The sequence below is a fragment of the Hyperolius riggenbachi genome, chromosome 11 (assembly GCF_040937935.1).
Source record: "Hyperolius riggenbachi isolate aHypRig1 chromosome 11, aHypRig1.pri, whole genome shotgun sequence".
Lineage (NCBI taxonomy): Eukaryota > Metazoa > Chordata > Amphibia > Anura > Hyperoliidae > Hyperolius > Hyperolius riggenbachi.
In genome coordinates, this window is record NC_090656.1 from 139,078,268 (window position 1) to 139,150,356 (window position 72,089).

The window sequence follows — 72,089 nt, forward strand, 5'->3', positions numbered from 1 at the left end:
TCCTTCCGCAGACCTGAGCTCTCCAAGACGGGAGGAGTCAGACTGAGAGTAGGAAGGTATATCAGAAAGTGACCCTCAGGAGAAAGGGTCGCTAACAGCGCGAGGAACCGCCTCTAACGGTAAGGTCGGTTCTCGAGGTCGGACAAGTCAGGTTGTATACACACAGACAGATAAGGTACAAGATCAGCAGACAAAGGCAGAGTCAAAGTACAGGCAGGGTTCGGCAATGGGGTATCAGATATATCGAGGTACAAAATCGGGAGGCAGAAACAGAGTCTAGGAGCGAGCCGGGGTTCGGCAACAGAGTATCAGAAATAACGAGGTACAAGATCAGAGTTCGGGAGAATGGTCAGGCAGGCAATAGGTCATAACAGATAAACACAATCAAACTAGTACTTTAGCTATCAATAAACTAGCTAAGTGTAGGATTACAGCTCCAGCTGGTCCCGGCACACTTGCGGATCTGACTACGGATCTGGGTGCTCCCACATATGTGATCGCAACGCCAGACACCCGAGAAATGACCAGCCAGCAGTATATATACAAATTTCACCCTCCAGCACCTCCCACAGTGCTGGACCAATGGAGAGTGAGGCCAGAGTCAGCTGACCAGTCTGGTCAGCTGACTACTTCTGCTTGCCATATAGGCCCTGCCTGAGTGCGCGCGCGCGCGTCACTCTAACTCCTGAGGGACTACATGTCCCAGCCACAGCAGCCCCGCTCTGTGGAGTATCCGCAGCGGGACCATGCGCGCTAACCGCCGCGTCCAACGCGGCGGTTTCTCCGCGCTCCACTGACCTGTGCACGGAGGCAGCCGCCTCACAGTGAGAGGAGGTGGCTGCCTCTCACTGTGCGTCCCCACAGTGTGCGGAAAGACCCGCCTGCCGCTGGCACATGGCGGCGGCTCTTCCGCGTTTTCTCACAGTACCCCCCCCCCCCCCCCGAGGAGTGGACTCCGGACAGCTCCTTCCAGGTTTTCCTGGATGTAAGGCATGAAACTCCCTTACTAACTCATCCGCATGCATACGGTTCCCAGGTACCCATTGCCTCTCCTCAATGCCGTACCCTTTCCAATGTACTAGGTACTGTACCGAGTTCTGTACCATGCGTGAATCTAAAATTTTTTCCACTTCATACTCGGGTTGGGCATCTACCAACACGGGAGGAGGAGGAGTGGGACCCACCTGGACTGCTGGTTTAAGAAGGGACACATGGAATGACCTTACCCCCCGCATGCTGGCGGGAAGGTCAATGGTATAAGTAACATTGTTAATCCTCCTGACTACCGGGAATGGACCCACAAACCTGGGACCAAGCTTGTCAGAAGGTTGTCTCAAGGTCAAGTGACGGGTTGACACCCAAACCAAATCTCCTGGTCGAAATTTCCACTCTACCGAGCGTCTTTTGTCAGCCTGACCTTTCTGACTCTGAAATGCTTTTACCAGATTATTCTTAATGGTCCACCACATCTCCTTAAATTACCTTTGCCAAGCCTCCAAGGCTGGAAATGGAGTGGACGCAATTGGCAACGGAGAGAATTTAGGTAGTTTACCGGTTACTATCTGAAATGGACAGAAACCTGAGGAAGAACTCTTTAAGTTGTTGTGGGCAAATTCTGCATAAGGTAAAAATTTAACCCAATCACTCTGCGCCTCGGCAACGTAACATCTCAAAGATTGTTCTAACGATTGGTTGACCCTCTCCGTCTGGCCATTTGTCTGTGGGTGGTAACCCGAGGAGAACGACAGACTCATGCCCATTTGGTGACAGAATGCCCTCCAAAATTTTGAAACAAACTGGACTCCCCGATCGGATACTATGTCTTCTGGAATGCCATGCAGTCGGAAGACATGGGTGATAAATAAATCGGCCAGTTCCTGGGCCGAGGGGAGTCCCTTCAGGGGCACGAAGTGGGCCATTTTACTGAAACGGTCGACCACCACCCAGATGACCGACATGCCTTCAGACCTAGGAAGCTCGCCCACAAAATCCATGGACAAGTGGGTCCATGGTTCACTCGGGGTGGGCAAAGGCTGCAATGTACCTACAGATGCCAGCCGGGAGGGCTTGCTTTTTGCGCACACCGCACATTCCCTGACAAACTCTTTGCAGTCAGCTGCTAGCGAAGGCCACCACGCATATCTGGCCACGAGATCTTGCGTTCTAGACGCCCCGGGATGTCCTGCATTTTTATGAGAATGGACCATTTCCAAGATCTGGAGACGGAATGGTAACGGGATAAACATCACCCCGTCTGGTTTCCCTTCCGGGATATCCTGCTGGAAAGGACTCAACGTCTCCTTCCAGTCCTCCCAGGTCTCCGCAGCGGCTAACACCACTCTTTGTGGGATAATGGTCTCGGGAACAGAGGACTGTGCTGTCTCCGGCTCGAAACACCTAGAGAGTGCATCTGCCTTGGTATTTTTACTACCTGGCGTGTACGTAATCAAGAATGTAAACCTCGAGAAAAATAGAGACCATCGAGCCTGCCGAGGGCTTAACCTTTTAGCCCCCTCGATGTATTCCAGATTCTTGTGGTCGGTATAAACCGTGATAGTGTGCTCAGCTCCCTCTAGCCAATGACGCCACTCTTCGAAGGCCAATTTGATGGCCAGGAGCTCCCTGTTGCCTATATCGTAGTTTCTCTCTGCCGGAGAGAACCTCCGGGAAAAATAGACACACGGGTGTAATCTACCCTGGAGACCAGAACGCTGAGACAGCACAGCCCCCACCCCGACCTCCGAGGCGTTTACCTCAACAATAAACAGGAAGGAAGTGTCCACGTGTCTCAGTATGGGTGCTGAGCAGAACAACCCTTTTAACTTAGAAAATGCCTGTAAGGCCTCAGGAGGCCAATGAGTGGTGTCTGCCCCTTTTTTAGTAAGGCTAGTGAGGGGTGCGACTACTGTGGAGTACCCCTTTATAAACCTTCTATAATAGTTCGCAAACCCCAAGAACCGTTGTAGCGACTTTAACCCCACCGGCTGCGGCCACTCCAGGACCGCGGAAACTTTGGCAGGGTCCATAGACAGACCTGAGGTGGAGATTATATATCCCAGAAAGGCAACCGATGTGACCTCAAAAATACACTTCTCGAGTTTGGCGTATAACATATTCTGCCTCAGTTTGTCTAACACAATCCTGACATGGGTTCTGTGTTCAGAGAGGTTGTTAGAGAAGATGAGAATGTCGTCTAAATAGACTAAAACGAACTTCCCTAACACCTCCCGAAAAACCTCATTGATGAGTTCCTGGAAGACGGCCGGGGCATTACATAAGCCGAAGGGCATCACCCTGTACTCGTAATGCCCGTCAGGGGTATTGAAGGCCGTCTTCCATTCGTCGCCCTTTCTTATACGCACCAGATTGTATGCCACCCGTAAATCTAGTTTTGAAAATATCCTGGCCTCCGTGACCTGTGTGAATAAATCGTCTATAAGTGGCAACGGGTAGCGATTCTTCACTGTGATTTTGTTAAGGCCACGATAATCGATGCAGGGCCGTAAACCCCCGTCTTTTTTCTTAACAAAAAAGAAGCCTGCCCCAGCGGGTGAACGGGACGGCCGAATGAAGCCCTTGGCCAAGTTCTCACGGATATACTCCTGCATGGCTAGTTTTTCGGGGCCAGATAAATTATACAAATGGCCTCGAGGAGGCATACAACCAGAACGAAGGTCAATGGGACAGTCAAACGGGCGATGCGGGGGTAATTTATCCGCAGCCTTGGGACAGAACACATCAGCACAGTGGCGTAGCTAAGGATCTGTGGGCCCCGATGCAAGTTTAACAATGGGGCCCCCCCAAGCACTTTATACATAACAATTGATCCGGCGCACCAAAACCTGCCAATGGCAACTACAGTGTCAGAGGTGCAAGAAGGGGGTGGGGAACAGTTTGTAAATGATTACCACTATTCAAAGTACCTATAGAAGTGATTATTAGGAGCACAGGACCAATAGAGAGCTAATACTGTAGTTGAGGGAGGGCCCTTCGGGGCCCCTCTGGCCCAAGGGCCCCGATGCGGTCGCTACCTCTGCACCCCCTATTGCTACGCCCCTGCATCAGCATAATCCGAGTACTGTTCCGGTACACCCTCCACCTGCACCCTGGTTTGACCTAATGTCAGCCTCCCCAAACACTGCTGGAAACAATGAGGTGACCATGCTGTTAACTGCCCTGTGGCCCAGTCTATCTGCGGAGAATGAATTTGTAACCATGGCATGCCTAGGATAATAGTGGAGGTTGACATGTGTAACACAAAAAATTGTAACTGTTCCCCATGCAATACCCCTACGGTGAGCCTCACCAGCGGAGTCTGTGACAGGGCACGATTCCGCTGCAAAGGGGAATCGTCCACTGCCGTGACCTGAATGGGGTTTTTTTACAGGAGTGAGTGGTAGACCCAACTCCTGAGCAAATTCAAGGTTCATAAAATTAGCCGCTGAGCCTGAATCGACAAACGCTTCAGTGGCTACTGACTTACTCTCCCATGTAATCGTACAGGGGAGAAGCAATTTTTTCTCTTTAAGGGGTGAAAATTGTGTGCCTAGGGTGTCACCCCCCACTACTCCTAGGCAAACTCGTTTCCCGACTTGTTAGGGCAATTTCGCACCCTATGTCCTGCCTCTGCACAGTACAGGCACAGACGTTCTGTCATTCTCCGCCTCCGCTCCACCTGGGTCAGTTTTGATCGACCAATTTGCATTGGCTCGGTGGAGGCAAGGCCGGAGAGGGTGAAACAGGCGGGGATGCAGTAACTGAGGATGCAGCAGAAGGTACCGCATACGAAGTCACCCTGACACGGTGACTGCCCCTAGCCTGCCTCTGATGGCGAAGTCGACGATCGACTCGGATGGCCGATGATATGGCCTCATCGACTGTCTTGGGCTCGAGTAAGGTTAACATCAAATCGGACCTCCTCCGACAACCCAGACAAGAAATAATCCATCAGAGCAAAGTTGTCAAATCTGGCGGTAATAGACCACCTACGAAACTCTGCCGAGTAATCCTCGACCGACCCTCTGCCTTGCCGCAAAAGTTTGAGCTTCCGCTCAGAGGTTGCCGCAAGGTCAGGGTCGTCGTATATCACGGCCATAGCCTTAAAAAATTCCTCTACCGAGGTCAGAGCTGTATCGGTGGGAGGCAGATTGTATGCCCTGGTCTGGGAGTCACCGGTTAACAATGTTTTAATAAAAATGACCCGTTGGGTCTCAGTTCCCGAGGATCGGGGTCTCAATTCGAAGTACGACAACACTCTACTCCTAAAATTCCGGAAGTCAGACTTGTGGCCGGAAAACTTATCAGGTACGGGCATACGTATGTCATCACTAGGAGGAGATCGCACCGATTCAACTGACGTCTGAAGGGTTTGCACAGAGCCTTTTAAGGCATCAATTAAGGCTTTGTGCTGGCCCAGTGCTTGATGTATATTATCCACCGAAGTGGCAAGCACAGTCAGAGGGTCAGCTCGTGCGTCCATTAGTTTATGGTCTGGCGTTCTGTAACGATCGGTGAAGCACAGAGAGGATCTGATTACCGGTGATCTGCAGTATCACGGGGAATACAGATGTATACCAGATTATAAGTGATCTGCAGTATCACCGATAATCCAATACACTCGCTAACCTCTGTTTACCTAAGTAGAGTGTATTGTTTGGTGTAACAGTAACACTTAGAGGACAAGGCCTCAATGCAGCAAGGAGTACTGCACAAATTCCTTCCGCAGACCTGAGCTCTCCAAGACGGGAGGAGTCAGACTGACAGTAGGAAGGTATATCAGAAAGTGACCCTCAGGAGAAAGGGTCGCTAACAGTGCGAGGAACCGCCTCTAACGGTAAGGTCGGTTCTCGAGGTCGGACAAGCCAGGTCGTATACACACAGACAGATAAGGTACAAGATCAGCAGACAAAGGCAGAGTCAAAGTACAGGCAGGGTTCGGCAACGGGGTATCAGATATATGGAGGTACAAAATCGGGAGGCAGAAACAGAGTCTAGGAGCGAGCCGGGGTTCGGCAACAGAGTATCAGAAATAACGAGGTACAAGATCAGAGTTCGGGAGATTGGTCAGGCAGGCAATAGGTCATAACAGATAAACACAATCAAACTAGTACTTTAGCTATCAATAAACTAGCTAAGTGTAGGATTACAGCTCCAGCTGGTCCCGGCACACTTGCGGATCTGACTACGGATCTGGGTGCTCCCACATATGTGATCGCAACGCCAGACACCCGAGAAATGACCAGCCAGCAGTATATATACACATTTCACCCTCCAGCACCTCCCACAGTGCTAGACCAATGGAGAGTGAGGCCAGAGTCAGCTGACCAGTCTGGTCAGCTGACTACTTCTGCTTGCCATATAGGCCCTGCCTGAGTGCGCGCGCGTCACTCTAACTCGTGAGGGACTACATGTCCCAGCCACAGCAGCCCCGCTCTGCGGAGTATCCGCAGCGGGACCATGCGCGCTAACCGCCGCGTCCAACGCAGCGGTTTCTCCGCGCTCCACTGACCTGTGCACGGAGGCAGCCGCCTCACAGTGAGAGGAGGTGGCTGCCTCTCCGTGTGCGTCCCCACAGTGTGCGGAAAGAGCCGCCTGCCGCTGGCACATGGCGGCGGCTCTTCCGCGTTTTCTCACACGTGGGTGCTGATTACACCAGGAAGAATACACAGGGGGCAATAATGATCTATGCGTACTTGTGTGCTTGGCTACATGTTTTCAGTATCGCTGTATGTACATTTGGATGTGCCCGTTACATATGAGAGCCACAGATAGGATTGCAAGTTTGTCCTTAGGGAGCTTAGTGTTGTGTATGGGCCTCTTGGAATGGGAAGATTTTCATAGTATTCCGTTCTTTTTTTATTAGTTTTGATTGCATCTGGTTGGCTTGGATGCTCAATTTAATATACGGTTATGCAAATTCTCTAGCTTTGTTGCTAATTGAGTCTATGAGGTTTGTTTTAGTCTTTGTGCTGTCACATTGGCTTTTACATGTTTTGCTATCATTCTTTCTATGCTACTTGGAGTGTGGGGGCTCCGATTTATTTACCTCATGTACACTCTGTTCTGCGACTTTTCCATCCCCTTGTCTTTGACACTTTTTCATAACCGGTTTGTGGGCCCCTGCATTTACTGAGACCTTCTGCACAACATACCGAGTCTTTTCACAACTTCTCTGCTTTCTTCTTTTACTCTTTGTTTGGGGACCTCACCTTTCTTCTAATTATTTTTCATGACATTGGAGCTTAAAGTGAACCTTAACTGTGGGGTAAAAAAAAGTTTCACTTACCTGGGGTTTCCCCAAGCCCCCTGCAGCCGTATTGTGCCCTTGCAAGCTCCTCGAGTGCCCTCCGGTCCACCGCTGCGGCTTAGTTTAGTTTTTGGCTGACTGACAGTTGGCCCCCGGCAACGCATCCTCTTCTTTGCCTTCCCCGCCACCAAGAGCGCCATGTGCAGGCACAGTACGCTTGTGCCTGCGCATGACGTGCTTGGTGGCGGGGAAGGCGAAAAAGAGGACGTGTTGCTGGGGGCCGACTTTCAGTTGTCCGAAAACAAGGCTAAGTCGCGGCAGGGGACCGGTGGGCATTCGAGGAGCTGTGAGGGCACAGTACAGCTGCAGGAGGCTTGGGGAAGCCCCAGGTAAGTGAAACTTTTTTTTACCCCACAGTTAACGTTCACTTTAATCTGAATTATGCTTGCTTCATTTTTAGAATTTTAAATATACAGAGGCCTAATGAAGGGCATATGTCACCTGAAACAAACACGTAGTTGCCTAAAATTGTAACTGCTTATTGCGTCAAGGCAGATTATATATCTTGTCAGTCTCATGAAGGATATTAACCACTTAACGACCGGCTAACGCCAATAGGCGTCGGCAGGTCGCAAGTGGTTTCCCATGGTTTCCATGTCAGTTCACGGAGGGCGTCTCTGTGAACAGCCTGCGAGCCTTCGATCGCAGCTCGCAGGCTAAATGTAAACACGTAGGGTCGAAATCCCCGCTGTTTACATCATACGGCGCTGCTGCGCAGCAGCGCCGTAAAGGAGATCGGCGATCCCCGGCCTCTGATTGGCCGGGGATCGCCGGCATCTGATAGGCTGAAGCCTATCCTAGGCGGCGCAGGACGGATTGCCGTCCTGTGCCGCCCACAGCGAAAAGGAGGTAAGAAGAGGGAGGGCGGAAATCGCTACGGATGGGGGGCTTTGAGGAGCCCCCCCCGCAAAACACAGATAGCTGGCGGCGATCAGACCCCCCAGCAGGACATCGCCCTAGTGGGTAAAAAAAGGGGGGGGGAAGTCTGGTCGCCCTGGCTGAAACCTGATCTGTGCTGTGGGCTGGAGAGCCCATGCAGCACAGATCAGTGCAGAATAGCCTGGTCGTTAAGTGGTTACTGTGTCCTATTGCTGCTCATGAAGATTGAATTCTCGGATGAGAGTTTATATATTAAGACCCTATTTTTTGTGCCAATAAAGATGAATAAAGTTTGTACTGCAAAAGTTTGTCGTGTGTGTTTCAAAGAAATTGTCCTTTTAACCATACAAGAGTCCTAATATCAGACATTAGGCCCCTTTTCCACTAGCCGCGATACGCTTACAAAAGCAGATCACCGGTGTTTTGCCAATCGCGAGTGCACAGTGTTTTACATGTTAACTCCTGATGCACTTTTCCATTAGCGGTCGCAATCGCAATCATCGGGCTACACGATATTTGGTGTGATTGCGTTTCACTCCTGGCGGCTCACGTCGCAATTGCCGCAAGTGGAAAAAGAAGCTTTTGCAAATGCAATTACGTTTGCAAGTGGAATAGCAGCCTACAGTTGCTTGATCGAATTGTCCTTTTCAGCCGCAGGTACGGAAAAACTCACTTGCACAATTTTATCGCCAAGTGGGTTGTTTTTCCCATCAAATTACCCGTTTCTTAATTATCCGAAATTAGTGCTAATGCTCGTTAAAGAAATTAGTGCTTAAAGCACTCATGTATCACTCATGTGCCATCGGCACATACCCGAGGTGACACATACTTATTTTTCTTTCTTTGCCTGAAAGAGTTAACTATCAGGTATGTAAGTGGCTGACTCACTCCTGACTCAGACAGGAAGTGACCACAGTGTGACCCTCACTGATAAGAAATTCCAACTATAAAACACTTTCCTAGCAGAAAATGGCTTCTGAGAGCAGGAAAGCTATAAAAAGGGTCAATAGTTCATAGATTTTAGCTCTGGCATACTTCAATGAATGTGTCATTGAGCAAAAATAATAAAACAGTTTAAACTTAAAAAGTAGATTTAAACATAAAATAAAACTGTGGAATATCTTAAAAAGTCATTTTTAGGAGTAGGAAGATAGATACAATTGTTTATTTCATTTGTTTATTTTCGCCTCGAATGTCCTTTAAGTTGAGTACATTTAATATAGGTGCCTATTAAAAAGAGCACAGGGTAACATCGATAGTAGAATATCAGTAAAGCTACTGATATTCTTCTATCCCCGATTTGTGACAAAAGCACCTCCAGGTAGACAAGCAGCTCTAAGGTCAAAAGCAGCTGCAGCCCAGAGCTCCGACTCCCAACTGCAGCGGTATCTCTCTTCTCCCAGGGCTCGGGAACATCTGGCTCCAGTGCTCTGCACCCCCACCAGCTGCCAGACTAGGGCATCCAGTTCCAGCCCTTTGTTCCCCCACCAGCATTAACCTACTGCTCACTCGTAATGGGTATGATGGAGACACCCAATGTAAAAATTGGTGCATCTAAGTGCATACCCGATTGACGATGCGACCAATTTCGGGCCGAGTGTGTAAATCGGATATGCTGCAAGATGTAATGGTGAGCGATATTGGGACGAGCGACAAATCCCCTGGGGCTGTCCCCCCCAGTGCATTATAATACCTGTCCGTGGCCACCTCTGACACTATCCATACACGTATCCCATGTGGTTGCCTGAATTGTGTGGGCGTGTGTGGGGCATGTGTATAGACTGAGCCAGTGGCGGCCACGTACAGGTAATGTATAGTGCACTGGGCACATTTAACATTGGGGGACAGCATCGGGATGGCATCACAAGGCCAATTCCGGATCGATTTCGGCATGGAATTGATTGGGAATCGGTCTGCATGTATGGGCAACAGATGTCTCTCCAATAGAGAGATCTGACTCTTGGTCGATCTGCCCATACATTGTCTGATGTATGGGCACCTTCACTATTTTAACAGCCATTTGCTAGATTGAATTAAATGTTTTTATAATAACTTCTATTACAATAAACAGAGTTTATAGGCAACAAAAAGTCAAGTTGAGGTGCACTGCACTGATAGCGTTGTACTTTATAGACGTACAAATCAACATATACCAACTTACACTTCTCTTGAAACTGCCCAGAATTAGTCTTTTCGGTTTGGCGGCGTTTTACTTTTTTGGTTGTACTTTTCTGATATGGCTTTCCCTTTACAGAGCACAAAGATCTATTCACCGCTGCCCCCTCCCTCAGAGAACCACACACTCACTCCAGGCAATGCCACAGCCATTAACAGTAAAGAAAAATTCAATGTAGCGCTTTATTATTAAGCAGGTTTTGTTGGCGGAATCTAGTAATGCGAGCTGTGGCAGCGGATCAGTTAACTGTAGAGCCTTCCCCCTCCCCCGGGCCCCGTTGTTACAGTGACGAGACGGATTCTTCAGCGCCTGCCTCGTTCTGTACATGTGACGACTAGAGAAGCCCGCCCCGGCTCCTGCGTGCCAGCCTGTACAAGCGCTCTGTGTATTTACACTGAAACTGCATAGAATAGCGAGGAACGCGGATGACTATTGATTGCACAGCTGTAACTGAGAAAAGTATTTCCAAAACGATGCGCACTCATCAGGGCTGTTCAACTTCACCGTGTGGCCACTACAGGTCTGCCCTGATTGGTCAGCCTGCTGAATATTGGATAACCAGTTCTTCCGTAATGAATAAATATCCCCGTCCCGAGTCTCCTCCCTCAGTCCCGTGCGGCACCGTACAGTAGACACCGCCCCCACAATGGTAATCTAGTACCGCCCCCTATATGTATGCGACTTTGGGAAGCCGCCACAGTCCCTAGCGTGACGACACCCATCCGAAACCTCCCCAGTCCTGTGCGGCGCTAAGCTAGATCGCCGCCCCTTTGCGTCATTCTCCCCGCCCCTCAGTCCTGTGCGGCGCTTGGCGGTAGGTTATTCTGTCCTCCAAGTGGCGTCACGTTATAGCCCCGCCTTCCTGTGCGGTGCTGGTGGCGTGTGTATCCCGGGTGCGCCCCGTCTCTGTTCCGCAATGTACCGCCGAAGATCGGGGAAGAGGACGGAGGGGCAGGTGGAAGAGCGGCAGTCAGTAGACATGCAGCGTGCTCCGTTCAGCGAGAAAGAGCCGGAAGTGACGCTAGGGCCCCGCACGAGCTCGGCCGGTGAATCTTTATCGAGATGTGGCAGCGTAGACCTGGATCGTTCCACGATAACAGACAAGGAGGAGGCCGCAAGGGGTGAGTGGCGGAGCTTAGTTGGAAGGGTTACCGCGCGGTGCCGTAGGGCGGTTATTAGCAGATAAATAAGCCCTCTAGCGGCTCCTGCAGGCAATAGGTGTTACTGCAGACTGGTTGGTAGCATGTGACCTGAGTCTTCGAGAGGGAAAGTGAAATTCTTCGGTTACTTTGCGTTCTAGCCACGTGTGGTTTTGTAGCATACACCTAGTGTTCTCAACAGTACCGATTGGGGACGTGTACTTCCCTTTAGTCTCGTAAATGTGGTGGTGTTTGTTTTAACATCATGCACGTTTTTAATTTATATTGAGGCAGGGGTCACACTTGTCTTTCAGTTTCTACACTTTGCAGAAAACTGAAAGACAAGTGTGACCTCTACCTTACAACAGCTAATGTAATTTATAGAGAAAACTGACAAATTGTCAAAGATGTCAGTTTTTTTTCTGCGTGCGAAATCTACATTCAAGTGTGACCTAGCTCATTGATTAACATGAGTTCTCAGTTGAAAACAGTTTTTCTGTGCAGAAAACGCGCACGAAAGCCGACAAGTGTGACCCCTGCCTGAACATATATTCTTGCGTTGTTATGAAAAGCCTGGTTGTACTAATGTTGTATAGTCATTTGATAATAGGGTTAAAAATTTTGGGTAAAAATATTTGTATTAAACCACCTGTTGTCCAGACATGGAATACAATGCAAGTGGCCATTCGTTTGTACACATAGCACCTGCATTACCCTCTATTGTAGTGCTGATTCCACTCATTGATAGTGAATGGGAGGTGCAGCCATTTCATTTTAGAAAGCGGTAGAAAACCTATGATAAAAATTATAAACAGTAAAGTCTCTAGTATTTGACACAGACGGGGATTACCTGAGGCCAGATAGGTATAGGTTTCAGTTACTTGAGAATTCAAACAACCAAGCTTAAATTTAACTCAAAACTAACATTACTGTACTTGCCTAGGAAGAGAGTAGCCTCTGAATCTTCCAGGCTTCCCACACCCTCCTCCAGACCACCACTGCTACCCTGGACTCTCTGGAAGTTTGCGTCCCCACTCCTCTTTGTAGAGTGCAGCCTTGATAACAAAGGTGGAGGTGGTGGGAAGCCTCTGCAGGATCCTTTACTCTGCCTCAGATATATTTTAGACTACCATGCATTTAATGTAAAAAAAAAGCCCCTGGGGGTACTTACCTTGGGAGAGGGATGCCTCTGGATTCTAATGAGGCTTCACCCTCCGGGATCCAGGACTGTCAATCTCCGATCAGAGGCAATGTATATATGTACCTTCCCGGCTCCAGTGCAGTAGCAGCTTTCCGATGGGCTCCAGCGGAAATAACAGAGCCCGATTGGGTCTGCTCTACTGCACAGGCACAAGTCCCCTGCACAGTAGAGCGGACCCGATCGGGTCCGGCTTCTTCCACTGGAGCCCATTGGAAAGCCGCTGCTGAACTGGGTAGGTGAGTATTGAAGGCGCTACTGTGCCACAGACGACAAGCTTGTTGGCTGTCTTTTTGGGGGCTACCAGCACAGGATCCTGGGGGGTGTAGAGGACAGGGGGAAGGATTAGGATTATTAGGATCCAGAGGCTTCCCACTCCCAAGGTAAGTACCCCGCAGGGACTGTGTTTTTTGTTACAGTTTTACTTTAAGGTGCACATTAACATTATTATTTTTTGGGAGCAATCATATTTTCGTTACGTTCATTCAGATTGAGAGAAAAGATCATATTTGGTCAATTCACACCCCTAAAGAATCCAATTTGTGATCATATCTCTGCCAGATCATATCCAAATCCAACCATTTCTTTATAGATAATGGTTGATAATGTGATTGTTCAACAGTGTTCTCCCCAGGCTCTTTCAGCCGGGTGCACCACCCGGCTAGTTTTGATGAGCACCCGGCTGTCATTGGCTCACCTCCTCCTATACTATAAGCAGAGTTGCACAAAGAAGCACCAGTCCTGCATTTTTTCATATTGCGCCACCCGGCTACTTTTTCATGCAGCTCGGCTACTATTTCATGCCACCCGGCTGGAAAAAAAATTCTGGGGAGAACACTGTGTTCAAGATTGATTGGGCCAATCAGTTTCTCTGTTTTCCTGCAATACAATCTGAATAACCTGATTGAAAATATGATCTTTCACTAAAAATTGTACCAATAATTAGCACCTTTCCATTTTGTCTTGATGTGGTGTTGCCAAGTGAGCATGGTGGTGTAAAGGTCACAGGTGTTTTCAAAAGCGATTGTTAGTGGAAGGCTTATAATACTGACTTGTATGCAGATTTAATGTATATTGTATGCAGCATGGAACTGGGCCAGCGTACATATTGTCGCGTCGCCGGTGAGTTGGGTGCTGGGAGAGCCGAATGACGTCTCTCCCTGCTGCTGTAATACTGCCCAGCGGTACTAAATACTATTACCCCTCCGAGGTCTCGCAACTTTAACCACTTAAAGGAAACCTAAAACCGAAAAAAAAATGGAGTTTTACTTACCTGGGGCTTCTACCAGCCTCATGCAGCCATCCTGTGCCCTCGCAGTCACTCATGGCTCTTCTGGTCCCCCGCTGCCAGGTAGTTTCGTTTAGCGCATTGCACCAGTAACACGTAAAATGTATTTGTTAATGTCCGCGATGGCTTCCTGCACCAGTGGGAATGCGTAAAGAGGTACATATGGCGGGCGGCCGACTCCCAGTCGGCAAAAACAAAACTAGCTGGCAGCAGGGGACCAGAAGAGCCATGTGTGATTGCGAGGTCACAGGATGGCTGCATGGGGCTGGTAAAAGCCCCAGGTAAGTGATACTCATTTTTTTTCGATTTAGGTTTCCTTTAAGGACCACCGTTTAGTGACCAGGCTATTTTTTTACTAATAAGTGCTCTGCAGCTTTAATGGCTCGCTGCAGAGCCACACAACCGAACACACAAATGAATTCAGGTTACAGTGTGCATTTACTTACCTACAAGGGACTGTCCCCATCTACAGTGTATGAGGGCATCAATTTTGCTGCTCTCTGTGTCACAGAACAGGATGAAGAAAACTAGTATTTTTTTCTGTTCAAACAGATCAGTTTGTTGCAGTGGCATCAGTTTTTCATCTGGTGTTTCCATTCAGTTTTCATATCACCACCTACTCGTCACATGTGCATTCAGAGAGCATCATTAAATGCATCAGGCTCCCATTGGTTTGCAAAAGACTAATGGGAAGCCTCCCTGAGGATTTTTATTGGTCTACCACTCAGTGATCAAATGAAAATCCTACCTTAAGAGGGAGGATTTCCATTAGTCTATTCCAAATTGTGTTGTTGGATGCCTGCCAGATATCCTTTCTGAATGGACTAATGTGAAAGGATCTGTTCTTATCCATTCAGTTATGATAAATTTAACTTTTTTCTGCCACATGTCAACCCAGCCTTATGCTGGGCATACACGGAGTTTCTTTTCCTTTTCTGCTAATGGCTCGATTGATAATATCCGACAGGTCCGATAACCTGCCGGATAGATTCCCCGCTCTATCCCGGACAATAGCGGGGAATCGAGCGGCTGACACGGAGTGCCGGCGGGGACGAGCGGGATTCGATCCGCGCGTACGAGCGGGGGTGCGCCGGCATCGAGCCAGCGGCTCGATCCGCATAATTGCATCCGTGTATGCCCAGCATTAGGGCTCGTTCACATCTAAACGATTAGCGGAAGATTCCCGCTAATCGCCAAAGTGCTATCGCTTTTTAATTAACAGCAATTGGAAAACGTGTTACCTGCAGCATTTTGTCACGATTCTCGAGTGATCGCGTTACAAGCGCTGATCGTGGGAGAGTACAATGCTTTTACCACGCTAATCGTGGTGAATAGTGTGAATAGGCCTTTAAAGTGTAATTGTCGGGCATAAAATCAAAAATCAATTCTTTATTTTTATCTGGTAAACAAGAAATAAGGATGCTAACCAGGCAATCCAAAGTTTAAACTCACTATTACTTTTCTTGTTGATAAATGATCATTCCCCAGTTTACCTGACACTGATTTGGTACACAAAAAGGAAGTTGCAGGGCATGCTGTTTTTTTCTTATTTTGCTTCTCTAATGCTGGGGATACACGGTTTGCTTTCCCCCTTATCAATCGAGCGGGAATTGATCCGGACGGCGGCGGGAGTCGATCCGGCGGCTCGATTAGATTGGACCATGTATGCCCAGCATCATTCCCCTCAGACTTATCTAATGCAGCCTGATTGGCTGAAGCCTTTTTCCCTCCTGTTTTCCCCTCCCACACCTCCTGTTCCTCTCTGATTCGCCAATATTTCTCATGCTGAGACAAAGCACTTTGTATAGTGAAGGGTGGGCAATGCATACACAATCAGGCAGAGGAGAGTATGGGAGAAAGTGACATCAGGATTGGCTTCAAAATAGCTACACTTAAAATGGGAAATGCTTTTTTGTTTTGTTTTTTCTGTAGAAAGATCACTAAACTCAAAGTGTGGACAGTGCAATACATATGTTATGTAAATAGAGCAAGTATTTATCTACTTATGTTTTTTTTTCTGAGGTAGTATGGGTGACAGCTCCTCTTTAATGTTCTAGCATGCTGGCTCTTTTAAGCGACAACCTGTGAAGCTGATCTTGTTTCGCCTCCTTTCTTTATATCAGTATTCGCTCACATGGTGTAGGGGCAGAGCTCTCCCCCAACATACCAAGGACAAGGAGCCTATCCATACCTTGTGTTTAAAGAAACACTGTAACATCAAAAAGTTCCCCTGGGGGTACTCACCTCAGGAGGGGGAAGCCTCAGGGTCCCAATCAGGCTTCCCACGCCATCCTCTGTCCCACGGGGGTCTCGCTGCAGCCCTCCGAACAGCGGCCCAACAAATCCTTCAGCTTGTTCAGTATTTACTTTTCCAGGCTCCAGCGGGGGCGCTGTTGCGGCTTTCGGCTCTGAAGTAGACGGAAATACCCGATCTCAGTCGGGTCCGCTCTTCTGCGCAGGCGCCGGAGACTTGCGCCTGCACAGTAGAGCAGACCCAACGGCGATCGGGTATTTCCGCCTGTTTCGGAGCCGAGAGCCGCCACAGCGCCTGTGCAGGAGCCAGGAAGGTAAATATTTACATCACCGCTGTTCGGGAGGCTGCAGCGAGACCCCCGAGGGACGGAGGACGGCGTGGGAAGCCTCATTGGGACCCTGAGGCTTCCCCCTCCCGAGGTGAGTACCCCCCAGGGGATCTTTTTGATGTTACAGGTTTTCTTTAAGAAGGTGGAGGGACTTCCTCCACTCATGTGGGAATATACCCCAGAAGAATAATTATGGTAGAATCTGGAAGCTCGTTTCTCTCTGCATTGAGCTGAATACTGAATATTCAGGGATCCCCTGTAAAAGCATTTTTTAATGTTCTGCTGGAGTATCTTATTGTTTGTTTAACTGACCAATTAAAATAATTTCTGCTGCAGTTACTTTGAGGCAGTGTGTGCAGTTCTGGTAGTGGGAGATACATGGTGATGATATTTGTGCTGGGCAGAGCATTCTAGTTGTTTGAGCTGGTAGAACCATCTAGTGTTTGTACAAGGCTTAAACCCCTTGTTTTCCCAAACTTAAGCTTGGGGTTCAAAAAGATGCTGGGAGCAGTAATCTCTAGCCTGGATTTGGGTAGCCGCTGGGATATACAGCGCTGCCCATAATGATTCATACCCCTGGCAAATTTTGACTTAAAGTTACTTTTATTCAACCAGCAAATAATTTTTTGACGGGAAATGACATAGTTGTCTCCCAAAAGATAGTAAGACCACGTACAAGAGGAATTACTGTGGAAAAAAAAAACATTTCACAGCTTTTATTTACATTTGAGCAAAAAGTGTCTAGTCTAAAATTATTTATACTCTTTCAATAATCAATAGAAAAGCCTTTATTGGCTATTACAGCAATCAAACGCTTCCTATAATTGCAAGCCAGATTTTTGCATGTCTCCACAGGTATTTTTGCCCATTCATCTTTAGCAATGAGCTCCAAATGGTTCAGGTTGGAGGGTCTTCTTGCCACCACCCTGATCTTTAGCTCCCTCCACAGATTCTCAATTGGATTCAAGTCAGGACTCTGATTGGGCCACTCCAAAACGTTAATGTTGTTTGCTCACCATTTCTTCACCACTTTTGCTGTGTGTTGGGGTTGTTGTCATGCTGAAATGTCCACTGGAGCCCAAGACCAAGTTTCTCTGCAGACTGCCAGATGTTGTCATTGCAAATCCTCATGTATTGCTCTTTTTTTCATGGTGCCATTTACTGTGATTAGGTTCCCTGGTCCACTGGCTGAAAAACGCCCCCAAAGCATTAGGCTCCCACCACCATGTTTGACAGTGGGGATGGTGATCTTTGGGTTGAAGGTTTCTCCTTCTGTATGCCAAATGAGGAAAACATCGTGACCAAACAATTTAATTTTTGTTTCAACTGACCATAACACAGAAGACCAGAAGTCCTTTTTTTTTTTTTTTTTGTCCAGATTAACATTTGCAAAGGCCAAGCGAGCTTTTGTGTGCCTCATCTGGAGAAGTGGCATCCTCCTTCGTCTGCATCCGTGGAACTCAGCAGTGTTCAGTGTCCGTTGGATTGTCTGCCTTGAGACATTGTCACTAACAGAGCCCAGGTTCACCAGGATGGCCTTGGTGGTGATCCTTGGATTCTTTTTCACCTCTCTCACTATCCTCCTGGCCAGCACAGGTGTCACTTTTGGCTTCCGACCACCAGGGCTGTGAAGTCGAGAAGTCGGAGTTGGGGCAATTTTTGGGTACCTGGAGTCTGAGTCGGGAGAAAATGCACCGACTTCTAAAGGATTTAAACTGTAATTAAAATAGAAATATGATAAAATATTCTATTTCTCAGATAATAGTCATCATAAATAATTTATACATACAGTAATAGCTGTGCTTAGTCCACAAAAATGAAATAAACCAATCAAAAAATAGTTACTTGTGCGGCTTCAATAAACCAATCCCTGTATTTTTAACCATTTCAGCCCGTGGGTATTTTTCACCTTATGGGCGAGAGGAATTTTCACCTGTCAGCGCTCCTCCTATTCATTCCCCAATAACTTTATCACAACGAAATGATCTGTACCTTGTTTTTTTGCCACCAATTAGGCTTTTTTTGGGTGGTACATTATACTAAGAATTATTTTATTCTAAATGGATTATGATGGGAATAATAAAAAAATGGAAAAAAAATCATTATTTTTCAGTTTTCAGCCATTATAGTTTTAAAATAATTCACGCTACCATAATTAAAATCCACACATTTTATTTGGCTATTTGTCCCGGTTATTGCAACGTCCAAATTTTATCCCTAGTACAATGTATGGTGACAATACTTTATTTGGAAATAAAGGTGCATTTTTTCTGTTTTACATCCATCACTAATTGTTAGCCCAATATTTAATAATTATATGCCCTTTTGTCATAATTATTATTATTTTTTTGTTCCCTAAAGTCAGTAGGTGTATTTTACTATTTGGCCACAAGATCCCCCCCCCCCCCCTTCCCTGACAACAGGATTAAGTATATACAGATCCACATAGAGACAGAATTCACCACTTGCTTGTTACTGTGGTTGCCTTTAGAAACCTGGTTTTGTAAGTGGTACTTTGTTAGTTTCTATTTCCCATTGTTCTAAGTACTATATTGGCGCCCCTGATGTTCTCTGTCTCTTCTTTTTCCCCCTTGGGTGCTTGAATTCACAGATTGAAGTTCATCCAATGGACACCCCTATTATTCTTGTATAGATTGTTAGATCAAATGTTCAAATCAAATCTAAGATCTAATCTGTTTTTAAAAATCCACTATTGTTTGCCTAGCTTTTAGACAAGGAAAGTCCATATCTCTGTTCTTCAAACATCTCTGTGGATCTCTGCCTCTCCCCCTCCCCTCTCAGTGAAGGTAGACGGGGAGGGGAGAGGCAACGGATCAGCGGGTATTGACACGCATGTAGGCAGAGCTGCAGCCCAAAGCTCTGCCTCTATGAGGAAGTGATCCCCGCATTTTCCCACAGGGATTTGGTGGGTTTAAATGTAGCAATCTGCCGCGGGGATGCAGCGTTTTAGTTAGGGCGAAACTGCTGAACATAAATGTGTCATTTTATGACACTTCAGACTCTCTTTAGGTTTTCAGTAACCAGGATGCAAGATTTAATGTTTCCTGAACAGTTATAGGTTGTCTCGTTTACTACCGCAACACACTTATTCATCAGGGTGGAGCAATCCTCACATCCATGTGGAAGCCAAGAGATAGTGACTTGCTGCTAAGTTGATAGATATTTTTAAAGGAGAGCTCTTAGAAGCCTCTAATTCCCCCCCACACTCCCCCCCCCCCCCCCCCCGCTAAGTATGGTTCATGTTTATGCCGTAGCATGCAGCCGCTCGTATACAATCGGCTCTGTGCTACTGTGAAGGTGCAGGCTGCACTTGCACGGTGCAGCAATGCTTATACACAGACGAAAGTGCGGCCGCAAAAATATATCTGAAAAGCCATTGTCCAATCTGTTCAATTGGTTCCATCCCCAATCGGTGGGCTCCAGGAGGATCCCGGAAGCCTCTGGACTATCAAAAGGCTTCCCACTACTGAGGTAAGTATTCAATTTTATATCTTTTTAACTTTGTAATAGGCCTGAACAATTTTAGGAAAAAATTGAATTAAGCGATTTCTGTCTGAAATTGCGATTCGATTCACGATTTCCTTCAAATCAAGCTTTGTTCCCTTCTGTCTATGTCTCTCTCTGTGCCCGCTCTGTCTCTGTGCCCACTTTTCTGTGTCTCTCTGTGCCTCTTCTGTCTCCCAAGCTGCATTAGTACTGGACATAGCTTCAAGCACGAGTCCAGCGATGCCAGTCTATCCACTTCGCCTCCTGTAGGTTCTAATGCACGGAATGCTTCCTGTATGTCATGTGACATACAGGAACCCAGAGTTTTGCCAAGCACAAGAGCCGGCAGACGCCGAAAGAGGACAGACAGCGTTGGACCCGTGCGGAAGGCAAGTCCAACGCTGTGGGCCGCACGCATTGGGACTTTTAGGAAGTTTGAAGCCACTTCTTCAAACTTCCCCCATGTGGAAATGACGTGATTGCGATAATTGCTGCTTTGACGATTCCGAAATTGTGATCTTGGTGATCGCGATTTCGGTTTAAATTCGATTTATCTTTCAGGCCTACTTTGTAATGTCAGTGGGATTTTGTCACCTGGAATAACTGCTTACCATCTTAGGCCACGTACATGCACTAAAAGAAGCTCTGCCGAGGTGGCCACAAGCTTCCACTTTTGACTAAAACAGGGCTGTAGAGTCGGAGCAATTTTTGGGTACCTGGAGTCTGTGGTTTCATAAACCTTGGAGTCGGATTATTTTTGTACCCACCAGGGCTGTGGAGTCGGTACAAAAATCATCCCACTCCTCAGTTTATGAAACCTCCAATTCGAGGTACCCAAAATTGCTCAGACTCCTCGACTCCGACTTCTGAGGCTAATTTTTACAAAGGCTATGGATTTGGTTCAAAAATCATCCAACTCCGCCTACTAAGTTTATGAAACCTCCGACTCCAGGTACCCAAAATTGCTCCAACTCCTCGACTCTAACTCCACAGCCCTGGTACCCAGGGCTGAGGAGTCGGAGCAGTATATGTTCAAAAAATGTTAGAGTATTTTATTTAATACCAAAAGTGCATATAAAAAGCATTAACTCTAAAATGCTGATCTACGTATGCATCCATTTCCCAATACACACTTCCCGCCTCATACCTCAACCAACCCACTTCCACCACATACACATATTACCAATTGAAAGACAATCGGATCAAATAAAGAGGAGGCCTCCTTAAAGGGACGGTGCAAGCTCAACCCCCCTCCCCCCCAAAAAAAAACGTACGCCGGGACGGACGGACGGTTCCTCCAGTTCCTGGAAGCCTATGTGTCCCTCGCTGCAGCTCCGGTGTCCTGGGATCCCCTCAGTTGCAAATGACCAGACCACAGGAGCGTGATTGACAGCGGTGCAGGCACAGTGCATGCCGACCTGGCGAGGTCGGCATCTGCAACGCAGGGTATCCCAAGACACCGGAGCTGCCGCGATGGACAGATAGACTGCCAGGGGCTAGAGAAAACACCAGGTGAGTAGATATGATTTTTTTTTTTTTTTTTTTTTTTAAATGGAGCTTGCACTTTCCATTTAAAGGCTAGCTTAAAGTGAACCTTAAGCCAGAAAATAAAAATGAGTTTTAGTCACCTGGGGCTTCTACCAGCCCCCTGCAGCAGTCCTGTGCCCTCGCAGCCACTCACTAATCCTCTGGTCCCCCGCTGCCAGCTATTTTCGTTTTTGCCGACAGGCCCGTCAGGACTGGCCATGCGTAGCTTTTTCCGCATTCCCGACTGTAATTAGCGCTATTGTGGGCCACAACGCGTACAAAAATACGCGTTGTCGCATATCTATGCGTGCGTAATGCGACAACGCGTATTTTTGTATGCGTTGCGGCCCGCAACAGCGCTAATTACAGTCGGGGATGTCGGGCGCAGGGGGGCTGCAGGGGGGCTGGTAGAAGCCCCAGGTGAGTAAAACTCATTTTTTTCCCCTGGCTTAAGTGTCCCTTTAAAGAGACTCTGAAGCGAGAATAAATCTCGCTTCAGAGCTCATAGTTAGTTGTGCCCCTGCTAAAACGCCGCTATCCCGCGGCTAAACGGGAGTCCCTTCACACACACCCCCCCCCCCCCTTCTGCAAAATCAACGACCAACTTGGTCGTAAATTTTGCTCTTCCTGGAGGCAGGGCTAACGGCTGCAGCCCTGCCTCTAAGCATGTCTATCAGACTCGCATCGCCGCCTCTCCCCCGCCCCTCTCAGTGAAGAAAGACTAAGAGGGGCGGGGGAGAGGCGGAGGTACGCGTCTGATAGACGCGCGGGAGGCAGGGCTGCGGCGGTTAGCCCTGCCCCAATGCGGAAGCGCTTCCCTGCTGCACGGAGGGGATTTGGGGACCCCCGTTAAGCCGCGGGATAGCGGCGTTTTAGCAGGGGCACACATGCCCCTGCTATCTATGAGGTCTGAAGCGAGATTTATTCTCGCTTCAGACTCTCTTTAATTGATTGATGGAACAGAAAAGTCCAGCTGCGGCCAACCTTGATAATATGCAGTTGGATTAGCTCAATATTAGTCCATCACATAATGGTACATTCTCATCCATGAGTTGAAGCAATTCATAGCCAGTTCAGTTCATATTCAGCATGTTAAATCATTTAAAGGGGAACTGAAGAGAGAGGTATATGGAGGCTGTCATGTTTATTTCCTTTTAATCAACACCAGTTACCTGGCGGCCCTGCTGGTCTATTTCTCTGCAGTAGTATCTGATTAAAACCAGAAACAAGCATGCAGCTAGTCTTGTCAGATCAGACTTATAAGTCTGAACCACTGAAACACCTGATCTGCTGCATGCTTGTTCAGGGGCTATGGCTAATAGTATTAGAGGCAGAGGATCAGCAGGGCTGCCAGGCAACTGGTATTGTCTAAAAGGAAATAAACATGACAGCCTCCATATACCTCTCTCTTCAGTTCCCCTTTAAGCAAGGAACGTAAAGTTGAGCAGTAGCCACAGAAAATGGATTGTGAAAGCCAATTCAATTTTAGTCCAGCGGTAATAAGGAGCCAGGAAGCAAAGTAGTGTAAGGATTACAAACATGCATGTGTATAGCATCAGTTGATCACCCACGGATCCAGGTAGATATCACCTCCACAGCACCAGATAACGTGGAACAAGGTCAGCACCACAGCATCAGCAATGGTGCAGCAGCATTGAGATAGTCCAGGGTGAATGGCTAAACTTCAGTTCTGGCTGAGGTGCCTCCTGTGTATGGTACCCCAGAGGGCTGGAGGGGCATTAAGCGGTAACTCAAGGTGAGGAAGTACAACAAGGGAGATGTAGAGCCAAGTGGGTCTCTACATGTTTCATCGGCACAATTCTGGCTTCCTCAGGAGGCGTGGAATTACTCTACCCACCCAGCCTGCTGCATGGTACCACTCGTATTGTCGCTCCGTCACGCCCCACCCCCCATATCAACAGAACACGCCGGCCTCTCCCCAGAGGGATTGAGTTTTGACCCCCACCCCACTGGCGACATTCCTCGTATGTAGGAGGCTTTAGTGAATTTTCTAGCGGTTGTTAGCAATATAATCTGGAATAAGATTATAACACACGTAAATATGATCTGTATACAAACCAAGAGACCACAACAGATTATATTAAACATGCATGGCTATAACTCTATGCAGAGATGTTCAATACAAGAGGATTTCAAATACAGCTTTATTTTCTGTTGTTTCTGCAGAGAGGGATGGTAATGAGATGTTAATAATTTTGTATTGTATGCAGATTCAATGCTGAATGCCTTTTTTTTTTTCTTTCCCCAGTTCTGTACAGTTTGTATAATATTTGCATGCAGGCTGGAATGGTTAACACCTCATTGACCATCTCTAGGAAATGTTCTTTCTTAGACTTTTGAATTTATCAGCCCTTTGAATACCAACTAATAAATTCTTCCCTTCCCCCCAAAAAGCATAGAATACAGTTGTACTTGGGAGTATGGGCAGTGGGGTGTCATGTGTCAGTGGCAGTCCTCCTAGAAGCGAGAATTTGAGTTTAATTTCCTGTAACATCCATCAGTGCTGTAACACATTTAGATGTAACTACGTAAAACCGGCCTCTCTAATTTGCCAAACTTCACTCAAAATTAAATTTTGAATTCGGGGTAGTATTCTTTAAATGAATACATACATTTTATTTCAGGCGTTGCTGAAACATTGTTTTAGCTTCTGTTTGCCTTGTTATTTTAACCCCTTATTCTTTCACTTTATTATAGATTCAAGCTCAATAGATGTCTTGTATCCAGATCCATCAGATTCATATACCGGTGGGCTTTTCCCAGGTCCCGCCTCTTTTGACTGGAGTTCTCCAGATAGTAGTGGAGAGGGGAGAAACCATGAAGGAGGGCAAGAGAACGGCGAGGAGCGGGCTTCCCGGCCAGGGAACAGTCGCCTTCCTGGAAAAGACCACCGGCGTTACTATCACAGTCACTGGAGGCTTGAGTATTTGATGGACTTCAATGCACGTTCTCATAGCATGATCTGTATGGTTTGTGGCAGTTCTCTGGCCACCTTGAAACTCAGCACCATCAAACGACACATTCAACAGAAACACTCCTATTCTCTCACTTGGACTCCCTATGAGAAGGAGGTCATCATTGGTAGCTGGGATGCCCACCTTTGTGTTGATGCTCAGACCCTTACAGGAGGCGAAGAGCAGGGGGCAGGTAAATCTTGGTCTTCAGATATCAAGTCTGGCAGTGGTCAGTTCCAGGATTATTTTTATTATTTTAAGAAGTGCAGTTTGAAGAGGCCTAGTAAAGGTGGTTGCCAAAACCGGGTATTCTGTAGTGAAACAGTATTAGACCCATTGCCTAAAGGCATTTAGGTGTTAAGGGAAGTTTTTTTTTTTCATTTTTTTTTTTATTTTTTTTTACCTTTCCTCCATGTCTTGCTCCAGGGTAATTCGAATTACAGAGTGAGTAAGCATAAAAAGCAATACTTTGTCCTCTTGCTTAGAGAGCGCATGAATGCGTTGTTCTATATGTAATATTCTCAACCAGGATTTTTGTCTGTTAGGTATACTTTTTTTCTTCTCTGTATGTTAAGTAATTTTACTTTTCTGGTGCAAAAATCCATTTAGCATTTATTTTTATATTTTCTGTAAACTTTTTATCTTTATATTTTTTTCTTTCTTTCTACAGAGGCTGTTACAGTAAGTCCTGGTCCAAAAAAGAAACGGCGAAGGCTTCCTCCAGTAGTCAAAGGATCATGGCGTCCCTTAGTAGGATCCGAGGTTCCTCAACCTCCACTACCTGACAAGAACCAAATAGAACAGTATATGAATGAGTCTCTTAAACAATGGTTAAGATTAGAGTTTTTGATGGATTATGATTTTCAAGGAAGCAAACTCCACTGTATGATGTGTACAACTGCCTTACCAAGTCTCAGTATTACTGATATTAAAAGTCATGTACTAGATAATCACCCCACATCCATTTATTTCAACCCTGCTCAGAAAAGTATTATAGTGGAGTCTTGGATAAATCGCAAGGAGATGCCAGAAGAAATTGTGGATGTAGAAGAAGAAATGGATGAGGATGAGGAAGAAGTAGAGATAGATCTGACGAAGAGTGAGTTGCATGAAGAGCAGTTAGACGAAGTCATTGCAGAGCCAGGGCATGAAAATAATTCGGTGAAGGAAACTATTAATGGGGAAATAAAGAAAGAGCGACAGGAAAATAAGGAAAGTGTCTGGGTTTTGGAAACTGGTCATTTCAATGCTAGAAAGGCACTGAAGGCTGAGGAAAAGAAGATACAGGAAGAAAACAATAGGCTGCAAGATGAGGAAAACCACATTTTAAAGGAGAAACCTTTGGAAGAAGAGCACAGGAAAGCTAAACAGACAAAGCTAACTGAGGAGTTAAAAGCCGATCAGGGAAAAAAGCAGGAGAAAGCCAGAGAAACAACTTTAAAGGAAAAGCAATGTGACACTAAAGCAGTGCAGGAAAATGGTAGAGAAGCAGCTCTGTTGGAAAAGGAAGAAAAGAAGACTAAAAATGCAGAGGTTCTTGAAGGTACAATTTGTAGAGCTGCGGAGAAGCCACTGTTACAGGAAGACAAGTGTAGAGGTGAAGGTACACTACTGCTGGAGAAGGAAGAATCTAAAACGCAAGGACAACCGTTGCTGGACAGAAAGCAAAAGATCATGGAAGCACAGCTTCTGGGGGTGGAAATGCAAACAGCTAAAGACATAAAGCAAGGAAAAGAACAGTGTAAAAGTACTGACTGCAAATTGGAAAAAGCTGAGGTAAAGGTAGCTGATAGAATGGAGCTGGTAAAAGGGAAAGAAGCTCAAACACAGTTAAACACACAGGTGAAAGTGAAAATAGAGGATGAAGAGACTGTGGAACCAATCTTGATGCCTAAAGGGCAAGTTCAAGCGACAGTTATAGAGGCTAAAGCTAATAACATAAAGACAGAGCATGAGCAACAACTTGGTCCAAAGCTGGTTGAAGAAGATAAGAAAGTATCAGTAGTCCAGGTGCAACAAATACCACAAACACCAGCTATGTTGGGAATTGGCGTTCCTTTATTAAAGGGTAAGTGATCTCTGTTATTAGTCAACATTAAACCATGTGGGAAACGTATTGTATAATTTGTAGATATATGTGTAAGACAACCAAGAGCAATATGATGCTGATTTGTATGTAATTTTCTCTTACCAGTTGAAACACCAACGCCTATAATTATCACAAGATTGTCAGTTATGCCAGAGCTTCCAGTCCTCGCAACTCCAAAGCCATCTACCTCCACTCCTGATGTCTCAAAAACATATCGAGTTATTGCTCCCAAGACTTCTGCGGTTCCAGAGGAATTAACAATACAAAACCCATCTCCTTCTCCTAGCAGCGATTCTTCCCAGTGGCCTGCAGGCATTGACCCTTTGATATGGGAGATTAGTGTATGGCAAGGTAACAGTAATAACTCCATTAACTGTTCACAAAACAGTTTTTATCAGATGCGTTGGCGTTCAGATTACCTAATGGATTATAATGGACTCCGAGGAAGTGTGGTCTGTATGTACTGCTGTTCTGCACTAACAGTTCTGAAAGAGAGTAGCATCAGGAGACACATTTCCCAGAAGCACGCACATACAGCCAACTTCTCTGCTGAAGAGAGAGCATCTGTCATTCTTGACTGGGAAAATAAACTGGCTGAAGTGAAGAAGATGATGGCCAAGCAAAACAAAGAAGTCATTAATATAGGAGGTAAGAAGTATATAAAAAAAAATCTTTTTTTTTTTTTTTTTTTTTTTTTTGAAAATGGGCAGGTTTTACATACAGTTGCTGTCCATAATTATTCATACACCTGACAAATTTTGACTTAAAGTTACTTTTATTCAACCAGCAAGTCATTTTTTGATGGGAAAAGGTGTCTCCCAAAAGATAAGACAATGTACAAGAGGCATTATTGTGGAAAAAAAAAATTCTCAGCTTTTGGTTTACCTTTGAGCAAAACGTGTCTAGTCCCAAATTATTCATACCGTTCTCAATAATCAATAGAAACACTTTTATTGGCTATTATAGCAATCAAACGCTTCCTATAATGGCAGACCAGCTTTTTGCATGTCTCCACAGGTATTTTTGCCCATTCATCTTTAGCAATGAGCTCCTAATATTTCAGGTTGGAGGGTCTTCTTTCCATCACCCTGATCTTTAGCTCCCTCCAAAGATTCTCAATTGGATTCAAGTCAGGACTCTGGCTGGGCCCCTTTCTTCACCACTTTTGCTGTGTGTTTTGTCATTGTCAAAGGCGAAGCGACATTTTGTGTGCCTTTATATAGAGAAGTGGCATCCTCCTAGTCTGCATCCGTGGAAACCAGCAGTGTACAGGGTCCGTTGGATTGTCTGCCTTGAGACATTGCCACCAGCAGAGCCCAGATTCACCAGGATGGCCTTGGTGGTGATCCTTGGATTCTTTTTCACCTCTCCCACTATCCTCCTAGCCAGCCCTGGTGGCACTTTTGGTTTCTGACCACGCCCTCTGAGATTTTCCACGGTGGGGAACATCTTGTATTTTTAAATAATACTTTGTACTGTAGCCACTGGAACTTGAAAACCTTTAGAAATGGTCTTGTAGCCCTTTCCTGACTTGTGAGCAGCCACTGTGCGCAGCTGCAGGTCCTCACTGAGCTCCTTTGTCTTAGCCATGACTGTCCACAAACCAACTACGGATAGCTGCTGTTTTTCACCTGTTGAGTTGATTAAAACAGCTGTTCCCAATTAATCAGGGTAATTAGGATGCTTTAGAACAACTTGGACTATTTGGAATGGCATATAACTTTGGATTTTCCCACAGACTGTGACAGTATGTAAAGGGTATGAATAATTTTGGACTGGACACTTTTTGTTCAAATGTAAGTAAAAGCTGAGAAATATTTATTTATTTTTCCACAATAATGCATCTTGTACGTGGTCTTATTATCTTTTGGGAGACACCTATGTAATTTCCTGTCAAAAAATGACTTGCTGGATGAAAAAAAGTAACTTTAAATCAAAATTTGCCAGGGGTATGCATAATTATGGGCCGCACTGTATATATAAAGAATTTTGTACCTGAGCAGTTGAGCTTTTGTGTTTTAAAAGGGGATGTCATGAATGTCTTAATGTTGATTGTTGATATATGCTGAGAGATATATGTTGAGAGATTATTAAAGTTATCATATTTTTTGGACTATAGATGCTCCTGACCATGAGTCGCACTTAAGTTTAGAGGGCAAAATCCTGGGGGGGGGGGGGGGGGGGGGGAATACACTAAACCCGGGGTGTCTCTCCCCCAAGCTCTTGAGGTCAGTGATGTGAGGCAGGGTTTCGACTGTACGCTCCTGAGGGCAGTTAGTTGCATCAGGCAGGGAGATTCCCCCATATCCCTAGTCTAGTGGTCCTGGGTTCCTCTTTATACCTCCCTGATTGAACAGTTGTGTCCCAGTGACATCCCAGGATGAGGAGACGCCTGCCAGAGCCTGATAGCCTCTCCCAGCACACAGTCTACCTGGTTCGGTTTTGGCAGCTGCACTTTTGTAACTTGGTTCAGGTTTCTCCCTCTGATGGTTGGTGTAGTGCAGGTAGCATTTGCTGTTGCATTAGGCTCTGCTCTCTCTCCATGATTGGTGTAGTGCAGTGTATACACCGACAGCTGTAATTCCATATGCCTGCTGGTGTATATGGAGAAAGCAGAGCCACACTACGTATCAATCATCATAGGGAGAAAGCTAACTTGCGTTACAAAAATACACCTGCTGGCAAAGTGTAGGAAAGTAAGGGAGAGAGCGGAGCCTTAGTTACAATAGTGACAGCAGAGAGCTGGTTGGTGTGAAAGGGGAGCACTGAAGGAGCTGTGGGCATGGGGGCTCACTCAGAGGGCTTACTGTTGCTGGTGACTGCTTGACAGGTGCCCAACTACAACACCAGTGGCGTACATGTGCAGCCAATAAAGAAGCTGGTGAGCACAAACGCCATTTTATAGGAGCAGAGGGTAAGCGTCGAGTCCAATTGAATGAGTGGCAATGCTTGAGGCTGCAAGTAATTGCCGCTAATGGTATCGTGGAGCCTTTCTCCAGGGTTCAAATCCTTCCTTATTATCCTGTGTTTCCTTTGAGCAAAGAAAGGCATGGTTCACACTTATCATTGCAGAAAATTGAATGTTTTTTTCACATGCATTTTATCACATCAGAAATCGTCTTAGTATGCAAATTTTCAGGGGTTTTTTCAGAATGTCTAAATTGTCAGTGTTTGTCCAGAACAGCTAATAAGGGTTTGTTCACACTATGAGCGTTTCTCGCTTTTTTTTTTTTTTTTAAGTGCTGGCGATTTTAGAAATCGCCCAAAAAGCGTTTGTGCATTGATTTCCTATGAGAGTGTTCATGTGCGCATTTCGATTTTTTTTATTTTTTTAAATCGCAAACGCGCTATATGTACTGAGTGCTTTGGCTCAATGGAAGGTATAAGGAATTCGCAAAGCGCTTGAAAAAGTATTTTGTATAGCGATTTCACGAGCGCTTTTATGATTAAAAACATTGTATTTATTTCCGGGTCAAAGAGTTCACTTCCTAACTGATGTCAGGAAGTTAAAACCATAATCGCTCAGCAAAAGCGCATTTCTAAGCGCAAATTTGCAGGGAAAGGCGCTTTAAAAAAAGTTCAATAAACCGATCTGCGCTTGCGATAGCACAGGCGATTTAATAATGTGAACAAAGCCTAAAAGTCAATGGGGATTTGCATGCAAAGTGTGAATTTATACTGCAAGAAGTACGTTTCTTTCACGCATGTAAAAATGTGAATTTTAAAAGTGACATTCTCCATTGACTTTCATTTGATGTATTTTCTCGAAACGAAAAAAGTCCGCACAAAGCTCCTAAAATCCAATATCTTTATTCATGGACGTATCCAAAAAGTCAACACATATCACCAGCTGAAATGTATTTTCTCACTTTTGCAAAAGTGCCAATTATGTCAAAGTGAAAAATAGTGAAATGAGATTTGCCATAAATACTAGCAATTTATACATCTGAACTGAAGGGACTGTCAACAACAGGTGGGTTAAACCACGGAGGTTAAGTAACATTAAAGTGTCTTCAAACAGTGGATGCCTGGATAGCAGGTGAACAGGTGTATAAAACCTGTATGAGTTGCCGGTGCCTAGTCTCAGCCGGATTGCTCTAACTGCTTAGTACTTGTTCCTGAATACAAGCAAAGTGATTGCAGCCAGTAGTGTGCCGTCTCCTCATTTGTTTGGATGTAACCTTAACGTGTACCTGAGACGAAAAGCGTATCCGGGTACCATACTTACCTGGGACTTACTTAAACCCCCTTAAGGCCACTGGTCCCTCGCTGTCTCCCGGGTGGCTCGGTCCCCCACAATTAAACCCGAAAGCCTGGCCGAGTCACGCTTTGTCACGCATGCGCGGCAAGGTGCACCCCCCCTTGCTCCTGTGGCTGGGTGACGGTAAGGGATGAGCGACCTTAAAGAGAACCCGAGGTGGGTTTGAAGAATATTATCTGCATACAGAGGCTGGATCTGCCTATACAGCCCAGCCTCTGTTGCTATCCCAAACCCCCCTAAGGTCCCCCTGCACTCTGCAATCCCTCATAAATCACAGCCACGCTGCTGACAAACAGCTTGTCAGAGCTGGCTGTGTTTATCTCTATAGTGTCAGTCTGCTGCTCTCCCCGCCTCCTGCAGAACTCCAGTCCCCGCCTGCATCCCTTCCCTCCCTGCTGATTGGAGGGAAGGGACGGGGGCAGGGACCGGAGCTATGCAGGAGGCGGGGGAGCAGCTGAGACTGACACTACAGATGTAAACACAGCCTCACAGCACGGCTGTGATTTATGAGGGATTGCAGAGTGCAGGGGGACCTTTGTGGGGTTTGGGATAGCAACAGAGGCTGGGCTGTATAGGCAGATGCAGCCTCTGTATGCAGATAACATTCTTTAAACACACCTCGGGTTCTCTTTAAGGGGACTTAAGAATCCCCAGGTAAGTATGGAACCTGAGATGCTTCTCGTCTTCCTGCGGAGGGGGATAGAAAAGTTACAGTATATACCTCCCTAGGTTATCTATCATCTCTTCAGACACCTACAGCCTCTTTATTACATCTGGCCTCCCCTCCTTCTTGCTGATACATCGCTTTTATCAACAATAGAGTTTTGTTGGGCTTTTTTTTTTTGTACATTTTCTACGGAGTATAAAAGATCAATTTTTCATTGATGTTACATAATCTTGCAGTAGAGAAGCTTTGCCATAGTTCTAGAGCAGTTACAGGTACAGTTGTGTTCAAAATTATTCAACCCCCACTGAAATTGAGCGTTTTGGCCAGTTTGACATTGATTTTGATAATTTCAGTCATCTTGTTTACAATTAAATCAGAGGCACTTGTAAGTCAGACAAATATAACATAACATTTATAATGAAATAACCATAAATGTCTTTTCTGTGCTCACATCATTATAAGTTTTATTCAACCCCCAAGTGGCATTCATTCTTAGTACCTAGTACAACACCCTTTTCCAGTTATAACAGCTTTTAAAAGTGGCCATAGCTTGACACAAGTGTCTTGCAGCGATCTACGGGTATTTTAGCCCATTCTTCATGGGCACAAGCCTCCAGTTCAGTCACATTCTTAGGCTTGCATGCTGCAACTGCTTTCTTTAAGTCCCACCAGAGGTTCTCAATCGGATTTAAAGGGAAGGTCCAAGCAAAATAAAAAAAGGAGTTTCACTTACCAGGGGCTTCTACCAGCCCCATGCAGCCATCCTGTGCCCTCGTAGTCACTCACTGCTGCTCCAGTCCCCCGCTGGCAGCTTGCCGACCTCGGAGGTTGGCGGGCCGCATTGCGTACATTTTTACGCATTCCCGTTAGTGCAGGAACATTAACACATACATTTTTATGCGTTAGTGGTGCAACGTGTACAAATTTACGCATGGCACTACTAAACGCGTAAAATACATGTTAATGTTCCTGCACTAGCATAAATGCATAAAAATGTACGCAATGCGGCCCGCCGATCTCCGAGGTCGGCAAGTTGCCTGCAGGGGACTGGAGCAGCAGTGAGTGACTACGAGGGCACAGGATGGCTGCATGGGGCTGGTAAAAGCCCCAGGTAAGTGAAACTCCTTTTTTTTTTTAAATGCCTGGACCTTCCCTTTAAGTCTGGTGACTGCGATGGCCACTCCAAAATGTTCCAGCCTTTAATCTGCAACCATGCTCTAGTGGACTTGGAGGTATGCTTGGGATCATTGTCCTGTTGAAAAGTCCAACTTCCCCCAAGCCTCGGGTTTGTGACGGACTGCATCACATTTTCATCCAATATCTCCTGGTACTGAAGAGAATTAATGGTACCTTGCATACACTGAAGCTTCCCTGTACCTGCAGAAGCAAAACAGCCCCAAAGCATGATTGACCTGACCCCCCCCCCAACCATGCTTCACAGTAGGCAAGGTGTTCTTTTCTGCATAGGCCTTGTTGTTCCTCCTCCAAGCATAGCGTCGATCCATGGGCCCAAACAGTTCTAATTTTGTTTCATCAGTCCACAGAATACTACCACAAAAGTTTTGGAATAGTGTTCTGTGGACTGATGAAACAAAATTAGAACTGTTTGGGCCCATGGATCAACACTATGCTTGGAGGAAGAACAAGGCCTATGAAGAAAATAACACCTTGCCTACTGTGAAGCATGGCAGGGGGTCAATCATGCTTTGGGGCTGTTTTGCTTCTGCAGGTACAGGGAAGCTTCAGCGTGTGCAAGGTACCATGAAGTCTCTTCAGTACCAGGAGATATTGGATGAAAATGTGATGCAGTCCGTCACAAACATGAGGCTTGGGAGACGTTGGACCTTTCAACAGGACAATGATCCCAAGCATACCTCCAAGTCCACTAGAGCATGGTTGCAGATTAAAGGCTGGAACATTCTGGAGTGGCCATTGCAGTCACCAGACTTAAATCCAATTGAGAACCTCTGGTGGGACTTAAAGAAAGCAGTTGCAGCTCGCAAGCCTAAGAATGTGACTGAACTGGAGGCTTTTGCCCATGAAGAATGGGCTAAGTTACCCGTAGATCGCTGCAAGACACTTGTGTCAAGCTATGCTTCACGTTTAAAAGCTGTTATAACTGGAAAAGGATGTTGTACTAAGTACTAAGAATGAATGTCACTTGGGGGTTGAATAAAACTGATAATGATGTGAGCACAGAAAAGACATTTGTGGTTATTTCATTATAAATGTTATGTTATATTTGTCTGACTTACAAGTGCCTCTTTGATTTAATTGTAAACAAGATGACTGAAATGATCAAAATCAATGTCAAACTGGCCAAAACACTCAATTTCAGTGGGGGTTGAATAATTTTGAACACAACTGTACATATGGAATTGTGCTGTTCATTGTTTCATTTTTAATTTTTGTATTTTTTTCATTCTGTCTCGGTAATGTAGATTCTGGCATGGATGTGTTAAAGACACCTGATTGTGACACAGTGGAGGAAGAAGAACAGGAGTCCAGCTGGGCTGGAGCATTGTCAGAGGGGAAAAGTGCTTCTTGGGAGTTTGCATTTGGAAGAGTACAAGGTAAAGCTCCAAAGGATCCCCGCAAGTACCAACATGATCGCTGGAAGCTGGAGTTCCTAATGGACTATACTCCAACCAAGGATGGATTAATTTGCATGGTGTGTGGAGTGACACTGATAAATCCCAAAATCACCACTGTGAAAATGCACATTCAGCAAAAGCATCCAGATACCATTTACTTAAGTGATCAAGAGAAAGCGGTAGTGATTGAAGAATGGGAGCAAAGACTTACTGCTGGAAAGAAAGGATCAGGTCACCAGACTGGAGATGATGAAATCTGCATTGAAATAAAAGGTAAGAAGAAAGTGTGAGATATATTCTGTCAGACCCTAGGCTACTCTATACTCTATAACCTTTTACAAATGTAATCATTTTATTGTAATAGACCATTGTTGAAACTCTGACCATAACTTTCTTTTTTAGGTTTTGGTAGAGTGTGATTTGTTATGACCTGTTTCATCAAAACCTTGAAAAAAAAAATAACAGATTTAATATGAGGACTAAAATGTATAACAGAGTGCAAGCTATTAAATTATTAACATTCCAAGACACAACAAGGGTGAGAACCCTGCCCTTGCGAACTTACAATCTAAAGGGCAGAAATTAATAAATTCCCTTTTATTTTTTATAACAGCGTGCCAGCTCCGATTGCGGCTGGCAGGCTAATCACGGATCCCCTCTCTGCGCCATGGCAGGGAACTCGTGTGCAGCATTCCCTGCTAATCCCCACCTCCAGGACTTGATGCCATTCGGCATTAGGTGGTCCTGGAGGGCGCCACCGGCGTTAGGTCGGGAGGAGGTTAAAGCTCTGTCCCCTTAAAGGAAGGTGAAAATAAACTGATGAGATAAACAATTGTTTCTCTCTCTTTATCCTAAAAAAATTATTTTATTCGATAGCCCACAGTTTTATATTATATTTAAATCTACTTTTCACTGTTTCAGGGTTCTTTTCCACAATGAAATGCAATCGCGCTGTGATGCAATTGCATTTCAAATAAATTACAACTAATGCAGTTGGGATTGAGATACTATACTCAGTATAAGGAGCTCAATCACTTCCAAAACATGGAAGGATGACTATTGCGCTCAGCGGAGCAGTGCTTTTCAGCGCTACTAGATTTGGGCGCAGCCGGCGCCACCATAGACTAACACAGGAATCGCATCACACAGCACTCAGTGAGTAACGTCGGCGCCGTCAGAAGACGGTGCCGAAGTTGTTTAAAAAACACAGTAATTCGGCCTCCAGCAATCGCTGGAAGCCAAATTATATCATTCCCCCTATCCATGGCGGCCTAGAGGGGGAATAGTAATTAACACGGCCCGGACTTGTGCAGAAGCAGGATCAGCCATATACCTGCTGTGTCCTGCACCTAAGTCTACCGGCGCCGTTTTCAAATGTATGCGCGCTCAGGATAAAATTGCAGCGCAATCAGTATTACTGTACCTTGCAGTTTGCAATCCGTTAGTGATCGGAATCAGATCTACTCAATGACACATTGAAGCTAAAATCTATGAACTGTTCACTTTTTTTTGTCTAGTTCCTGCTCTCAGAAGCTATTCTGTTAGGAATGTGTTTTAGGTTTGTAATTCCTAATCAGTAAGGGTTATGCTCCCCAACTGGACAGAAACTGCCACTTGCATTCCTGCTGTTCCTTTCAGGCAGAGAAATAAATAAGGAACACAGTATAGTTATTTGTGTGCTTGGCACTGTGCATACACATCTGTCTTATCATGGGCTTGATTCATTATTACATACCGCGGCTGTCAGCGTTGGCTACTCCAGGCAGCATGGGGTAATTGTATTGAGCGTACGCTACACGAGGTAAACCTAAATGCCGCGTGAAACCATGCAGCGCAATCGCGACAGTTCATTAGCATGGCCGCTACTATGTAGTAGCGGCCAGGCTAATGAACTATTGCGGTACATGGTAACGTGCAGCATTTAGGTTTACCTCACATTAGATTAGACCACACGCAGAGAGGACCTCGCGTAGCATGTGCTAGTTACAATTACCTCACGTTGCTTGAAGTAACCCCTCGCTGACATCTGCATAGTTTTAATGAATCATGTCACGTCACCTTGTGTATCCTTTAAAGCAACCATCCAGCAAAAGGGACAAAATGAGTTTTACTTACCCGGGGCTTCCTCCAACCCGATACAGCCAACATGTCCCTCTTCGCACCTCCGGACGAGGTCGGCATCCGCAATGGAGGGGATCGGGTGCCACCGGAGCTGCGACGAGGGACATGTCGGCTGCCCGGGGGCTGAAGGAAGTCCTGCGTAAGTAAAGCTCATTTTGTTTTGCCTGATGGTGCCTTTAACCACCCTGGCGTTCTATTAAGATCTCCAGGGCGGCTGCGGGAGGGTTTTTTTTAAATAAAAAAAAAAACTATTTCATGCAGCCAACTGAAAGTTGGCTGCATGAAAGCCCACTAGAGGGCGCTCCAAATCCGTTCTTCTGATCGCCTCCGGCAATCAGAAGTAACAAGGAAGGCTGCAATGAGCAGCCTTCCTTGTTTGGCTTTCCTCGTCGCCATGGCGAGGAGCGGAGTGACGTCATGGACGTCAGCCGACATCCTGACGTCAGCCGCCTCCGATCCAGCCCTTAGCGCTGGCCGTAACTATTTGTTCCGGCTGCGCAGGGCTCGGGCGGCTGGGGGGACCCTCTTTCGCCGCTCCACGCGGCGGATCGCCGCAGAGCGGCGGTGATCAGGTAGCACCTCCACGCGGCGGATCGCCGCAGAGCGGCGGTGATCAGGTAGCACACGCGGCTGGCAAAGTGCCGGCTGCGTGTGCTGCTTTTTATTTTATCAAAATCGGCCCAGCAGGGCCTGAGCGGCACCCTCTGGCGGTAATGGACGAGCTGAGCTCGTCCATACCGCTAAGGTGGTTAAAGACCAGAGCATTTTTTTTTTTTATTTTTTTTTTACCCTGCCCCATCCCTTAAAGAGGAACTGACTTTAGAATTTGAAAACAGCATAGCAATTCATGTAAAAAATTGTAGACAAAAACAGTGCAATAAATAAGTAAATAAACTCTATAATTACAATAAATCAATAAACCCCACCCCCGTGACATAGGCTGCCGCGGCAATGCCCGACAACTTCGCAAAGATCACTGGGAGACCTTCTTCTGCTGTCTGATGCAAAATCCGCCTACCTTTTGTTGTTGACACTGTGCGTCATCAGGAGGCGCCTCCTGTGCAGAGAAAAATCCTGACATGACAGCTTCAGCACAGACGGCTACGGAAGGTGGGAAGCCAGCAGAACAGTGGAGAGAAGGGAACGAGGAGGGACATCAGACACTGGAGGAAGCTAGAGAGTTAAAGCGGAGGGAGGAACTGACAGCTGGGGAGGAGAGATACGTCAGCAGTAGTGAGGGGCCAGCGATGTCATCACTTCAGCGGGGATACCATGTTGTAGAGATGGGAAGTCCAGATCTTTTCAAGGATTCTTATGATTCGAGTTGGATCATTGAAAAGATCCGGATCTTTGAACCAAATCTTTGAATCATTTTACTAGGGAAGCAGACTGGGGGTGAAATGACTAGCAGGATTGTACATTCTGTTCAAGCCTGGCTGCTAGTATAGCAAGCTATGTGTCAACTTCACTGATATATTTTACTTTTAGTTCTGTTTTAAGACATATGTGGACTCGTGCAGGATGTGGACTCGTGCGGTGCACAGTGAGGGGTGCAGCAGAGTGAGGGGTGCTGGGTGCACAGTCAGGGATACAGCAGAGTGAGGGGTGTTGGGGTGCATCAGAGTGAGAGGTGTTGGGGTGCAGCCGAGTGAGGGGTATTGGGGTGCATCAGAGTTTGTCCCTGACCACCAGAACCACTGGAATACAATGATGTGTAGCATTGTTAATATTACAGAGCCAAACTAATCTAACATGCATACACACTGTTTCGGATTGGTTAATACTCATCAGTGCATGGCATGGATTAATATGGCTTTATGGTCTAGAACCTGAAACACCCAGTTACAGATTGGCCAACAACTAAGCCAGATGGGAGCAATCTAGGCATCTCAAAAATGACATTCAAACAGTCAATCTCCATCTAGGTTTTCCCACACAGATCTCCAATGTGGGTTAGGGCACTAGATCGAGAGGGTGTCCCAGCTTGGGGAAAGAAAAAGTTTCTGTATCTGGTGGTCTTGGTGGGCATCCTGAGGGGAGAAGTTTGAAGTAGTGAATGCCGGGTTGAGAGAAAACTCAGCCTGATGGCTTTTGAGCGCAGTCTGGAGGAGTAAAGAAAATCGAGTGGTGGTAGGGGGGTACCAGTGATCCTTTCGGCGGCATTAATGATTTTCTGTAGCTTGTACTTGTCGCTCGTGGAGGCCCTTGCATACCATACATTGATGGAGAAGCTAAGTATCGACTTGATGGTCACAGAGTAAAAGCAGGACATAAGCACTTGCGGCATTTCCAATTTTTTTTAGCTGCCGCAGGAAGAACAGTCATTGTTATGCTTTCTTTTGGTTTCTGTTGGTATTTTGAGATGTTTGTGCTGAAGAAGTGGGCATGTTGGGATTCTGGTGATCTCCATGCCTTCAACTAGGACCGGGGGGAGCTCAAGGGGGCTTATCATGAAGTCAGTGATCAGTTCTGGGGTTTTGGCCGGGTTTAGGACAAGCTTGTTTGCCTTTCACCAGTTGCAATTGTTCTCAGTCTCCTGACGATAGGCCTGGTTATCATTCTCATCTATAAGGCCAAGGATGATGGTGTCGTCTTCAAACTTGATGACTTTGACGGCACTGTTCGTTGAAGTTTGCTATCATACTGAAAGACACTTACATCATTTAAGCAGGACACTAATATAGCACTTATCAGTAAAAGAGGAAAAAGAAGAAAACATTCTCAGACACCTCCAATTACATTCCTACACTCCATATAATTATTATTATTGATTTATACAGCGCCAACATATTGTGTAGTGCTGTACAAAGTAAGAAACAAACATGGGGTGCATAATACAGACAATACACGAGTGAACAGAGGCGCCAAAAGAATAAAATGTGATAACATTTTTAAAACATGGAAGTGGTAGTGGTGGACTTTTATCCACTCCAAAGGACACCACAGAACCAATGTGTTAACGTTTAACAAAGAAATGTATTTGTACTCTCCATAATTTTTGCAACACGTTTCACAGGCTTAACCCCGCCTCATCAGGCAGTCAGATAGGAGTATACAGCATATGCTGTCTAGGTCTGTGCCAAGCGCCTCTGTGAAAAAGACACTTTCCAGTCACATTCCTCCACTCCATATAATTATTATTAATTTATACAGTGCCAACATATACTGTAGTGCTGTACAAAGTAAGAAACAAACATGGGGTACATAATACAGACCATGGTATACACCAATATGCAAAATATAAATTGGTAATTACAGTGACAAAAGTAACATGATGAATAAAATGTATAATATAATGGTGGTACGTATATCTATCAATGAAGTCTAGCCACAGGACTCAAGTTAGAGTGTATTTTTTTTTATAGTACTTGCCGTCAAGTGGGCAAACTCCTCCACTTCAGAAACCCCCTTAATTCTCTCAAACCACATTTGAATGGAGGGCGGGTCTGGAGATTTCCATTTTCCTGGAATACTTGTTTTGACAGAATTCAGAAGAAAAGAAGTGAGGGATAATTCATACCCCATTTTGCGGGAGTGGGGATGAAGATGAAGCAAGAAAGCGTTTGGTATCCATGGGATCTTATGTTCTGCAATACACTATAAGGGTCTGCACCACCAAATGTGGACAAGGTCCCCAACTGCCTCATTGCGCCTGCAACAAATCTCAGTTGTGTTGTTTTTTTTTTTTTTTTTTTTTTTTTTAAATGTATTTAACCTGGCCTATTCAAATGTTTGACAATATTGCATTATTATTATTATGCTTTAATGTATTCTACAGTGCTGTATGTTCAGATAAGGAGTGGAAATCTGATATTTCTTTTGTTTCTTTATACAGAGGACTCCACTACTTCTGAATCAAAAGAATCCACTACTGGAACCTCCACCCCTCGGACTGAAATAGTTCTCCCAGCCATCAACAAGCCTCCTAAACCTACCACATCCCTACCTCCGCCATGTAATAGTGCCAAGCGCAGCTACCAGGTGCGCTGGCGTACAGAATTCATGATGGACTATGACTGTCGTCGGCAGGGTCTTATTTGCATGGTGTGCGGAGGTACCCTGGCCACTCTGAAAGTTAGCACTATCAAGCGCCACATTGTCCAGGTACATCCTTACTCAGTAGACTTCACTCCTGAAGAGCGCCAGAGAATCTTAGAGGCTTACAGTGAAATGGCATTGCATTACATCCACTCTGAGGAATGTTTTAAAGCTCAGCCCCAGGAGGAAGTGAAAGGACGTAAAAGGAAATCTGCTTCTGTTGAGGAAGCTTGAGGAGCCCATATAATGTACTTTAGGAGAACTATCTACAACCTGTGACCTGACCTACAATCCTCCTCAACTGTAATAATTTTCTCATCAGTGCACATTGTTCCTTTGTTCCATTTCATTGAAAACTTGCTGTCTCTTTGAAGATTTTCACTGATGAGTTTAATTCTTGCTAAGTGACCAGTAATAAATTGCTGAATCGATTTTACTCAAACCTGTCTCAGCCATCTTCTGCAAGCAGGCTGTAACTATGCACCTTCACTATGTCATTACAGCTACGCACCAGATTGTAGAACTGGAATCCTACGCAATGTTCTTTGCGTGTGTGGAACAAACAACTTTCATTGCAGTGAACCTTTTTTTCTTGCATAATTTAACTGCCCATCTTTCTGTAAGTCCAACAGATGTAATGATTCTTCATTATTTATTATCTTTTGATACTAAAAGCCTGCTTTAAGAGAGAAAATAAGTTTTATCTCTTGATCAAAATTATGTGACCTTTATTATAAATTCTGTTTGAAAGTTATTTTTTTTTTATGTATTCTCTGAAGAAAGAAAGAGAACTATGATGTAAATTACACTTTCATAAGCTATGAAAATGTTTTTGTTTTTTTTTATATTTCAGTGGCCTCAGCCATAGTGGGGATGCCATCCCTTTGTAAGACTTAAAAGCCCAGTTCAGTCTCCCTTTCTTTTTTCAATGTATATAATAAATTTGCATTAATTAGCAATGTGCAAGGTTTTGTGCACTGCAGGCTGGACTGTTTTCAATGGGTAGATATCTGGCTGAATGGGTAGATATCTGGATTCCATTTCCTGCCAGGATGTCCGTGCAATTTTATTGAACAGAAATCAGTCCAATTCCTCCCCATCCCATCAATCCACTTCATGAGCTACTTTCCCTATGAGCACAGAGCTGAACCCACACCTAGTGCTGCTGAGAGATTAACTTTTTGTGGCCAGCATGGATGAGCAAGATCAGTTTAGCAAATATTGAACTTTCTTGACATGTACGTGAGCACAGACCTCAGATGAGAGGGTTACTTATCCATGTCATTGCCTCTTGACGCTGTGTTGCATGCTGCACTCCATCTTCCTGACATTTGGCTGTGAAGGTGGGAGTGTCGGGAAGATGGAGAGCAGTGTGCAACGTAGCATCGAGAGGTGGCGACATTGGTAATTTAAACCTCTGTGTCGCAACCCCATACACACAAGGGCAGTTTCACTTTTGGCTTAACTGTCCTTGCTCATCTCTAGTGGCCAGAACTCTGCAGCTACAGCCCAACAGACCTCCCTCCATGTGGAAAGAAGCATTTGACTCTTTTCACACTCTACCCAATGTCCACATAAAATAGTTAACTATGCAAGCTATAAAAATGCTTTTTTAGGAAGAACAAGGTAATGAGAGGTTCATGTGGCTTTTCCAAACACACTGGGGGAAGAGTGGGGAAGGTTAAATTCTTTAGTACACCCTGTGCAGGAAGATATTGATAGTGTGGAGCTGTAATGCTCACAACAAAGCGTAAAGGTACCCATACATCTACCGATTTTTGCAGCCGATCGACTAAGAGACAAATCTCTTACTGATCGTTGAGAGATTTGTTGGCTGAAATAAACCCCAGGCCAATTCCCAAGCGATTTCGGCATGAAATCTTGCGGTGAATCAGCCTTGTGACACCGCCTCGCATGAACCCCCCCCCCCGTGCCAATGCAGTTATACTTTACCTGCTGCCGGCCTCATACTTCCACATTTGCGCCCTTACGTGGTTGTCGGTGTTGTAGACCCGTGTGCTATATGCTGGTAGTTGCAAGGGGCCTGAATACAGAAGTATGAGGTTGACTGCTGCGCGGATGGTGTGACAGGTAAAGTATACCTGCACTGGGGGAGGACAGCGGCCAGGCGTTTCCATCGTGTTTGTCCACGATTATCGCATGCCATTACTGAAGCACCCCTTAATCGATCATGTCGGTCTGAGATTTTCCAGCATGTCCGATCGATACATGTGACCAATTTTGGACCAAATTTGGTTGCATTGTCCTCCGGGCATGCGCTTGGCGCCACCTATTTTTATCTGATTCGATTATAATTATTGAATTGGATGGCCGATCAGCAACCAAGTCAAGTAATCTATGGGCACCTTTATCTCGGGAAAGAGAAGGAGGCAACAGAAATCAAGTGATTTACTCTGCTACCAGATAAATGGGGTCGTTTCCCCAGCACAAATGGATACAGGTTGTAGTTTCAGATAACCTTCAATACATTTTTTTTTTTTTTTTTGTGAAAAGCACATGTGCATTATTAACGCAAATTTACTGTTGTAAGCATTTAAAAAACAGGTGACTAAGCTGGTGCTTTAAAGAGACACTGAAGTGAGAAAAAAAATATGATATAATGAATTGGTTGTGTACTACGGATTATTACCAGAAGATTAGCAGCAAAGAAAATATTCTCATATTTTTATTTTCAGGTATGGAGTGTTTTTCTAACACTATATACCTGATTCTCTAATATGTGCAGATTACACAACATCAATCTCTAATATGTGCAGATTACACAACACTCAGCATTCTAAATTATTTTTTCAGAGCAGGCTATGAACTATTGACCTCTCCTCTGGCAGAGAAAAAGAAAAGTTTTCACTGACAGTTGAGATAATAAACTTCAGAAGACAGTTCTCTCCACGACTTTGAAAGTCGTAGAGCTTAATGGCTTTTTTTTTTTTTTGCATAGAGATAACAACTGGAGTTTCTTGACTCTTCCTGTACTGGAAACAATGAGACTTATGTCTCTGATCTTAATGTTTTATTTCTTAGCTGTACTACACATACAAATCATTATATCATTTTTTTTTTTTCGCTTCAGTGTCTCTTTAAGCATCATTTTTGATGTGTGGTGCTTAAAGTGTTAGTTTATTTATAATAAAGTGTGCTTGAAATGCCTTTAAATGAGACCCTAATTTATAATGCAATTTACTTCCCTTAACTGATTTTTAGTATACTGGCAAGGTCAACCCTATTGTGTACTACAGCAGTGTTCTCCACAGAATTTTTTTCCAGCCAGGTGGCATGAAAAAGTAATCCGGTGTGAGAAAGGGAAATGCAGGACCGGTGCAACTCTGCTTACAGCATTAGTGGAGGATGAGGAGGCGAGCCAATAACAACTGGGGTTCACCAAAAGCCTGGGGAGAACACTGTACAGTATAAACTTTTATTGTCTGTTTGCAGGGACAGCAAACTAATTACAGTGTGTGCTAATCCATAATCGCAAAATTCATTTTTAAACTGTTTCCACTGCTTCTATGGTTGTATATTGTCTCTGTAAACTTCTTATCCCTTTGCATCTCTTATCAGCACTTCTGCAGACAAGAAATATTGTGAGTATTGACTACTGAGGAGTAATTTTGAAATGTAAACAATGGCAGTAACGAGCTTGTATTATAAAATAGAACTAAAGCGGTAACATGAGTATATTGAATTATTTCAATCATTGATTACATTCATTATATGTTGCACTTTTTAAGTGTAAGTAAACTAACACTTTAAATTTCACCATTTGAGGTCTGTATAGCTAATGTTATGTGGCTTAGTAAGGGATTTGTAGTAAGTGTGTTTTCTGCTCATGCTCCCAGAAACTTTCCCTTATATATGTTTTTGACAGTGAATTTCATACCAAAAAACTGGTAGCTACGGTAACTTGGGGACCTTTTTTAATATGCTGTCTTGACTTTGTTTAGTTGAGAACCATGAAAGTTATACTCAATAAACAAAATGAGCCAACATCTTTGTAAATTGAGCGTGTGTTCCTGTGGGAATGAAGTACATTAGATTTGGGTTTGGGAATGTAATCTAGTCTTATAGAACAAGCTTTCAAGAGCACCAGTCACTGTTTATGTATAAAAGAATTTCAGAACTCTTTATGTATATGGATCTCAGAGTTGAGCCTCATGCACACTTGACACTACTGTTGCCTGGCAGAGATCGGGATAAGTTCCCTGGTATGACAGTTTGTGTTGAGGCTGTACAGGCAGCCTATGACTATAAGGTGCAGTGGAGGGATAATGTGCAGCAAACACAGTAGGTAGAGCGAGGCTGAGAACAATAATGTCAAGCTGCTCTCAGGCTAGATGATCTGGCATACCACTGCATGTTTGTTTCTGATATTACTCAGACACTACTGCAGCCAAACAGCAGGGCTGCCAGGCAACTGATATTGTTTAATTCACGGAGACGCTTCTTTGCTGTGATTAAATAAGCATGCTGCTTTTGGATTTCCCGAAAAGTCGGGAGAGAATAAGATTCTGGCGTTTTGGCAGATGATTTCCCCCTGGTTCCTAGCAGCACGGAGGATGGCGTCTCTGTCCCAGTAGTTCAGCACTTTAAATATAAAGTTGCGTGGCGGGGCACCTGGTGGTGGTAGCTTGGACGAGATTCGGTGTGCCCATTCTATTATGAAAACGAAGGAGTCTCTGCCGAATATGTCAGTGAGGAGGGTTTCTGCAAACCTCTCAGGGTTGGCGCCTTCCACCTTCTCTGGCAGTTCCACTATTCTAATATTACATCTGCTGTTTCCTTTTTTCAAGGTCGTCTTGCCTGGAGTGTAAGGTCTAGAGCTCACGCTGGGTCTCCTGCATTGCTGGCTGTACCAGCCTAGTGGAGTCTTCTAGTACGCTGATGCAGTCTTCCGCCTGTGTGACACGTGCTTTCAAATTTTGCATGTCTTGCAGTACTAGCGAGACATCGGTATGGACTTCCTCCAGCTTAACAGTAATAGCAGCCAGGCTTGCCTGGCACGCAGTGACCCCTTCTAGGTGCTGTTCCAGAGGGCTTGGTTCGGGAGGAGGCTGGGAGGATTCGTCTTCCGATATGCTCTCCGTGGTGCATGGAACACTAGGAGCGTCAGCGCCATCTTGACTGGTATGTTTGAATTGGCGGAGCTTAGCTGCTGCCTCGGAGGCTCTGCGAGTCATGATCGGAGATGCAGGTTTGATGTTACGGGAAGTCCTGGCATTAGTTTGGGTGTTGTTTGGGGCAGCCACGGTGTCTGTTTTTAGCTTCAAAACGGTTTTAAGCCCAGTGCCTCTCCAAAGCACGTCTTCACCTCATGAACTTCCGGTCACGCCCACAACTGGTATTTTTTAAAATGAAATAAATATGGTAGCCTCCATATTCTCCTAACTTCATTTGTCCTTGAAGTGTCCAAATTTAAATGACCAATTGTCCTACTTTAATGTTGTATGCTGAGGGCTTGTTCACATCATAAAGCGACAGCGCTATCACTGGGCGATTTATTGAGAGGGGGGTTTTTTTTCGCTTTTCCCCAAGCTTTGTGCTTAGAACAGTACTTTTCTAAGAGCTTTTGCAGAGCGATTTGTTTTTTCACTTCCTGACGTCAAGTCAGGAAGTGAACTCTTTCACCCATAAATGAATAAATACAATGTATTTATTCATGAAAGCGCTGGAGAAATTGCTATACAAAGCCCTTTTTCAAGCGCTTTGCAAATTCCCTGTACCTTCCATTGAGCAAAAATGCTCAGAAAATGGTATAGGCAGTGTTTTGCTGAGCAGATCTGAAAAGAACCGCTGAGATGTGAACTCTTTCATAGGTAATCGTTGCACAAGCGCTTTCGGGGAGATTTTTGAAAATCGCCGGCGCTTAAAAAACCTGAAAACGCTCTAGGTGTGAACAAGCTCTAACAGATTTAAATACTATGAACAGATTATTTAGGCAAGGTCTTCAAAAAGTTGGACAATCGGCAATGAATATGTGTATGCAACCCCTATACTTATCTTGTAAAACAACATGCCACCCTCTCACATTTTTGTAATTAATTAAACTACTTCAAGACCGCCCCACGCCAAAGGGCGTGGTCACGGCGGCAGCCCCAGGACCGCCTAACACCAATTGGCGTCAGGTCCTGGAGCTGGCTACTGAAGCAGGCAGCGCGCACATCTCCTCGGGGGCGGAGCTCTGTCCCGTCTTCAGTCTCTGAGCGGCTACCGCTCGGGAGACTGTTAGATGGCGTGATCGCCGTCTATTTACACAGTACAGCGCTGCAATCAGCAGCAGCGCTGTACTGGGGACCGCTGTGTGACACGGCTGTCCCCCTGGGGGATAAGAGAGCGATCGGCTCTCATAGGCAGAAGCCTAGGACAGTCGATCGCCAGGATTGGCCGGCTGGGGGGAGGGAGGGGTTTGTAAAAAAAAAGAACAGCTCTCGTGTGCTGTGTTGTGCGGCCCTGCAGCTTGGCCTTAAAGCTGCAGTGGCCATTTTAGTAAAAATTAGCCTGGTCTTTAGGGGGGTTTACCACTGTGGTCCTCAAGTGGTTAAATGTCTTTTATTAAGTGGCAACCATTTGCAATCTTAACCTGTCATATTTGATATTACAGTAGCGAGGATGCTAAAGGTAAAGTGAATTAGAAAATGTGGTTTGCAGTCACGGGTATATGCTTGCTGGGATAGCCTTGTTCAATTAATTCTGAACAGCTCGGATATATCAAAGAAAAGTTAATTCACTAACCTTTCAGCCTTGATATGGTCCTTAAATCTGTCTACCAGCTACCGAATGTGCCTTCATGGCTCTTGACCTGTGGCAATCGCAAGCACACAGGGCAGAATGCAATCTTTCTTACATCTGCACTTTTTGATTTGATTGTGGTGTGATTGGAAAGTTCCATTCAATTGCACGTAAAGGCAATTGCACCAAATTTCAGCAGGCAGTGTATTAGTATTTAAACAAGAATAACATTGCATTACGATTTACATGAAAAAGCAAGTGTCCTTGCAGTCAGCAAAGTGCATACGCTGCAAAAGGACCCTAAAGGCTTGTGCACATGTTTGAGGCGGAGAATAATGACCACGTCATCCGATAATCAAGGATGTTTACAGCAGCCCCCGACCTGTGAACTATCCGCCTGGCGGATCAACTCACCCACCCGACTAACATCTTTATTGTGAACGCCGATCCTCTGCCCGTCGCGTGATGTCGCGCACGCGCCACTGTCATCCCTCCAATTCCCCTACTTTGCAATATAATGCATCGTCAGCTGACACACCTCTGTACTGGCTGGCCCAAGGGGATCGGGTCCCAATCCCTGACAGGCGACAAAAGTCAAAGTTGTGTACACCTTAAGAATGATAAATTATACTTGCAATCTTCTCGAGTACAGTACGTTTAACAATGACCTAATTTGCTAAGACAGACAGTGGCGGACAACGACAGGTAAAATATTCATGGGGAGGTGGTTATATATTCATTTGGGGGGACTTGGCCAGGGGGCAGCGTCACTAGGCAGAGTTCCGCAAGATTTCATGCTGAAATCGATTGAAAATCAGCCTGCGGTTTATAGTGGCCAACAGATCTCTCTCCAGTCAGAGAGAGATCTGTCTCTTGGTCGATTGGCCGCCAAAATTGCTAGATCTATGGGTTTCCTTAGAATTAATTCTTTGTGGGTAGCCTTGTGAGTTGCCTCGCTGCCCCTGGCCACGTCCCGTCCCCCCCCCCCCCCCCCAAATGTAGATTTACCATTCCGGTGCTCGTGCATTAGTACTTAATCTGTCCGGTGTCAACCACTGTCTCTGCACTCTTCTTCCTCATTCGCGCCTCACGTGCAATACCTCAGAAACCAGGTGAGACATGAATGAGGGAGATGGCCAGGCTTTCCTCTCACTTTCGTCATTTGGGATTATCACACGGTGACTCCCATGCACCCGAATGAATATCCGGCCAGTTTTTCCAGCATATCTGATCGATACATGCAACCACCTGAAATTGCATGCTCTTGGCGGCACCGATTTTCATCATATTTCATAATATCTTTATTTTTTTTTAACAAATCATTTTATTGAAGTTTATACAAACAGAATATTGCTAAAAGGATACAGGTACAAGAACAGATGTAAGCATATGAAAAGATAGAAGACCGAGAGCCCAATATAGTGTAGTATGTATTAGTGGGGGATGGGAATAATGAAAGTAAGTAATATACTCACAAGTCAGGGTTGCCCAAGCGCAACCACTGAAAACGCAGGTGGGGAGAACAAGCCTGTCCCCACTCAGGAATAAAACGTCGCTCTCTGTGGATAGAAGAATTGTAGGGCAGAGCACCCTTCCACCAAGGGTGGACTTCTGGATACGTCAAGATGTGCAGAGGCGCCGAAAGAGTAAAAATGGCTAAAACGTTAAAATGTTAAGGTCGCGGTGGTGGACCGGCCGACCATCAACGGACAACAAGGCTGTTGTTTCACAATAAATACAGAATTTATTTAATATACTCAACAAAAGGTGGGAAATCCTACTACAGGATCCCCACCTCCGCCCTATCCTGACTCCAAAACCAGCAGTCACGTACAGGCGTGCCCCTAATTTGCGCGGTCTACTGGCTCCCAGTAGGCTACGCACACCTCAGGAGAAACCCACCCCGACCCTAATGGATTCCCCCACAGGATCAGCCCCATGTAACCACAAAAAATGCCTGGCCTGCAGCTTTGTCCACCGGGCCACGACATTTCATTCCCAGGTCACCAAAACAGAGCACCAAATCAAATACCACCTCAACTGTGAGTCAAAATATATAATTTATATCATCACATGCCCATGCCAGCTCAAATATGTGGGTAGGACCACTCAACCCGCAAGATCAAGAATTGGACAACATAAAAGGAATATAATCAAAAAATACCCCCTACACAGCGTATCGCGACACTTCACCACCCACCACGACAGTAACCCGGAATTATTCCACATCACACTCATAGATACAATTCCACAAAACCGATTCAACTCGTTTGAGCTACTAAAAGCACGTGAGATGTATTGGATCCAAATCCTTAAATCACTCACTCCAGGTGGCCTTAACGAGCAGCTGGAGAAAATCCACTAATATATCATCTCATCTCATTACAGTTTCCGTCTCAGATTTTATTCGTCCTCTCCTTTTAATAAATAATCACAAAACTTTTTAATGTTAAACTGTACCGGATTTTTATGTCTGTATTTTATGTCTGTTTTTATGCCATTGTATGGTTGTTTTAAGTCAGTTATAATCCTGAATATCACCCTCGAACAAAAAGGGTTTTATCAAGCTTTAGATGACAAGTGTTTTTTATTATTAACAATGCCGGGCTTAAACATTCTCTCACAATTGAGTTGTATATGCATTCCCTTATCATTATATAGGATATTGCAAGAGGTGTTTTTTTATATACCACTGGAGGGCAGCAGCGCTCTATATTGAGTATAACTGAACTTTTAACAAACGTACATGGAATAAATACATAGGGGAGAACGGTAATTAAGTTTTTCCTTTTTAGAAAAAACTATTATACCATTTGGAGAATTAAAATAGTATACATAGCCTGTATACTGAAGCCGATATGACGAACACGCTTCCTCTCTCCTCCCCTCCCCCTCCCCTGACTGGCCAAGCTGGATTGCGGAAGTGTGTGATGCGCTCCACACGATCCACAGTACTGTGACGTAGCGCGCACATGCGCACTCGCACAGTGCCACGTTGTATTCGCCCCATAAGCCCCCGCGCAGATCATTGGAATTCATGATACTCAGCGTACGCATCACGTCCACCGAGAGGCACTGCCCATCTCCTCCGCATTGGCCAATCATCAAATGCGGTCTATTCCTGTCCCTCACATCGCCACACCCCCCTCACTTCCCTCGGCACCACCCATATTCCCTTCATAAACCCAGCACACAAGACACACGGACACAGAGGTGCCAAGCTTCATCCAGACTTGACGCTGGTAAGTGTATACTTCTCCCCATCCAGGCAACAATATGCACTGCCATTTCTTGGGTTCCTATATGTAGCCTTCACTCCATTAATAATGCAGCACTTATTGATAATAAACCAGTACAGCCCACAAATAGATTCTTTTCATAGGTATTACACACAGTTACCAACCCAAACGTCCATACTTCATAGACACACACCCTGCAACTAGCAATGTTTTGCACAAGTGTAATTATGTTTTATTACCTGTCAGTGATAGTATATATATGTTAACACTATTCTTACCAGAAAAACTATGTGTATATATAACTTACTAACTCTGTACTATGTAACACACACAGTATGTATGCTGATGCTAGCTATGTATCTCTGTCATTTTCAGTGTTGTTGCTCCTGCCCCCTATTGCCTGAGGAAGCGGGTTGATACCCGTGAAACACGTTGCGACTATTTGCTGGGAGCTATCTAAATAAATTCTGTATTTATTGTGAAACAACAGCCTTGTTGTCCGTTGATGGTCGGCCGGTCCACCACCGCGACCTTAACATTTTAACGTTTTAGCCATTTTTACTCTTTCGGCGCCTCTGCACATCTTGACGTAGATGTAAGCATATATATATGCAAAGGTAATCAAATCCATACATCATGGTACAGATATACAGTATGCAGTATCCCCTAAGGGAGTATTTTAAAATTAGTGATCATAAAATCACAGAGACCAGAAACTGCAAGGAACATATTAATACACCTCATCTTAGTGTAATCACAGCATATGAAATGGCATCCTCCATAACAATTCAGATTAATCATATAGCTTATTAGGTAGAAGGAAAGAAAGAGAAGAGTTAGGTCACCCCCGCCCCCCAGCACTGCCGCCCAAGGCATGGCAGTGAAATTGAAGGTCTTAAAATTAAGGTTACCGTATTTTTCGGACCATAAGACGCACCTAATTTTTGAGGAGGAAAATGAAGAAAAAAAAGATTTTGGACCAAATAGTGTCTCATATCCCCCCATATTCCATCAGGTGGTCTCATATCCCCCATATTCCATCAGGTGGTCTCATATCCACCCATATTCCATCAGGTGGTCTTATATCCCCCCATATTCCATCAGGTGGTCTCATATCCCCCCATATTCCATCAGGTGGTCTCATATCCCCCCATATTCCATCAGGTGGTTTCATATCCCCCCATATTCCATCAGATGGTCTCATATCCCCCATATTCCATCAGGTGGTCTCATATCCACCCATAGTCTATCAGGTGGTCTCACAGTGCCCATAGTCTATCAGGTGGTCTCTGTGGATAGAAGAATTGTAGGGCAGAGCACCCTTCCACCAAGGGTGGACTTCTGGATACGTCAAGATGTGCAGAGGCGCCGAAAGAGTAAAAATGGCTAAAATGTTAAGGTCGCGGTGGTGGACCGGCCGACCATCAACGGACAACAAGGCTGTTGTTTCACAATAAATACAGAATTTATTTAGATAGCTCCCAGCAAATAGTCGCAACGCGTTTCACGGGTATCAACCCGCTTCCTCAGGCAATAGGGGGCAGGAGCAACAACACTGAAAATGACAGAGATGCATAGCTAGCATCAGCATACATACTGTGTGTGTTACATAGTACAGAGTTAGTAAGTTATATATACACATAGTTTTTCTGGTAAGAATAGTGTTAACATATATATACTATCACTGACAGGTAATAAAACATAATTACACTTGTGCAAAACATTGCTAGTTGCAGGGTGTGTGTCTATGAAGTATGGACGTTTGGGTTGGTAACTGTGTGTAATACCTATGAAAAGAATCTATTTGTGGGCTGTACTGGTTTATTATCAATAAGTGCTGCATTATTAATGGAGTGAAGGCTACATATAGGAACCCAAGAAATGGCAGTGCATATTGTTGCCTGGATGGGGAGAAGTATACACTTACCAGCGTCAAGTCTGGATGAAGCTTGGCACCTCTGTGTCCGTGTGTCTTGTGTGCTGGGTTTATGAAGGGAATATGGGTGGTGCCGAGGGACGTGAGGGGGGTGTGGCGATGTGAGGGACAGGAATAGACCGCATTTGATGATTGGCCAATGCGGAGGAGATGGGCAGTGCCTCTCGGTGGACGTGATGCGTACGCTGAGTATCATGAATTCCAATGATCTGCGCGGGGGCTTATGGGGCGAATACAACGTGGCACTGTGCGAGTGCGCATGTGCGCGCTACGTCACAGTACTGTGGATCGTGTGGAGCGCATCACACACTTCCGCAATCCAGCTTGGCCAGTCAGGGGAGGGGGAGGGGAGGAGAGAGGAAGCGTGTTCGTCATATCGGCTTCAGTATACAGGCTATGTATACTATTTTAATTCTCCAAATGGTATAATAGTTTTTTCTAAAAAGGAAAAACTTAATTACCGTTCTCCCCTATGTATTTATTCCGTGTAAGTTTGTTAAAATTTCAGTTATACTCAATATAGAGCGCTGCTGCCCTCCAGTGGTATATAAAAAAACACCTCTTGCAATATCCTATATAATGATAAGGGAATGCATATACAACTCAATTGTGAGAGAATGTTTAAGCCCGGCATTGTTAATAATAAAAAACACTTGTCATCTAAAGCTTGATAAAACCCTTTTTGTTCGAGGGTGATATTCAGGATTATAACTGACTTAAAACAACCATACAATGGCATAAAAAAACATAAAAACAGACATAAAATACAGACATAAAAATCCGGTACAGTTTAACATTAAAAAGTTTTGTGATTATTTATTAAAAGGAGAGGACGAATAAAATCTGAGACGGAAACTGTAATGAGATGAGATGATATATTAGTGGATTTTCTCCAGCTGCTCGTTAAGGCCACCTGGAGTGAGTGATTTAAGGATTTGGATCCAATACATCTCACGTGCTTTTAGTAGCTCAAACGAGTTGAATCGGTTTTGTGGAATTGTATCTATGAGTGTGATGTGGAATAATTCCGGGTTACTGTCGTGGTGGGTGGTGAAGTGTCGCGATACGCTGTGTAGGGGGTATTTTTTGATTATATTCCTTTTATGTTGTCCAATTCTTGATCTTGCCGGTTGAGTGGTCCTACCCACATATTGGAGCTGGCATGGGCATGTGATGATATAAATTATATATTTTGACTCACAGTTGAGGTGGTATTTGATTTGGTGCTCTGTTTTGGTGACCTGGGAATGAAATGTCGTGGCCCGGTGGACAAAGCTGCAGGCCAGGCATTTTTTGTGGTTACATGGGGCTGATCCTGTGGGGGAATCCATTGGGGTCGGGGTGGGTTTCTCCTGAGGTGTGCGTAGCCTACCGGGAGCCAGTAGACCGCGCAAATTAGGGGCACGCCTGTACGTGACTGCTGGTTTTGGAGTCAGGATAGGGCGGAGGTGGGGATCCTGTAGTAGGATTTCCCACCTTTTGTTGAGTATATTACGGATAGATGAGTGCTGGGCGCTGTATTTTGTGATGAACCGGGGTATGTCGTTGATCTGAGAATTGTTGGTGGGAGATGGGGGATTCTGCATTTTGGCTTTATGTTGTGCGTCTCTCAGTAGTTTTTTAGGATATTTGCGGTCTATGAATTTTTTGGTTAGGATTTTAGATTGGGTATTGTATGTCTGTGTCTCTGTGCAGTTGCGGTATATCCTTCTGTATTGGCTGTACGGGGTGTTTCTGGTCCAGGGTCGATGGTGAAAACTATGGTAGTGTATGTAATTGTTGGCATCAACTGGTTTGAAAAAGGTTCTGGTTAATATACGGGACGAGTGAGTGTATAGGACAAGGTCCAAAAATTCTATAGAACTGGGGTCATGGTGAAAAGTGAACTGCAAACCTGCTGGATTTGAATTAAGATATTCGACAAAGGACGGGATCAGATTGCTAGGGCCTTTCCATATAAACACTAAATCGTCGATATATCTTTTGTAAAACATGATGTTACTAGAAAAGGGGTTTTCATTGTACATTTTTAGCTGCTCCAGGTATCCCATTGCCAAATTTGCATATGAGGGCGAGAATGAGCTCCCCATCGAAACCCCGTTTACTTGCTGGTATATATTGTCGCTGAAAGTAAAGAAGTTGTTATGAAGAATAAATTCAACACAGTTTATCAGGAAAGTTTGTTGTGTTATGGGCATGTCGCTGTTCCTTTGCAGATAGTATTGTAGGGCTGTGAGTCCGAAGTGATGTGGTATGTTGGTGTAGAGGGATGTTACGTCGCAGGTCAGCCATGTATAGTCATCTAGCCATGGTATATGTTGTAGGAAACTGATAAGGTGCTGAGAATACTTGATGTACGAGGGGAGGGTTTGTACATGGGCCTGTAGGTGTGTATCAATAAATCTGGATAAGTTACTGGTGACTGAGTCTATTCCTGAAATAATAGGCCTTCCTGGGGGTTTATGAAGGTTTTTGTGTATTTTTGGAAGATAGTAAAAGAACGGAATTTTGGGATGGTGATTAATGATGAAATTTCTTTCGTTTTTGGTGATAATGTTATTGAGTAGAGCATTGTTGATAGTCTTTGAGGGTTTTGTTGAGTTCAATTGTGGGGTCCGTGTCCAGTAGGGTATAATGTATAGGATCGCTTAGTAGTCTAGTGGATTCCTCTAAATAGTCTGTCTTATTGAGAATGACAATCCCTCCCCCTTTGTCTGCGGGCTTAATGATGATGTCCTCATTATTACGTAGGGTTTTCAGGGCTACCTTTTCGGATGGTGTGAGATTGGATTGTGGGAGAGGGTCGGGGGTAAATAATTCTTGTAAGTCATTGAGAACCAGGGAATAAAAAGTGTCGATGAAATTACCCTTGGAGGCGGTGGGGTAGAATCTTGATCGGCCCTTTAGGTTAGTACTGATAAATTTTTCAACGGCCATGTCTGCAGGGGACACTGTAACTAATGGGATGGAGTCGTTTGCGGTGATGATTACGTTGGTTGGGTCTAGGGGTGGTGTGCCTTGGAGTTTTTTTATTGCAAAATGTCGTTTCAAGGTGAGTTTACGGATATATGTGTTAAGGTCACTGAAAAGTTCAAATAGGTCAGAGTTGTTTGTGGGACAAAATGAGAGGCCTTTTTCTAAAAGGTTGGATTCTTGTTTTGTTAGGATGTGGTTGGATAGATTGAAGATGCTTCTTTTGTAATTTGTTGTGTTATTGGACGGATCGGTAGGGATAATTGTTGCTAACGTTTGTTTATTTTTTCTTTTGCCTCGGCATCCTCGTTTTCTGTGTCTGATAATTGGCGTTTGGATTTCCGGAGTGGTTGCATTACTGTGCGGGTTGTGATGGGGCTGGGTAATTGGGTGGACAGGAGGTTCTGGGAAAGAGAAGCTGGTAGGTCTAAAAAAGACGAGGACATGTTTGTGTTCTGAGTTCCCTCAGTTGATACTGTTTCTATGGGTTCGGAGTTTTTGTCCTTATGAGTAGTCTGTTTAGGACTCGTACAGGTGGGTAGGCGGTCCGGGGGGCAACGTGGTGTAGTAGGTTGACTCGGTGATGAGGTGGGGCTGGAGCCTGATGTGTAGGTACTAATTTGTGATATCCTTAGGTCGTCAGTGGAGGTTTTTTTTTTTCAGGGTTGGGAGATGGTGGGGAGGGATGGTTAGCTAAGGGGGGTTCTTCGGCGGGGGTCTCGCTTAAGACCCATTTTTTGAAGCTGAATTTGAAGGAGGAGGGTAAAGTTACGTTTTTGACTGTTGTATGGTCAACTCCAATATGTGGGTTCTTCGGGATGACAGCTGCAAGTGGAGAATTGGTGGACGGTGGGTGTCGTTTAGAGAGTGTGGGGCGTTGTGTCTTGGATACACCTTTATCCTGGATGGGTTTTGTGTAGTTGAAGCTGTGAGGTGGTGGTGCTGTGAGCTTGGGTTGGTTCGTGGTGCCTGTGGGTAACGGAGTGTGAGGTGGTGGTGGATGTGTTGGGTATGCAACTGGGGTTGTGAAAGTGAGGGGAGGGGGTGGGAATGGTGGATATAGGATCTGTGTGGGCTTTGGGATGTTTAAGCTCATTAATGGGGGTGGTGGTACGGTGGGTCCAGTGTTAGGTGTGGGTGGAACTGGAGGGTTTGGTATAAACCGTGGTTTGCGTTCCCGCTCTCTGTGTTCGGCATACGCCAACCTGTCACGGTTTAGTTTCTTGAGTTTGGTTTCGGTGGTGTCCTGCTCAAATCGTTTGAGTCTAGAGGTGAGGTTGGATAATAGTGGATAGTACTGGGGGTTGGTTTTGTGTTGGGCTATGAAGTCTTTATATACATTAATATTTGGTTGTAGTTCAAAAACAAGGGATTTCCTTTTTTTGATAATTCTCTCCATGATGCCCTGAGTGCATATTTCTAAATAATTATAAAATTCTGTGGTGAACACAGTATCTTTTGGGAATGCAGACAGTGTTTTGATGCGAATGCCATCTGGGGAGATTTTTTCGCTTATGTATGTTTCCTGCATGGCTACATCAGTTAGATTGAAAAATTCATCTTTCAGTGCAGACTCCAATTTTTGGAAAGTGGGTTTCAAGTCTACATGGGGAATGTTATCGGGATTTGGGGAGTTATTAGTGGGTTCTGTTGCAGATAAATTGTTCATTTTGAATTGTGCCAACAGGACTTTTCTGTGTATGGTGTGTTCTTCGAGGAAATCCATTTTCTGATGGGCTGCAATCGAGTCTGGGTTGCCGTGTAGTCGTCGGATTACTTGGCCAAGCGTACTTGCAGAATATTAAAAGATAGAAGACCGAGAGCCCAATATAGTGTAGTATGTATTAGTGGGGGATGGGAATAATGAAAGTAAGTAATATACTCACAAGTCAGGGTTGCCCAAGCGCAACCACTGAAAACGCAGGTGGGGAGAACAAGCCTGTCCCCACTCAGGAATAAAACGTCGCTCTCTGTGGATAGAAGAATTGTAGGGCAGAGCACCCTTCCACCAAGGGTGGACTTCTGGATACGTCAAGATGTGCAGAGGCGCCGAAAGAGTAAAAATGGCTAAAACGTTAAAATGTTAAGGTCGCGGTGGTGGACCGGCCGACCATCAACGGACAACAAGGCTGTTGTTTCACAATAAATACAGAATTTATTTAATATACTCAACAAAAGGTGGGAAATCCTACTACAGGATCCCCACCTCCGCCCTATCCTGACTCCAAAACCAGCAGTCACGTACAGGCGTGCCCCTAATTTGCGCGGTCTACTGGCTCCCAGTAGGCTACGCACACCTCAGGAGAAACCCACCCCGACCCCAATGGATTCCCCCACAGGATCAGCCCCATGTAACCACAAAAAATGCCTGGCCTGCAGCTTTGTCCACCGGGCCACGACATTTCATTCCCAGGTCACCAAAACAGAGCACCAAATCAAATACCACCTCAACTGTGAGTCAAAATATATAATTTATATCATCACATGCCCATGCCAGCTCAAATATGTGGGTAGGACCACTCAACCGGCAAGATCAAGAATTGGACAACATAAAAGGAATATAATCAAAAAATACCCCCTACACAGCGTATCGCGACACTTCACCACCCACCACGACAGTAACCCGGAATTATTCCACATCACACTCATAGATACAATTCCACAAAACCGATTCAACTCGTTTGAGCTACTAAAAGCACGTGAGATGTATTGGATCCAAATCCTTAAATCACTCACTCCAGGTGGCCTTAACGAGCAGCTGGAGAAAATCCACTAATATATCATCTCATCTCATTACAGTTTCCGTCTCAGATTTTATTCGTCCTCTCCTTTTAATAAATAATCACAAAACTTTTTAATGTTAAACTGTACCGGATTTTTATGTCTGTATTTTATGTCTGTTTTTATGTTTTTTATGCCATTGTATGGTTGTTTTAAGTCAGTTATAATCCTGAATATCACCCTCGAACAAAAAGGGTTTTATCAAGCTTTAGATGACAAGTGTTTTTTATTATTAACAATGCCGGGCTTAAACATTCTCTCACAATTGAGTTGTATATGCATTCCCTTATCATTATATAGGATATTGCAAGAGGTGTTTTTTTATATACCACAGGAGGGCAGCAGCGCTCTATATTGAGTATAACTGAACTTTTAACAAACTTACATGGAATAAATACATAGGGGAGAACGGTAATTAAGTTTTTCCTTTTTAGAAAAAACTATTATACCATTTGGAGAATTAAAATAGTATACATAGCCTGTATACTGAAGCCGATATGACGAACACGCTTCCTCTCTCCTCCCCTCCCCCTCCCCTGACTGGCCAAGCTGGATTGCGGAAGTGTGTGATGCGCTCCACACGATCCACAGTACTGTGACGTAGCGCGCACATGCGCACTCGCACAGTGCCACGTTGTATTCGCCCCATAAGCCCCCGCGCAGATCATTGGAATTCATGATACTCAGCGTACGCATCACGTCCACCGAGAGGCACTGCCCATCTCCTCCGCATTGGCCAATCATCAAATGCGGTCTATTCCTGTCCCTCACATCGCCACACCCCCCTCACTTCCCTCGGCACCACCCATATTCCCTTCATAAACCCAGCACACAAGACACACGGACACAGAGGTGCCAAGCTTCATCCAGACTTGACGCTGGTAAGTGTATACTTCTCCCCATCCAGGCAACAATATGCACTGCCATTTCTTGGGTTCCTATATGTAGCCTTCACTCCATTAATAATGCAGCACTTATTGATAATAAACCAGTACAGCCCACAAATAGATTCTTTTCATAGGTATTACACACAGTTACCAACCCAAACGTCCATACTTCATAGACACACACCCTGCAACTAGCAATGTTTTGCACAAGTGTAATTATGTTTTATTACCTGTCAGTGATAGTATATATATGTTAACACTATTCTTACCAGAAAAACTATGTGTATATATAACTTACTAACTCTGTACTATGTAACACACACAGTATGTATGCTGATGCTAGCTATGTATCTCTGTCATTTTCAGTGTTGTTGCTCCTGCCCCCTATTGCCTGAGGAAGCGGGTTGATACCCGTGAAACGCGTTGCGACTATTTGCTGGGAGCTATCTAAATAAATTCTGTATTTATTGTGAAACAACAGCCTTGTTGTCCGTTGATGGTCGGCCGGTCCACCACCGCGACCTTAACATTTTAACGTTTTAGCTATTTTTACTCTTTCGGCGCCTCTGCACATCTTGACGTAGATGTAAGCATATATATATGCAAAGGTAATCAAATCCATACATCATGGTACAGATATACAGTATGCAGTATCCCCTAAGGGAGTATTTTAAAATTAGTGATCATAAAATCACAGAGACCAGAAACTGCAAGGAACATATTAATACACCTCATCTTAGTGTAATCACAGCATATGAAATGGCATCCTCCATAACAATTCAGATTAATCATATAGCTTATTAGGTAGAAGGAAAGAAAGAGAAGAGTTAGGTCACCCCCGCCCCCCAGCACTGCCGCCCAAGGCATGGCAGTGAAATTGAAGGTCTTAAAATTAAGGTTACCGTATTTTTCGGACCATAAGACGCACCTAATTTTTGAGGAGGAAAATGAAGAAAAAAAAGATTTTGGACCAAATAGTGTCTCATATCCCCCCATATTCCATCAGGTGGTCTCATATCCCCCATATTCCATCAGGTGGTCTCATATCCACCCATATTCCATCAGGTGGTCTTATATCCCCCCATATTCCATCAGGTGGTCTCATATCCCCCCATATTCCATCAGGTGGTCTCATATCCCCCCATATTCCATCAGGTGGTTTCATATCCCCCCATATTCCATCAGATGGTCTCATATCCCCCATATTCCATCAGGTGGTCTCATATCCACCCATAGTCTATCAGGTGGTCTCACAGTGCCCATAGTCTATCAGGTGGTCTCATATCCCCCCCCCCCCCCCCCCATATTCCATCAATTGCTCTTAAACCCCGCAAATGTCATCTAGTGCTCTCATTAATCTCCCACCTTCCCCACACCTTTATCGTACCGTAATTACAATCGGGAAGCCAGTACTGTATGTTGGGGGGGGGGGGGGTAAGCACTAAGCCTGTTTAAGATACTGTAGGGGAAAAGGCAACCTCTTTTCTGCAGTTCTTACAACTTTATAAAGAACTGTCCCACAAACAGTACCCATAAATCATGCAGAGACTCTCCTCTATCCAGCAATCCATGGTTACACTTACAAACTTCTAGAAATTATGTTTACTTCAGCAGCGTTACTATACCTCTACAAAAGCTGCTGCTGCCTGTCACGAACAGTGGCATCAGGTGACGGAGGGGTGGGCAGTGTTTTGCCCATCCATCAATAGGAGCATCCAGCGGAGGGCGGAGTAGTGGGCGGAGATAACCAGCGATCATCAATGAGGGCAGGGCATCCAGCGGTGGGCGGAGTGGTGGTAGGCGATAACCAGCCATGTGGTGGGCGGAGTTCCAGAGTTTTGCGCATATATGGACACAACGGGCATAGAGGAAAACCACGTGAGCATAAATAGGGGGATCTGTGGCGGCGGAAAGAGGATTGGTCGGAATGTTTGCAGGCAAGAAGAGGCTGATTGGTGGCAGGTGGAGCAGGGTAGATTGGCCGCATCAGCGCTGTATCGCGCACACCGGGCAAGGAGGCGTGGCTGCAGCGGGGACACAGAGGGAAGCTGATTGGCGGCGGCTTGGAGGAGATGTGATTGGCCGCATCAGCGCTGTATCACGCACACCGGGCAAGGAGGCGTGGCTGCAGCGGGGACACCGAGGGAGGCTGATTGGCGGCGGCATGGAGGAGTTGTGATTGGCCGCATCAGCGCTGTATCGCGCACACCGGGCAAGGAGGCATGGCTGCAGCGGGGACACCGAGGGAGGCTGATCGGCGGCAGCATGGAGGAGATCTAATTGGCCGCATTAGAGCCCTATTGGGCACACCGGGCAAGGAGGCATAGCTGCAGTGGGGACACCGAAGGAGGCCGATGTCTGCAAAACTCAGAATGGGTGATTGGCCGCATCACAGATGGCTGCAGAGAGAGCAGAGAGCAAACCAGGGGTGATTATCATGGAGCAGGGACACTGAGCATAGAGGCAGAAGCAAATGAGACCGCAGACACAGCAATGTAAGGAACGTTTTGTTTTTTTTCAGCACGTGTAAATTGCTACATTCGGACCATAAGACGCAGGCACTTTTTCTCCCCACTTCTGGGGGAGAAAAAGTGCGTCTTATAGTCCGAAAAATACGGTATGTCTTTAACCTAAGAAGGGATCTCCAAGGTAGCGTCAGGATTCCCTGTCCAAGAGGACCAAATCTTTTCGAATTTATTTGGGCAATTTCTGCTTAGATAGGTCAGTTTGTATAATGTTAAAGATTGGTTGATTGATTTTTTTTTCCAATAGTTAACCAGAGGGTCTCCTGTCCCTTTCCATACTCTCAAAATTTCTTTACGGGCATAAAAGGTAAGTATCTTAACTAAATACTGAGCATGCTTGTTAAAAGAGATTTCACCCATTATCCCAAGGAGCGCCAACTTAGGATCAGGTATAAGGTGTGCAGTTAAAATATCATTAATTACCTGGAAAACTTAAAGTGAACCTGTACTGAGTAAAATTATTTAAAATAAACACATGAGGTAACTTCAAATGAACATTACATAGTTACCTTGCCATCAGTTCCTCTCAGAAGCTCACCATTTTCTTCTGACAATGACCCTTCCAGTTCTGACAACCTTTTGTCAGAACTGAAATATATCAGTTGCTGTCAGTTATTTATCAGTTGCTGTCAGTTATAGCTGAGAGGACAACTGCTGTGCCAAGTAATGTCTATGTTTCCCTATGGCTCAAGTGGGCGATGTTACAGTTTAACAGTGTGCTGACCAGGAAACTGTTATGGGGTAATGGCCATTTTCAAAATGGAGGATGGAGAATTCCATTGATCACGGTGGACAAATGGGATGCAGGAGAAGAGAAAGAGATTGAGTAGACTACACGGGAGGTAAGTATGACTTCTGTATGTTTATTTTGACTTTTAATTTTCAGTTCAGGTTTTCTTTAAGTCCAAAAAGCAGCAATAACGGGGCATAGCCAAAATACATGGAAGAAGGTACCGTCATGTTGATTGCATTTAGGGCAAATAGCACTATTTGCGCGTGAGATGTGATGCATACTTAATCTTGATCATCAATGCCCGCAATGTCTCCGTTCCACTTATTTTTGCAGTTATCCCATCCTTTAGTCTCAGTATGTAATAATTCATAATAAAACGCTGATAGTGGTTTATCTATAGTTTGCATCATTAATGTAGTTTCCAAGCGGCAGGAACCCAGGTTTAGTATTCTGCCCCCAGGGAATTGTGAGCTAAAGGCGTGACGAATTTGAAGATAGCGAAAAAACATGTTATTTTTAAGGGAGTAAAGTTGTTTAAGTCGGTTAAATGTCAAGAGTTGCCCCTCATCGATTATGTGATGTATTGCCTTAATACCGTGTTGAGCCCAGAGTAGGGGATCAGGGATGTCTATAAAGTGTGGAAGATTAGGGTTGTCCCAGAGTGAAGAATGTGGTGACAGTGTAGTGTTACCGCCCCTAAGCTTGATCATATCCTGCCAGACTTTAGCAGTCGTAGACATTGTAGTTGTAACTCGAACATCATTGCTCGGTCCCCTAAACACTAACAGGGTGAGTCTCTCGTATGATCCCAATCTGGCAGCTTCCACTGTGACCGCCGGGTTATATGTATCCTGTGCAAACCACCAGCGAACAGATACCAGAACTGCAGCACAATAATATAAGTATAGATTAGGGAGGGCTATCCCGCCATGATTACTTGGAAGTTGTAGGGTAGATAGTGCTATTCTGGGGGGTTGACTATGCCATATAAATGTAATTATAAGGGAGTTAAGAGTACAGAAAAACTTTTTTGGAATTATAACCGGCGTTTGGCGAAAGATATAAAGGAATTTTGGAAGAAAGATCATTTTAAATAATTAATACGGCCAATCAAGGAGAGTGGAAGATTTTTCCAGATGATGATTTTCCGTTTGAAGTTTTGCAAAATAGGGAGGACATTTAGATAAAAAAAACCAGCTACAGATGCAGTAATTTTTACCCCAAGATATTTAAATTTCTTGACCCATGTTAGAGGTGAGCTGGAGGTGTTTATAGGAAAATCATCAATTTGCATTACTACCGATTTTTCGCGGTTAATCCGGAATCCCGAGTACACACCAAAAATACGTATTATCTCTAATGCTTCCATTAAGGAGGAATCCAGATCCCCAAGATATAGAAGGGTGTCATCAGCATACAACGAGATTCGTTCCTCAATGGAGCCCACTTGTATACCTGTAATTCTCTCAGATTCTCTAATCAATATGGCCATTGGTTCTATGGCCAAGGCAAATAAATATGGCGATAGGGGGCATCGTTGCCGAGTACCCCTATGGAGCCTAAAAGGGCTAGAAATTATGTCTCCAGTTTTTATACGTGCCATTGGTGAAGCATAAAGGGCTCTAATTAATGATACAAATTTAGGGCCAAAGCCGTATTGCTCTAGTAGATGCCAAAGGAAGGGCCATTCCATAGAATCAAAGGCTTTTTCGGTGTCGAGAGAAACCACTACTCGTCGTCCAGAGGTGGTATCTGGGATAGATATATTAGTGTATAAGCGTTGTATATTGATGTCTGTTCCCTTATGTGGTATGAACCCTGATTGGTCACAGTGGATTAGGGAGGTTATAATCGGTTGTAGGCGATTAGCAAGTAATTTTGCTAGTATTTTAGCATCAACATTCAAAAGTGAGATCGGCCTGTAAGAGCCACACTGATAAGGGTCTTTCCCGATTTTAAAATTACTATTATAATCGCATCAGAAAAGATTATTTATATAGAATCTGGAAACTCTCCATAGCCTGTCCTTAGGTTTAGGATTAACAGTTAACGAGACAAGTATAAGGGCGTGATCGGATATTCCTACTGGGAGTATCTCGACCTTGTTTACTTGAGACAGTAAAGAGGTGGAAGCAAATGCATCAATTCTGGACATAGATTTGTGTACTGCAGAGTAGCAGGTATATTTAATTTGGGTGGGGTATTTCCACCTCCAAATATCTTGCAATTGCTTTGCTTCCGCCCAATTACTTTTTCAGTGCGTGACGAAGAAGTGGATCTATCAATTTGTGGGTCAAGCGTCATATTAAAATCTCCCATAACTAGTAACCTATCTGTAACGATTGGTGTAACACAGAGAGGGTCTGATTATTGGTGATCTGCAGTATCACCAAAAATACAGATATATACCCGATTATTGATGATCTGCAGTATCACTGATAATCAGATATATCACTAACCTCTAGACACCTGAGTAATATGAGTGTTTGGTGCAACAGTAATACTTTGAGGAGAGCACCCGTATAGAGGGTGCAAGGCAGTAAGGGATACTGCTCAAAGAACAGGCTCCTTCCAATAGCCTGAGGCTCCCCAAGGAGAGGAGTCAGGCTGAGAATGGGAAGGACCAGAGTGTGAGTGACACCAATGGTGGAGTGTCACTGACAGATCTGTGAACTATCTCTAAACAGAGGAGATAGTTCTCGAGGTCGGACAAGCCAGGTCGGTGACAGACAGATCAGATACAGAGGAAGAGACTGATTCAGAATCCTAAGGCAAGCAAGGTTTGGCAACGGAGTATCAGATATAGCGAAGTACCAAATCAGAGATCAGAAGAGAGGTCAGGAAAGCAGAAGGTCATAACAAATAACCAACAATGTCTAGTCTTTAGGTGTGAGCTCCTTGATCATCAACACCCGGGAACTAGTCTGATGTATAACAGGATGGTTAAGCTAATTCCTAGTCTTGGGTGTGAGCTCCGTAGTCATCAACACCCTGGAACTAGTCTGAATAATAACACAGATACTGACAAAAAGGTCTGAGTGCTACCACGTAGTGATCGCAACGGCAGACGCCAGAGAAATGACCAGCACCCAGTATATATACCAAAGCGCTCTCCAGCGCCTCCCCTAAGTGCTGGACCAATGGGAACTGATAGAATTGTCAGCTGACCGGCTTGGTCAGCTGACACCCTTCTGCCGGTCATAAAAGCTCTGCCTCTCAGCGCGCGCGTCCTTCTGAACCTGTGTGGACTATCAGTCCCAGCCACACCAGACATGTGTTGTAATGCATCCACTGAGCTAGACGCGGAACCAGCCGCACCGCTATCAGAGCATGCGGCGGTTTCTCCGCGTTCAGCCATACTGACAGATGTAGGCTTATGCGTGCAAACCGCTGCGTTAGACGCGGAATCAGCCGCCTTGCTCTGAGCACCCTCGGTGGCTTTTCCGCGTTTTCTCACAGTACTTCCCCGAGGAGTGGACTCCGGACAGCTCCTACCCGGCGGGCATGAAACTCCTTCTTTAATTCATCCGCATGCATGCGGCAATCAGGTACCCATGTTCTTTCCTCAATACCATAACCCTTCCAGTGAACTAAATACTGTACTGAGTTCTGTACAATACGTGAGTCTAAAATCTTTTCCACTTCATACTCAGGTTGGTCATCCACCATCACAGGGGGAGGAGGAGTGGACCCTACATGCACTGCTGGTTTAAGCAGGGATACATGGAACAATCTTACACCACGCATGCTGGCAGGAAGATCAATGGCATAAGTAACATTGTTGATTTTCCTGGTTACTGGGAAAGGGCCCACAAATCTGGGTCCTAACTTGGGCGAAGGCTGTTTTAAAGTCAAATGACGAGTGGACACCCAGACCAAGTCTCCTGGCCGGAACTTCCACTCTATGGAACGTTTCTTGCCAGCTTGACCTTTCTGACTCTGAAAGGCCTTCTCTAGATTCTTTTTCACGATCCCCCAAATGTTCTTAAATGATTTTTGCCAAGCCTCCAAAGCTGGAAACGGAGTGGAAGCTACTGGCAGTGGGGAGAACTTAGGCAACTTTCCAGTTACCACCTGAAATGGAGAGAATCCAGAGGAAGAGTTCTTTAAATTATTGTGTGCAAATTCTGCAAACGGCAAGAACTTGACCCAATCATTTTGCGCATCCACGACATAACACCTTAGAAACTGTTCCAGTGACTGATTAATTCTTTCGGTCTGACCATTGGTCTGTGGGTGGTAGCCCGACGGAAACGACAGTTCCATGCCCAATTGATGACAAAATGCCCTCCAAAATTTAGAAACAAATTGGACTCCCCGATCTGACACTATATTTTCCGGGATGCCATGTAGCCGGAAAATGTGCATGATGAAAAGATCGGCCAACTCCTGGGCCGGGGGGAGTCCTTTCAGGGGCACGAAATGGGCCATTTTACTAAATCTGTCGACTACCACCCAAATGACCGACATGCCTTCAGACCTCGGGAGCTCACCCACAAAATCCATGGACAAGTGGGTCCATGGTTCACTCGGGATGGGCAAAGGCTGCAATGTTCCCACAGGTGCCAGACGGGAGGGTTTGCTTTTTGCACACACTGCACATTCTCTCACATACTCCTTGCAGTCAGTTGCCAATGAAGGCCACCAAGCACACCTAGCAACAAGGTCGTGTGTTCTGGTGGCCCCAGGATGTCCAGCATTTTTGTGGGAGTGGAACATCTGCAATATCTGGAGACGAAACGGCAATGGTACAAACATGACCCCTTCAGGCTTTCCCTCAGGAACATCCTGCTGGAAGGGACCTAAAGTCTCCATCCAGTTCTTCCAGGTCTCTGTGGCTGCCAATACCACTTTCTGTGGGATTATAGTCTCTGGGTCTGAGGGCTGTGCTGTCTCTGGCTCAAAGCATCTGGATAAAGCATCTGCTTTAATGTTTTTACTACCCGGAGTATACGTAATTACAAATCTGAATCTCGAGAAAAACAGTGACCATCGAGCCTGACGGGGACTCAATCTCTTAGCCCCCTCAATATATTCCAAATTTTTGTGATCAGTGTAAACTGTAATCCTATGTTCTGCTCCTTCTAGCCAATGACGCCATTCTTCAAAGGCCAATTTAATGGCTAGGAGCTCCCTGTTGCCTATATCGTAGTTTCTCTCTGCTGGTGAAAACCTACGAGAAAAATAGGCACACGGGTGTAGTCTTCCCTGCAACCCAAAACGCTGAGACAGCACAGCCCCCACCCCGACCTCTGAGGCATCCACCTCTACGATAAAGTGATAGGATGTGTCAACGTGTCTCAAAATGGGTGCAGAACAAAACAGTTCTTTCAGAGTGGAGAAAGCAGCCAAAGCTTCGGGGGACCAGTGGTTGGTATCTGCCCCTTTCTTTGTGAGACTGGTGAGGGGTGCAATGACTGTGGAGTACCCCTTTATGAACCTTCTATAGTTATTTGCGAACCCTAAGAACCTCTGGAGAGCCTTCAGTCCTACTGGCTGAGGCCACTCCAGGACAGCAGAGACTTTGGCAGGGTCCATAGAAAGGCCCGAGGTAGAAATTATGTACCCCAGAAAGGCGACAGATGTTACCTCAAAAATGCATTTCTCCAATTTAGCATATAGCATGTTCTGTATTAGCTTGTGCAGCACAAATCTGACATGAGCCCTGTGCTCTGAGAGGTTATCTGAGAAGATTAGTATATCATCCAGATATACCAGGACAAATTTACCCAAAACCTCCCTGAACACCTGATTAATGAGTTCCTGAAAGACGCCCGGAGCGTTACACAACCCGAAGGGCATCACCAGGTACTCGTAATGCCCATCGGGTGTGTTAAAGGCCGTCTTCCACTCATCGCCCTCTCTGATCCACACCAGGTTGTATGCACCCCGCAAATCCAATTTTGAGAAAATCTTAGCATTGGTGATCTGAGTAAATAAATCGTCTATCAACGGTAAAGGGTAGCGATTCTTTACTGTGATTTTATTCAGACCCCGATAATCAATGCATGGCCGTAGGCCTCCGTTTTTTTTCTTTACAAAAAAGAAACCTGCTCCAGCAGGTGACCGGAAGGGCGAATGAACCCTTTAGCTAAATTTTCACGGATGTACTCCTGCATGCCTAACTTTTCCGGCCCAGACAAATTGTAGAGATGACCTCTAGGGGGCATACAACCAGACCGGAGATCAATGGGACAAACGAAAGGGCGATGTGGAGGAAGTTTATCGGCTGATTTAGGACAAAACACGTCTGAAAAATCAGAATACTGATCCGGCACTCCCTCCATGTGAATCTTGGTCTGGCCCAAGGTTACCTTCGCTAAACAATGATGAAAGCAATGGGACGACCAGCTTGTTAGCTGACCAGTGGCTCAATTAATCTGAGGGGAGTGAAGTTGTAACCAAGGCATGCCAAGAATGATCGTGGAGGTTGTCATGTGTAACACAAAAAAATGCAAATTCTCCCTATGCAGCACCCCTATAGTGACTCCCACCTCTGGAGTCTGTGACAGAGGACTGTTACCCTGCAGAGGGGAATCATCCACTGCTGTAACTTGAATAGGTGGTTTTACCGGGGTGAGCGGAATACCCAATCTTTTTGCAAATTCGTAATCCATAAAATTAGCCGCTGAGCCTGAGTCAATGAAGGCTTCAGTAACTTCAGACTTATCCTCCCATGAAATGCTACAAGGAAGAAGCAACCGTTCATCATCTAGGGCTAAAAATTGCGCGCCTAGGGTATTACCCCCAACTACTCCTAGGCAGTAGCGTTTCCCGATTTCTTAGGGCAATTCTGTACTCTATGACCCCCCTCTGCACAATAAAGACAAAGCTGCTCTGATATCCTGCGTTTCCGCTCTACTTGAGACAACTTTGACCGGCCAATCTGCATTGGTTCAGGTGGAGGCGAAGCGGGAGGAGGCAGAGTCACAGGGGGCGCAGCGTGGGATACCATTCTCATATGGTTTCTACCCCGGGTCTGTCTCGGATAGCGCAGCCGACGATCTACTCTAATGGCCGATGAAATGGCCTCATCGATGGACTTCGGTTCAGGCTGACTTAACAAGATCGGAGACCTCATCTGACAACCCTGATAAGAAACAATCTAAAAGGGCAAAGGTGTCCCACCTGGCTGATACTGACCACCTCCTAAATTCAGCAGCATACTCCTCAACCGGACTCTTGCCTTGACGTAACAGTTTGAGCTTCCGCTCAGAAGTCGAGGCAATGTCTGGATCATCGTAAATTATATCCATGGCTTTAAAAAATTCCTCCACAGAGGTTAGGGCTAAGTCTCCGGCGAGCAGACTGTACGCCCAGGTCTGAGAATCACCCGATAACAAAGTTTTAATAAATGTGACCCTTTGGGCCATAGTTCCTGAGGATTTAGGTCTCAACTCAAAGTATGATAACACTCTACTTCTAAAATTTCGGAAGTCAGATCTGTGACCAGAACATTTCTCAGGTACAGGCATACGTATGTCTGTGCTAGGAGGAGATCGCACTTCATCCACAGCCGTCTGGAGGGTTTGTATAGACCCGGACAAAGCGTCAATTAAAGCCCGGTGACTACCCAGCACTTGGTTGATGCTATCCACCGAAGTGGTAAGTGTGCCCAGACGGCCGGTGAGTGCGTCCATTTGCATTTGGTCTGCCGTTCTGTAACGATCGGTGTAACACAGAGAGGGTCTGATTATTGGTGATCTGCAGTATCACCAAGAATACAGATATATACCCGATTATTGATGATCTGCAGTATCACCGATAATCAGATATATCACTAACCTCTGGACATCTGAGTAATATGAGTGTTTGGTGCAACAGTAATACTTTGAGGAGAGCACCCGTATAGAGGGTGCAAGGCAGTAAGGGATACTGCCCAAAGAACAGGCTCCTTCCAATAGCCTGAGGCTCCTCAAGGGGAGGAGTCAGGCTGAGAATGGGAAGGACCAGAGTGTGAGTGACACCAATGGTGAAGTGTCACTGACAGATCTGTGAACTATCTCTAAACAGAGGAGATAGTTCCCGAGGTCGGACAAGCCAGGTCGGCAACAGACAGACAGATCAGATACAGAGGAAGAGACTGATTGAAAATCCTAAGGCAAGCAAGGTTTGGCAACGGAGTATCAGATATAGCGAAGTACCAAATCAGAGATCAGAAGAGAGGTCAGGAAAGCAGAAGGTCATAACAAATAATCAACAATGTCTAGTCTTTAGGTGTGAGCTCCTTGATCATCAACACCCTGGAACTAGTCTGAAGTATAACAGGATGGTTAAGCTAATTCCTAGTCTTGGGTGTGAGCTCCGTAGTCATCAACACCCTGGAACTAGTCTGAATGATAACACAGTATTCCTAGTCTTGGGTGTGAGCTCCATAGTCATCAACACCCTGGAACTAGTCTGAATGATAACACAGATAATACACAGTATTCCTAGTCTTGGGTGTGAGCTCCGTAGTCATCAACACCCTGGAACTAGTCTGAATAATAACACAGATACTGACAAAAAGGTCTGAGTGCTACCACGTAGTGATCGCAACGGCAGACACCAGAGAAATGACCAGCACCCAGTATATATACTAAAGCGCTCTCCAGCGCCTCCCCTAAGTGCTGGACCAATGGGAACTGATAGAATTGTCAGCTGATCGGCTTGGTCAGCTGACACCCTTCTGGCTGTCATAAAAGCTCTGCCTCTCAGCGCGCGCGCGCGTCCTTCTGAACCTGTGTGGACTATCCGTCCCAGCCACACCAGACATGTGTTGTAATGCATCCGCTGAGCTGGACACGGAACCAGGCGCACCGCTATCAGAGCATGCGGCGGTTTCTCCGCGTTCAGCCATACTGACAGATGTAGGCTTATGCGTGCAAACCGCCGCGTTAGACGCGGAATCAGCCGCCTGGCTCTGAGCACCCGCGGCGGCTTTTCCGCGTTTTCTCACACTATCACATTGCCATTTAGCAGCTCTGGTCATTATGTCATACAACAGCTGTTTGTCTGGAGGAGGGGGCAGGTACAATGCAGCAAGTACATACTCCAAACCGTATATTTGAAAATTAAGCAGCACAAAGCGCCCTTTATCATCTACCCATGAATTCAATATTTTTAAAGGTAAGGATTTTTGAATTAGGACGGAGAGTCCTCTCAAATAGGTGGAATACACTGCATGATAGTGGGGCCCTACCCAAGGTCTCTTTAAATCCTTAAGTTTTTCACCAACCAAGTGGGTTTCTAATAAAATACATATATGTGGATTGTAGTTTTTAAGAAATTTAAAAACCAGTGATCTTTTAATTTTTGAGCCCAGGCCCCTAACATTCCACGATATACAGTTAAGTACCGACATTATACAGTATAGGTGGAATAAATATAACCTCAAGATAAAAGGTCAGTAGTGACTTACCAAGGTGCAGCCCAGGGGAGCAGTCAGGGCGGAGGCAACAAGGAGTAGAAGAGAAAAGAAGAGAGAGAAAAAAGAGCAAAGGAACAAAAACAATTACTGGTAAGTAACAAACCTCCAAAACCCCCCCACCCTACATCCTGCACTGGAACCATAGCTTCAGGACGTTTGACACCCTACCACTATAAATGACGACCTCAGACCAGCTACAGTCTGGAAGGCGCCAAGAACCAACGGAAGGGGCCCCTTCTCTTAAGTGGGGTCGTGGGCAAGGCGTGAAGAGGACCGCTACCCAACAACTCTCAGTACCAGACTGAGGGTACTTTTCCTTAACTGAAAATTAACCCAAGATGGCAAACATAGAATAAGCGGTATAGCCATCGGTTATATCCTTAATACAGTAATAGAAACACACATAAATATACTCTGTGGCAACTCAACTCCATATAAGAATCGAGATATGACGAATAGAGTGAGGGGGAAGGTGGGAAGAGGTGGGGGGGAACCTATAAGTCACCAAGGAATAA

At 45.2% G+C, this 72,089-nt stretch overlaps 1 protein-coding gene and 1 long non-coding RNA gene across 3 annotated transcripts; one reads left to right on the plus strand and one right to left on the minus strand.

The window, feature by feature from the left end:
* The first annotated feature begins 10,899 nt into the window (after window positions 1–10,899).
* Window positions 10,900–44,352, plus strand: ZFTA (zinc finger translocation associated). 2 transcript variants are annotated; one of them, XM_068261457.1, is made up of 6 exons: window positions 10,900–11,482; window positions 24,321–24,770; window positions 25,248–26,645; window positions 26,772–27,314; window positions 34,036–34,461; window positions 40,145–44,352. In XM_068261457.1, exons 1-6 carry the CDS (start codon window positions 11,278–11,280, stop codon window positions 40,579–40,581), a joined length of 3,459 nt encoding a protein of 1,152 aa, XP_068117558.1. In that variant the 5' UTR covers window positions 10,900–11,277; the 3' UTR covers window positions 40,582–44,352. The 2 variants fall into 2 exon arrangements, with proteins under 2 accessions (XP_068117558.1, XP_068117559.1); XM_068261458.1 differs by lacking the exon at window positions 24,321–24,770 and having other exon boundaries at window positions 10,902–11,482.
* LOC137539000 (uncharacterized) lies at window positions 17,339–34,448 on the minus strand. Its single transcript, XR_011024914.1, has 2 exons — window positions 34,400–34,448; window positions 17,339–18,283 (listed from the first exon to the last, which is right to left on the minus strand). It is a non-coding gene; the product is annotated as an uncharacterized lncRNA (long non-coding RNA).
* Window positions 44,353–72,089: the final 27,737 nt, after the last annotated feature.

What these genes read in the sequence shown, in the direction of transcription:
- ZFTA (XM_068261457.1), top strand. Translation starts at nt 11,278, where the DNA reads ATGTACCGCCGAAGATCGGGGAAGAGGACGGAGGGGCAGGTGGAAGAG. An exon ending in CAAGGAGGAGGCCGCAAGGG is followed by an intron (nt 11,483 to 24,320) that starts GTGAGTGGCGGA and finishes ACTTTATTATAG; the next exon opens with ATTCAAGCTCAATAGATGTC. An exon ending in AATCTGCATTGAAATAAAAG is followed by an intron (nt 34,462 to 40,144) that starts GTAAGAAGAAAG and finishes TTCTTTATACAG; the next exon opens with AGGACTCCACTACTTCTGAA.